At 37.2% G+C, this 72,089-nt stretch overlaps 2 long non-coding RNA genes across 2 annotated transcripts; both read right to left on the bottom strand.

Moving 5' to 3' along the window:
* Positions 1–18,816: 18,816 nt before the first annotated feature.
* LOC122146152 lies at positions 18,817–57,820 on the bottom strand. Its single transcript, XR_006160854.1, has 3 exons — positions 57,533–57,820; positions 19,054–19,146; positions 18,817–18,934 (listed from the first exon to the last, which is right to left on the bottom strand). It is a non-coding gene; the product is annotated as an uncharacterized LOC122146152 (long non-coding RNA).
* A 7,203-nt stretch (positions 57,821–65,023) lies between these two features.
* Positions 65,024–71,569, bottom strand: LOC122134466. Its single transcript, XR_006160853.1, has 3 exons — positions 69,999–71,569; positions 69,578–69,744; positions 65,024–68,414 (listed from the first exon to the last, which is right to left on the bottom strand). It is a non-coding gene; the product is annotated as an uncharacterized LOC122134466 (long non-coding RNA).
* Between the last annotated feature and the right edge of the window lie 520 nt (positions 71,570–72,089).

Here is a 72,089-nt window from a genome sequence, read left to right as displayed (position 1 = left end):
GTGTGGCATTTTGAGTTCAAAAATCGTATGCTTTCCATATGTTTTTCTTCCTCATTTTTAACGTGTTTATCAGCTAGTTTTTAATATACATGATTTAGGCACATAAAATTCCCTTAGTATGTTTAAATAGGCCCTAAAGCTCTTTTATAATGACCCTGTCATCATATATTTTACAGTATAGAGAGGCAATAACCTTTACAAAATACAATGTCTTTCAGCTTCTGTTATCACATTACTGATTAGGTACTTAGAAAGTATGTTAGAGTACTTAATGTTTAACAAAGACAATTCAAATAATTTGCAGTGTTATTGAGTCTGCCCTTGCTGATCTGATAATATGTATTTGCATATCAAATCTGTAGCATCAAAGATGCAAACCAGATTGTATTTTGGGTCCTTCTTATTAGTTGTGCCCCCTTTTCTTGTCTTTTTTGTATTTTCTTGTATAATTTCTTTTGAAATGCTCACTGGAACTTATTTTGCATGTGGCAAGGTAGTCAGAAAGTATCGTTAGATTAAGCACAGTTAAAAAATCATTTTATATTACAAAGGACAAATAGAGGGAAGAAAAACATCTTCCTGCAACACTGACATTTGGAATGGTTGTTCCTCATGATTTTACTACTGTACGTCAATGAGAAAATGTGAATAGTATTTTTATAGAAAGTTGAATTGGCCAGATGTATTTGTAAATAGCTGGGAAACTTATGCTCTTTTTGGACTGACCTTTATTTCCCATTAAGTTTTGTTCACTTATATTGTGTGTGACCGGTTATTCTTATTTGATGGCTGTATATATCTGTAATTTGAACAGCACATATTTGATTTTGTAGATCTTGCAGGTTCTTTTAGTACTTCGGTGTGTTTTTTCGTGACCGTAGCCCGGCTTGGTGCTTTTTGTGTTCTTTAACCACAGCCCATGTTCAAGAGGTAGGAGATGTTTTCTTTCTGTCAGGTATTGCCTCCCTCCATCAGCCCACAATTTTCTCTTTTTGTACAGAATCCGGCGTGGGGAATCTGCAGCTGTGTGACGATAGCATTTGTATCTCTCTCAACTCCAGTTAGGCTTTTCCTGACTTTAGTCCTGGTCATATTGCTAGTGTCTGGTTCTTTCTGAATATGTAATTCCTATTCCCATCTCTTCACATCTGCAGCCAACCGCACCGTGAGCTCAGGCTTAGCCAAGGGCTGCGAGCACAAACACGGTGAAAAATGATGGCAAAAGCCACAGTCACTGAACTCAACTTTCTCAGAAATATCCACCATGGTGTTCCTCCAAGAGAGTCATAAGTCAGAGTGTATTATACATGCTGTCAAGTGGACTAATTGTCTGGAATGTTCATTTGGCTGCGTTGTTATTGTGTGACGGCTCTTCAAAACTAAAGTCAAGTCTTGTCATTTTTGACACCCATCTTTAGCTCTGGTCACACTAACTTCCTCCACCACAGCTTTCCCATTCCCCAAAGCTAGAGCATTTAAATACTGTTTCACAGTTTTGTTACCTGAATCTATATTTTTAATTTAATATAAATAAATAAATAAACAAATACAACACCTGATATAGCAGTGTTTTTTTTTTTGTTTGTTTGTTTTTTGCATCTCACATTCTTTACACGTGACATTGAGATGGTTCAGAGATTTTCACTTTTTGAACATCAGAATCTGATATTTTTCACAGCATTTTGAATGTCTCGATGGATAGCGGGAGTCTGTCAAGTCTGCAGTCATCTCAAGGCAATGATTCAGAATTTCACTTTCTTAAAATCAGATATACGCTATTAGATTTCAAAATCACACTACAAACTTTTAAGCAGCATAGAAAAGATAAGATTTAATTATTTAGCACACGCTTTTATCCAAAGCGACTTAGAAGTATATATATATATATATATATATATATATATATATATATATATATATATATATATATATATAAATAATGTGTGTTAAATTGATAAAAAGTGATAGTAAAGAAAATATATTATTAGAATATATATTATTAGAGTTTTTTTTTAATAAATGCAGTTCTTTTTAACCTTTTATTCATCAAATATATTAGACAGCAGAACTGTTTCCAACACTCATAATAAATCAGAATATTAGAATGATTTCTAAATGATCATGTGATAGACTGGATGTTACATGTGACACTGAAGGCTGGAGTAATGATGCTGAAAATTCAGCATAGTCAGTATATTCAAATAGAAAACTATTATTTTAAGTTGTAATAATATTTCACAATATTACTGGGTTTTTTTTCTGTATTTTTGATCAAATAAATGCAGGCTTGATGAGCAGAAGAAACTTCTTTCAAAAACATAAAAAATAGTAATGTTTCCAAACTTTTGGTCTGTACTGTATATATATATATATATATATAGTATATATATATATATATATATATATATATATATATATATATAATCATAACATCGAAATGTCATAGTGAACCGCTAGATGTTCTGGCCATGTGCTCTTGACTGCATATTCATCACTTTGTTTCAACAGAAAAACTCAGAATTAAGCTCTATTCAAATGGCAATTGTTTTATATGGGGATGTGAGGTCGTTTAGCGTTTATAGGTGCTAGTTACTGATTTTATTGTGCTTTACACTGCAATCTGATGAAAGTTCTTGCACTCTTATCTGAATTGCATCGCAACTACCTTAAAATTTAATATCTCTGATAATCACAACACAAGAAGATATTTGTTTTGTGTGCTTGTGCATGACAGATTCTGCTATTTTCTCCGCTGTGACATTTTGTGGTATTGTCATTGGAAATCCAATATTGTAAGAGGTTGTAATCAGTATTGTCTTTCTTTTTCCCTCCCATACTGAGTCAGATCACTTTTCTCAAGCACATGATTAAGTGTGATAGACGCAATCCATCATTTTCCCAGCCCTCCCCTCTTTACTTGTGACATTCTGTATGGATTTTCCCTTGAAGAGAAATGATCAGAATCTCTGGATCTAAATATGAACTGATCTCTCCAGCTGTGATGATTTACTGCTGCTGTTTTTGTACCTGTTTTTCTGAAAACCTTTGCATTCTACCCTAAAATAATTCATTTGATTGGGTAATATGCTCTAAATTACTAACTAATTACGTTCTCACATTACACACATGTGAAAACAAAACCTGAAAAATGCCGGAAAATTAACTCCAGCAATTGCTCGCCTACAGGAATAGTTCCTTCAAAAAAGGATTTATTTTATTTATTTTTTATATTTCTTAATATTCTTCACACAAATAAAAGCTTACAGGTTTAGAATGATACAAGAGTGAGTAAATTATGATGGAAACTTCATTTTTGGCTAAACAACTCCTTTGAAGAATTGCAACATTTTTAGGGGAAAGGTCTGTCTATGTAGCACTGTAAAATCTGAAATAAACTACACTCTCAGAAAGAAAGGTACAAAAGCTGTCACTGGGGCGTACCTTTTCAAAAGAAACACCTTTGTACTTAAAGATTCCATATTGGTACCTCTAAGATACATATTAGTACCTAAAGTGTACATATTAGTTCCTAAAAGGTACAAAAGTGTAAACTTTGAAAAGGTACTGCCCTACCTTTTTTTTCCGAGAGTGTACATTAATTTTATTTATGAATTGATTTTTTTTTTTTTTTTTTTTTTTTTTTTTTTTTTTTTCAGATTTAGCCCCAGTATGCAGTCTGAGTCTTCCACCCACAGAAAAGTACATGTGTATGATGGTACAGACTCCAGAGTTTTAGCTTAACACTATGAATTTATTCAGTCAGCAAGGGTATGATGCCTAGTGTTTTTAAATCTGGCAACAAAAATATGGCATTTTTACTAATGTAATTTTCACTGGTTTTGTATGTGAAAGTAGCTAAAGATTAATAATATTATTAGTTGTTATTATGTCCCTCATATCCAAATTTATTTTTAAATATAGCCAATATTATAAAGAACTGCCTTTAGAGTCACATTTACCCTGATAATATACTGCAGCTGTCTGTATTAATGTTAAACTAAACCAGGGGAAAGGGCAATGGTGTTCTATTTCACATGTTGTGCTTCGTCATGTGGCAACAAAGTGTATGGCGCTAAAGGCGATAGAAGGCATTTTCCAAACTTCGCAGCCTGGTGTTACTGAAAGCCCTGTCGGTACATCAGCACGCGCTGCATTCGTGATTGAGTGGGCCCGGTATAGACCACTAAGCAGAGGAAGAGTTCCCCTGAGAGCTTTCATTATAGGACGCATATTACATTCCCTGCAGTGGAGAGATGAGGGCCAAAAGCCACCAATCAAGAGTATTTCATTTTCCCTCAGTGTGCCTATCGATATGCCTTAGCCTACAGGTAACCTATGGGCCAATCTCTAGAGCAATCTCATTGACTGGATCTAACAGAATGATTGCCACCAAACACCTGGGAGGCAGCTGTGGCCTAACGGTTAGAGAATTGGACTTGTAACCAGAAGGTCGCAGGTTCGAGTCTCGGTGCTGGCAGGAGTTGTAGGTGGGTGGGGAGTGAATGAACAGCGCTCTCTTCCACCCTCAATACCCATGGCTGAAGTGCCCTTGAGCAAGGCACTGAACCCCCAGTTGCACCCCGGGCGCTGGATATATATCTGCCCACTGCTCCGGGTGTGTGTTCACTTCTCAGTGCTGTGTGTGTGCACTTGGATGGGTTAAATGCAGAGCACCAATTCTGAGTATGGGTTACCATACTTGGCAAATGTCACAAGTTTTCACATTAACATTTTATATTGGATATTTTCCCAGCTGCTGCAGTTAAGCAATGCTGCAGTCTGCTAATCTGTAAAAATGTAACAAAACACACCCGGAGTAATAGGCAGTGATTTTTTGCCTTGCTCAAGGGTCTCACCTCAGTCGTGGTTACTGAAGGTGGATTGCTGGCCATTCACTCTCCCCACTGACATTTCCTGCCAGTACTGAGACGCAAACCCACAACCTTCGGGTTACAAGTAAGTTCGATCCTCTAACCAATAGGCCACAACTGCCCCCACTCTCTAACTTACTCTCTCACACACACACACACACACACTCACTCACTCACTCACTCACTCACTCACTCACTCACTCACTCTCTCTCTCTCTCTCACTTGGAATATATGTGGAGAAACATAATAACAATGAAAAGATCAAAATAATAGAAGAATATCATAATTTAAATTTAAATAAACAATGTAACAAATTAGAATATTTGATACCACAGTGTTTAACATATAAACACACTGAGGTCAGATTAGTCTCTTAGGCTGTGGCACATCCACACATATCTCGCAGCCAGTGCTGCTGTCTGTCACTCTCCTACTACTCTCTCTCTCACACACACACTTAATTTCTCATTCAAATGGGTTCAGAGATAGATAGAGAATTAGATCCTCATTGTTGCCCTCTTGTATAATCTAGGACAAACTGAGTAGGAATTAATTTTGCATTTATTTTTATGTGCTATAAATCAAGTAACAGCACAAACATGACCCTGATTGTAACTAACTAGAATTCATGGTTTGTCTAGTAAACTTATCATGGTCCTGTCAGCCCCTGCTGTTAAATGCCGTAATTTCATCATCTGGCAGTAACAAACATTTTTCTCCAATGACAGCCATTCAAAAGTATTTGTGCATTGAAAAGAAAAAAAAAATGCAAGCAATATAAAAATCAAAACATTTCATTAGTTATATATTTTACCAGTATACTTAAGAGTATGAAAAAAGTATCTTCTAGGCTCTCAAAACCATGAAAAGCTTTCTGTTGTCTTTGACATCAACTGAGGTTAGTCACTAGTGAAGGGTTGTGTGTGTTCTTATGGTGCCATCAGCTAATCAAATCTGTCATGATGTCATTTTTCCTGCATCTCTTAGTCATTAGTCACATAGATATATATATATATATATGGAACAGTTAATTGAACCTTTAATATTTCAAAAAAATAAATCTTAAAAGTTTGCAAAATTTGCATTCTTGAGTATTATATTTGATACATGGGGCGTTTATCATACAGGATAATATTGAACTCATACTTGGGAGAAAAAAAACACCTAAATTTTATCCAGAGGCCCAAACTGAGCAAAAATATGCATTTACAGAGAAAAAGAGAAAATATCCAGGGAGCTGTGGTTCTGTGGGTGAAAATGCCTTGTTGATGCCAGAGGTCAAAGGAGAATGATGACTAGTTTGAGCTGCTAGAAAAGCAACAGTAACTCAATTGGCCATTCAACCCAGGTATGCAAAAGTACATCTCTGAACACACATCACAGCATTAGAAGACCACACCAAGGTGCCACTCCTGTCAGCTAAAAACAGGAAACCAAGGCTACAACTCACAGGCTCACCAAAATTGGACAATAGATGCTTGGGAAAAGGTTGCCTGATCTGATGAGTCTCGATTTCTGCTGTGACATTCAGATAGCAGGGTCAGAATATGAAGTTAAACAACATTAAAGCATGGATCCATCCTGATTTTGTATCAATGGCTCAGGCTGCTGGTGGTGATATAATGGTGTGGGGGCCCCTTAGTACCAACTGAGCTTTGCTTAAATGCCACAGCCATATGCTTTGTCACAAAGATCAAATCATCTGATTTCTTGAACATGACAATGAGTTCACTACACTCAAATGGCCTCCACATTCACAAGATCTCAATCCAGTAGAGCACCTTTGAGATGTGATGGAACGGTCGTGGATGTGCAACTGATAAATCTGGAACAAATGTGGACCAAAATCTCTGAGGAATATTTCCAGCACCTTGTTGAATCTATGCCATGAAGAATTAAGACAGTTCTGAAGGCAAACAGGGTTCCAACCTGGTGTGTGTACATATTGCAGATATAGGTGCAATACATATATATTTGGTATGATATTATGCTACATACCACAGTACCACCCTTGATTGCTCCATGCAGCCCCTTTGCACATACTCACTGAACCTTTAAAACACCCATTTCCAATGAATGAGAGGGTTTTTGTTGTAAAAAAGGGAGCGACTCTGTTAAACACAATGTCTCATTAGGCTGAATAGGGAATGATGCCTGCCTCATTTTATTCATCACACCTGGAGAGATGCAACAGAAGTAAACTGTGGTTACAGAATCGTCTGTTTTTTGTTTCAGCATTCTTCCTGCACATACTTGTTTCTCTTGACTCTTTTCTTTCCCTTTTATGAAGGAAACATTGTTAGAAATGAATTCTTGTTTCTCTCTATAAAAAAAAGGCTCATTTCAGTGGAATGGCTGTAGCTGTACCCAATTATTTATCTCCCACAACAGGATCATTCTTCAGGTCGGCTCCATCCTCAGGTGCTGCTTTTAATCACAATTAGCAATCAGGAAACAGCCGTCATGCAAAGCCGTATCAGGACATGCGTTTGAATGTTAGTTTTGGTAATTACTGCGGAGGCCGCCAGTGCTGCGCCAGTCTGAAGTGATCTGATCTTCAGACGTTTGCTGCCTTATCCTCCTTTCTCTGTGTAATTGTTTCACAGCTGTTTCAAAGAAGCTCATACATTTGCTCTTTGTAAATGAGCTAAGAGTCTCACTGCTCACACATGAGCATGATCAGCAGCGTTTGACTGGGATTCAAGGCTTATGAGTTCAATTTTTCAAAGGCTTGAATCTGTTTGACGTAAATGTTCAGTTTGTTTGGTTGGTTAACAATGCTTTTAATGACGTAAGATTTATCTTACGTGTTTCTGGTCACACTTAAAATCTAAGATAAAAGCAGCTAGTGGCGTATGCCGGGACCCCACGGGTCATTCTAAAAAGCATTCCCAGTGGAAAAATGCAAGACAGTGGAATTTGGATTTAGTTTTTCTTTTTTTTTACTTTTACATTAATTTTGATTTGAGCACCACATTTTTACAACATGTTCGAGACACTACAAAAGAGGCAGGATGTGAGCACAAAGGTAGTGCAGTGTGCATTTTATTTTGTTGGAAAACAGAAACTAAACGACTGTTCCAGTTACAATATCCCAAAATGTGCAAACGTAGACTAGTTTTTCAGAAAAACTATGTGTAGGCTTTTATGCGACCAATTTAAAAAACTGTATTACTTACATTATTCCAACAGCCAAACTTCATGCATAATTTTCAGAAACCCACTTCACAAATTTCAGAAAAGTAAATATTCATCTGATCCAATAGATCCTCGATAAAACATTGCATGGACCTTTTTAGAGGCATTTATTCAACTTATTAACGTTTTTTTTTTTTTTGTACATTCAACGTGGATATACCAAGTTATTGATAACATTGTTATAGGCCTACTTCATTTTCCTGAATATACACTGGTTGTAACATAAAGATCTTTCATTGGGGTATGAGATGGGACATGCCCTAAATAAGGTGCCGGATCTGGCTTGTTCCGGCACAAATTAAAGTCTTGGGTATAATTTACTATGCAAGTTTCGTGCTGCTACATGTGCTGCCAGATTGGGCGGTTTTGAATTTGATTGTGCAGGTAAAAATTGGTCTGGTTGGGAGGGCAAAATTTGGGCTGGTTTGGGGTCGGTTTGGCGGTTTTCAAACAGCTAAACTGCTAAACTGTATAGGCTAATTGGTTAACAAATAAAACCCAAGTGTGCATGTAGGCTACTTCATCCAATCAGTCATCATGACATTACTAAACACACACAAACACTGCAACATCGGCTGATGCTGATGTTGATGTCGCCTGTTGCACTTTTAGCCAGTCAAGAGGGATCAGCAGACAGACGTGATGATGGGTTTTAGTGCAATAAGGTCAAATTTTGAATTTATAGCAGTATGATCACAATGCCAGATTGGCCTAAATATAAGTTACAAGGTAAAGAGTGACTCAACTCTCAAAACGTGAACAACACCCATGTGGAGGGAGATGGCATGAAGGCTCTGTAACTGAGCACAGCTGAATAATTTAATAAAAATCAAAACTGATTATGGGTCTATACGATCATATCTTGCATCAGGATATCTTTTAAAATTTCCCGACTGGTATATTCATGAAAGCTGCTGGACTTGATTTGTTTTGACTGTGCAAAGTTCTGTATTATGTTCTACATGAAAGACTTCTTCAAGTCCCGTCTGAAGTTAAAGTGCAACACGAAGGTAAGCGCATTATTGTTGTTAATTTTTTCATTATCAGATTATGTAGCCTATCAATGAATGATGCAGTTTTGACTGTCATGGTGTGTGCATGTAAAAATGCCTGCTAATTACGTTGGTTATCCTTACATTTGGCCGTTGTTGCATTTATATTTGCTTATTCTGACTGTTGACACTGAAAATGGTCTGTCTTTCAATTTCTCGCAATGTATCCCTGGCAGAAAAACACACATCTTCATGGCGTCTTCTACTGAGTCGTTCTTAAACTAAAATTCAATATCAACCCTTGAAGCATTTTTTTTTCTGTCTCTCATTGCAATCAGTCAGTGATTAAAAACATTCATTTTAGTTTTTATCTACACAATCTGATAGCTGAACTATTAAACATTTGATCCACTACCTGCCTCAAATTTGTATGTAACATTTCTAAAATCAAGCCAAAAGGCTTCCTTGGTGCCTGGCAAGTGAACAATCCAAGACATGGCCTTCATGACCACTAGTGCCAACAAACAGCTCTCTCATGAGTCATACCTTCCATGCTGCTGGTGGGTGATGAGACACATCTCTGCAGAGACAGCAGGGAGAAACTACACAAGTGTAGAAGTGAGAAACCCAGAGGTCCTTCAGCCATCCTGGGTCAGAATCATCTACCTCTTCCACTTCATTTCCTCACCATTCAGCTTCATGGAGATCAGCTGCTAGCTTTACGAAGTTTTTTTTTTTCTGAATATAGTTGTCAGTCCAGAAAATGTCTTAACACATATCCCATGGGAACAAGCAATGAATGGAAATTTATACTATGAAAAATGCAAGGCACTGGGAAATATATTCAGTCATGAACTCTCCTAATAATGCCTTCATGGCTACAGATAAATATCCTTACAAAAAAGCCAAATTGCACATGCTGGAGCCAAATCAAACCTCCAAGGAAACAAAACTAAACAAAACTTTCTTCTTCTCTCTCGCACATATGTGCTGTAAATACAAGTGTTGGGAAGTAACTACCAAAAAGTAGTGACACTACTAACTTTCACTACATTTTTCAAAAATTTGTGAAAATGCTTTAAAAATGGTGTAGGTTTTTAAAAAGCATTTTTCCAAAAAAAAAAAAAAAAAAAAAAAGTATTGAAGTATTTCTCATATTGTGCACTCAACTTTGCAACAGAGCCAATCATCAACTGGTTCTCAAATGTTCATTTAAATGAGTCAGAATTAACTTTTTAAAAAAGGATTCTTCGCTCAGTTGTGAGTGTTTAGCTGTTTAGTACAAATTGTACACTAATTTATAAGTTAAGTGTGGTTTACTTTAGTCTTAAATATGTCCATTAAGTTCAATGATTTGATTTCCTTATTGTCTGTGCCAGATAAATGCTGCATTATAATCTTAATATTACTTAATATTAATTTCTACATGTACTAATACATTTTTAACATTTATATTTATATAAATGTATAGACAGTTGTTTGAATATTAGCAAAATGTAGGTAATGCATTAGGAATTAATGAATAAATTAATTAACTAATAATAAAAGTATTATATTCGTAAATGATCCTAATGCTGTAAAAATGTTGTTCAAAATACCTAAACACTTAAAACACCCAAAATGTCTTCAGTTGCACCTTTTTAAAAACAAACTCAACATATAACAAATAATAAAAACAACATGTAAATGCTTATAATGATCATGCACATCTTCACATTTTACAAATTCACAGGTCAGAGTTCACTAAACGTTAAACTTAGAACACAGTGAAATACATATAAGCTTGCATTTTCGGTCTCCTGCATTCTCATGCGTATGAATAGAAGTCAATGGAATGAAAAGTGCACTGTGATTGCCTCTTAATGCGTTAACTAATGTTAATGTTTCCAACAGATAGGCCTAATTATTTTAACAGACAATCCCTATCAATCAGATTCAGTGTAGTTCTTATGTCTATTTAATAGTTTATAATTTACTGTGTTCAGATTATGAGTAGCATGTAGCTTTTCAAGTTACATTTTCAAAGTAGCTTCCACAACACTGGTAAATACAGTCTTCCTTCATATATATATATATATATATATATATATATATATATATATATATATATATATATATATATTATATATATATATATATATATGACTCCCTGTAGTCACTCCATAGGGACAGCAGTGTCAAAGATGGACGATTTTCCACTCAGCTTTGTGGCTGGTGCTGAAGAAGTGCCGCCCACTCTTTCTGTGCCTTATCAGTCCAGGTTTCCTTAAGAAAATGAGCATCAGCCTAAAGCAAACTCTTGGGAGTTCCCTCAAAGCAGTAATATCACTGCAGGATAAATGCAAATGTCCTCTGACAGCGTTATTGGGTTTTTTAATGCTGTAATAACTGCTTCAGTGCTGGGTTTCAAGTCAACATTTCCCCACCTATGGTCTTTCGCAAAAAGCAAAGTGGCTTCAGTAATTTCAGAGTGAAAGCTTATGTCCAGTAATTGTGGGATCGGTGCCATTATGACTAGGCCCAGAGCCAGAGCGAGCTGCTAATGCACATCATTAGCATATCGCTCCCGTTCATAAAAAGTCATCTGACCGATGTGTTGACTGCATGTTTACGTCTGTTCTCTAACAAAGTGACGGCATTGGATGTCTGATGCCAGCGACTAATTCATTCCATTCTGCTCAGCCTCAGCCCAGCCAGCCACTCGGTGACAAATTAGCCCAAAAATCTGAAAAATTAAATCAACCTGACATCAGTTGATTAATTTCCCTAAATATTATTATCTCATATTTTGAAACAACTTTTGTCTAATCAGAAAACAGAGGGTATCTTTGTGGCTGATATTAAAATGACCTCACTCATTTTTCCATAATTTGGATAGTGTCAAATGAACATGGATTGTAATTGGAGTGTAACAACTTTAGTCAGGATAGACCAGCATTGTTTTAGTATAGTATCATTGACATATAGCTTTTATTAATATTTAAATTGTGTGTGTGTGTGTGTGTGTGTGTGTGTGTGTGTGTGTGTGTGTGTGTGTGTGTGTGTGTGTGTGTGTGTGTGTGTGTGTGTAGAGAGAGAGAGAAAGAGAATATTTATAGGATATATAATATATAATGTAATGTTTATAATATTAATACGATATACATTTTTAAAATGTTTTAGTAATTTTGTTGTTTTTTTACCTTTTTAAATGTATTTATTTTATTTCATTGATTTATTTATTTATTTTGTCTATACATTTTCAATTTTAGTTATTTTACTACAAGTTAATCTAAATGTAAACAATAAATGCTGATTTGGCAGCTTGCTGAAATAAAATTAGTTATGGTTTTGGTTTTAGTTAACTATTAGGCTATAACCCTGGGATTTAATTTGACAAATAGAAACAAGGCTGTGAGTTTGTATATCATATAATTAATATTCATGAGCCAGTCTGTTTATAATATGTCCCCAAACTTGGTAGATTGTTTCCACACCCCTGATTATGATACATGATCTTATCTTCTCATTTCCCTTCCTCTTATCCAAACTGGCAGACTCCAGTAAACAGACGTATTATTTTATATATATTCTTATCGCATAACTGTACTTCCAATTACCCCTGCTTTAGACAGGCCCGTAGCTCTAATGGCAGTTGCACACACATACAGCATTATTACATAAATATGCTCACAGACAGCATAAACACACAGTCATGCATCTCAGTGCGAGCTGGAGCCCGTGGATCATTAGCACTTCTGAAGACATGCTTAGCTCCACACTTTGCTTAATTTACCAGTTTACCACAGAATTTTGTTTACTTATCCTTAGAAAAGAGTTGCTGCATACAGCACTAATAAATAATCAATTTTCAGAACAAATGGACAATAATGTTGTACTGTGTCCTAAACAGACGTGACAAAATAAAGAGACAAAAGCTGAGTTCAAGAGCAACAGGCATGTAGCCCCGCCCAACACGGACTCTTATTAGTTAATTTTAAATGTTTAAAATCATCTGTTTGGCTGTGATTGTGTCGTTTGTAAACAAATTAGTTGTTTTTGAATAATTTAAGTGAAGTCCACCTCAAGACTCATATTTTCACTGATTCGGAATAGCTTGTGGCAAACGCAAAGAGTGGACATCTCGATTGTAAATTAACTGAATTAATCATCTCGTCTGTAAAGGAGGAACTACTGTGCTGATCCACGTAAAAAGAAAAGGTTGCAATTCAATTTGTTATGTGAGTCAATCTTGTTCACAACAAGAGAATAAGAGGGAGAAAAATGATGAATACGTAAACACTAAATATTAAAATTAATTTATATAGTTCGGAAAAACAATTATGATCCTTACGTAAATACTTTTTGGAATCTGGTTTGTAGGCACATTTTGACTCGTTTTGGTTGTGAACTACTCATTGAATGAACTTAAATGTCTCATCTACTGTCAAATCAAGTCAAGTCACTTTTATTTGTATAGCGCTTTATGCAATACAATACAATACTGTCAAAGCAGTGTCAAACAGGAAAAATAGTCAGTAAGTAATGTCAGTAATGCAAGAAGACAATAACAGAGTCATTTTTCCAGCTAAAGTCAGTTCATTGATGATTCAGTGATGTCATCATCCAGTTCTATATGTTGTAACACCGAAAAACAATTTTGCCTGTCACCACCTACTGGTGGAAGGAAAGAAAGGATCACTAAGCATGAATGTTTCCTGTCGCCGATTACGTTTCCTTCCTGTGGGTGTAGTTCGCCGAGTAACATGACACATTGCGCTCTACTTTTGTGTCCTTAAATTATCAGTTTTTTTTTTTTTTTTTTTTTTTTTTGGGGGGGGGGGCATCAACAGCTTATAAAAACATAGTTCTGGGTTTTTTAGCTTGTTTACTGTACACCTTGTCACATACTGTAGTAGCTTTTAAACATTGTTCTGTTTTTTTGCTATAAGTCAGAAATAAGAAGGAGACAGCTTCCCGCAATATAAAGTCAATGGAGAGGGTTGGATTCCCCTATCCCAACTATTTTCCTCTCCATTTAATGTTATGTTCTTGCTTTGAATAAATTCCCCTAATGAATCAAGCCTTTTTGTATTGTCCCACTTTGTGTTATGGCTCTGACCACAACACTCTGGCTGTAAATCCAGCCTGATTACCTCATATGCAATCTTTTTCATACTTCCAGCTAATGTTCAAAAACCATTCCAATGTGGCTCTGAGTTTCTAACTTATAAAGTCAATAGGTATCAGTCAGTCCTGCTGAGGGCTGTCTCTGAACTGAATCCTTTTTGATGAAGGATTTAGAGTCCGCTAAGGCTTGTGTTACTTCTAAAGAGTTCTATCTGCTCTAACTCACACATATTCAGGTTTTCACTAATTTCTCCAAGAATCAGTTGTGCCAGTGAGTAGAAATTATGCCCTTGTACACAATTTACGGCAACAGTATAATGTGGTGTGATAGTTAGCCATAAAACTGAAAAGGCAAGAGGGTTATTTTTGTATTGTTTATCTTGGAGGGGCTAATTGAAGTGTCACAGTTCATTATGCAAGCTGTATCCTCCACCCATCCAATAGCAAACGACAGTATCAATCTCCCTCTCTGTCTCCTCACATCACTATCCCAGCATGACTTTGTGTAGGAGTACAAGTCTGTCTCTATATTCAGATAACTCTTTCTTCATCACTTGCATGGGTTCGATTCTCAGGGAATGCAAGAACCGCATGAATTACTTTGTTAGCTTGAATTCCCTGTTAGTCACTTAGGATAAAAGCATCTGTCAAATGCACAAATGTAAGTGACAGTGTGTTGTGACGTCAAAAAATGCCAGATGTTCAGATGAGTTTCAGCATATTATATTATTAGTTTAGGTGCTGTTAGAAGCCAGAAAGATGAAAATGCTGTGAAATACGTCCTTTGTAGAATGGCTGCACCCTTAGAGGATTGCTGTCGGAAATGACAAACTTTCAGCGACTGGTTGAGCCAACAAGTGTTCCAGACACTCATATAAATGCCAATCCATCCAAATAGGCTCCCCCAGGCTTCATGCCATCTCTTGTTCTTGAAGTGAAATTATATAATATCAGCCTGGTTTCCTACCCAAGCTTCATTTGTTATTGCTAAGCATATTGTGATAATGCTGGATGTTAAAATGTCAAAGAAATACAGTGCTATCCCACACAAATGAGGGGTAAGAAATGTTATTGCTTTTCTCATCTGCAGATAAATCAAAGGTGATGACATGTTAATCTGGGCTGATAGACTGATGACATGTCTTCTTGACAAATGGCAACTGTACGTTGAATTTGCCCTTTTTTCCTGCTCTGTTTCACAGTACTGTAATTGCCATTTAAAAGTTTTTAGGGTTAAATTGATGGATGTCAGTCTGAACAGTGCGTCATGTCCTTCTATTGCACTTTAATTTATCCTGACATCAATCATTTACCCCGCGTGCTTCATTACGGACAAACTCTTAGAGAGGGAGAAAGAGCTCTCGGTTTTGTCCTTGCATCAGAATTGCCATAATATCAAATCCTGTTCTCTCTCCTGAGCAGCCAAACAACAGGATGCATGATATTACGTCTTGCTATTATGCAGTAAACATCACTGCAACTCAGCTCTCCATTCCAATATTTATTTTATTTTGTGGACATGCAGCACAAACCAAGCAAAATCCACCAACTTTAGCAACAACAGGACTTAATTTGTGTGTATTTCATCTGGCACCTATTTTTGGAGGTTCCAAATTCTGTCATGAAACCCTAAATGGTGCAGTTCTATAGTTTCTAACTCAATCTGATTTTAGCACATCATCATTCACATGGCATACAGTAGCTGATTTGTTTCTTTCTACATCAGTAGCCAATGAGCTTGCTGCTCGACAATCAAATACTCGGCTAGTGCTTGCTGTAGTAGTTGTGGCATGCTTCAGAAACCCACACCTTCCCCATCTCCACCTGTATAGATCTGCTACGGGGTAATTTCATGTATGTTATCTATGGGGGTTAATTTACTTTATATATATGTGCAGCAACAGTATTTCTTACATGCTCACAGCAGAATGTCTGTGGATGTATTGGCTGTAGCAAACTCTCAGAGGGTCGTCATGACAGAAATGTATGCAATGACATAAGTTCCAAAGTATCAAACTATAATGATACATGGTTAAATTCTAATCCAAATTTAAATTAAACTACAAGCAGACATCATGGCACAACTAAATCAAAATTAGATCAGTCCCACCATAATCAACGCCATCTACATTTTAAGCACCTGGCATGCAGTTTAGAAGTTTTGTTAACTTTAATGTGTGTAATAAAGTTGAGTTGTAAAAACCTATATGACTTTCAAGTAGTCATTTAGTTTTAGTTAACAATAATAATGTACTACATTGATTTTTTTAATGCATGGACAACAATGTTTGATAGAAAGTCTGAGGTTTAAAACAACATAAAAGAGAGTAAATGATAGCAAAATTTTCCCTTGAATTGTCCCTTCAAGTACTGAAGTGTGTTTTTCCCAGCAAAAGTTTTTAAGTAGATCAAACAGCAGAGCATGGCACTGGAAATACCAGCTTCCTTTGAATTAAATTGTCTGCCAAATGCATATAATGCAAAAGAAAGGCAGATCAATAGCATTTGTCATGATTAGTCGGTGGAAACAAAAAGGTTTTTTTTGCCACAGGGCAATGGCAAAAAGTGCTAATCATCGCTATTGTACAATGAGTTGCTTTTTGCAGCGCTGTGCAATTGAAGTCTTCCTGTGCATACCTTTGCTCCGCTTTGTTTGTCTTCCTTTACTAGCAATTAGACTCATTAGTCAGAATGTGTGTGATACAATTATGAATTAGGATGCTCATTAGTGGAAGGATCGCTGATGAGCAGGATCATTTTACTGATGTAAGGTGTGTAACGTCTCTTGTCTCAGTACTGATGACTGTTCTAGAGGGACATGGCATGGACTAATCTCTCTTTCTTAACTTTTTCTCTCTTGCTCACTCTCAAACAGCAGAACACTTTTAAAACAGTCCTGAAAAAAAAGTTTTGGAACATGGTTGACCATCAACAAACCATCAAGGTGGTCAAGCAGGTTTTTGGAGTGGCCAGCTAGAAATCTGCCATGTTCCAAAACACAACCATCATCTAAAGCTGGATTTTCCAGCAGGAAATACACCCTCTGGTGTAAAATTTGGGCCTAATGGTGGTGTATTATCACAGAATGTGTGATACCAAGCTTTGACTGTTCTCTCTCAGGCACACAATAGACAACAATAAGGACTGTCTTTCTTCCTGAAGGTAATGGTAGCTCTCCTTTTGGTCTCATCTGTGCTCCTCTGAGAGAGGGTTATGGTGTTGCACGCTCCCCTATTGCTTCAGTGATGCTAAATTACTGCCGTTACTCAGTAACAGAGAGAAAGAGAATCCAAGGCAGCACTCACAGAATTCACAAATCCTTCATAATATTGTAATTATGGAAGCAGGAGGCAGACAATAAAGCAAAAAATAAAAAATAAAAAAAAATAATCTTAGAGAGAATGGAAAGGAAACAGAGGTCGAAGGAGCAAGGCAAGCACTCAGATTAACTGAAAACAATAAATATGTCCCAATCAAAGCTCTTGATTGCTTTTGTTTTTACCGTGCTGGTCTGCAAATGCTCAGACGTACTTCTCTATGATGACTGGGTTCTATTTTAGTTCTTTTTAGTATTTCTCAAGCAAATCCATTGCCCTATAAATTTTTGCCCTGAGTACTTAACAAGTTAACATCTTCACTTCTAATCTCTAATGCTCACAACATCACAACACAACCAACAACAACATGAGGACAAGGAAAATATTGCAGTGTTTTTGCCTATGTAAGTTTTTTTTACTGAGTTCTAGGGACCCCCAGGAGGCCTGCAATGTGGTCAGTAAAAAAAAAAAATTGTAATAAAAAAATTAAATAAAAAAAATACATATATAATAGTATAATACATAAAAACATAAATAACAGTACAGTAACAAACAAAAAGCAATACATTTAAATGTGTTCAAATGTACATTGACATTGTTTATATTTATTGTGCTTTATACAAGTTAGAAATAATAACTTTTTTACTCTATTAGTCATAACAATGGCTATTAATAAAATAAACTAGCTTTGATTAAAAATTGTGATTAATTGTAAAATAATTGTAAATAAAAATAATTGTGATTATTTCATTTCCTCTCAGGTTAATATGTCTAAAATAACTGTTGAAAATGGTCTTAACAGAAAACACATTTTCAGGTAATATTTTACAGATATATATATATTTTTCAATTTATAGCATTATATATATAATATATATATATATATATATATCTATATATATATATCTGATATATATATATATATATATAGATATATATATATAATATTTTAAAATAAAATATATAATAATAAAAATATACATTTTTAATAAATTGGAAATGTTTACATTTTACAGTATAAATGAGTCATTAAATACATATAACTAGCTTAAAATTTATATTGGGTGGTCTTTGGGAAAGACACACCTAAAAATCCCCTACACCACACCTCTAAAAAAATACAAATATATAAAATATATATTTTATTTTTTTGATCCTTTGAGATAACAGCGCTTAAAGTATATTAAAACATACTATAACTTTCCCACAGTACAAAAATAAAAAATAAAAATTTATTTGACAATAACCTACAAAAACATTTCATTCTGAACTTGTGCAAGACATCAGATAAATGTGTTATTGCTGCTATTAAAGGAAATACTTACTGAAGAGACCCAGAAATCACTTTATTTTATGGATAGAACCTTGTTGCGTGCTGCTTATGAGTGCAGTGTGAAACAGCCATACGATCCTCTTATCTTCTTCCTGTCTTCTGTGTAATGACCCCTGTGTTAACACATTTACCTCCATCTAAGATGATCAAAAGTGTACTGACTGCAGTGCTGTTGTTCATGTTCATGTTCAGTTCATGGCTGAAACTGTGTACCATTGTCCCACATTCTCACCTATTGTTTGGTCTATGGGGATACCCTTTTTGACCTCTCCTTCCTCTCAATTCCATGTGAGTGTCTTTTCTTAGCTTCATCCAGATGTCATTCCTAGAATATTAAAGAAAGATGTATAGTTACATTTGGACACATTCCACATGCACAGTTACTGGGTTAAGACTAATGTTAATGGAGCAAGGATCACTGAAGAGGCTATAGATAATGAAAGGGGGCTGCAGGAGGTCCAGAACTTATACATTTTAGTTATACAGTTGAATCTATGAAACAGATTATATGTCTATCCCTTACAGCCATTCGTGTACTATTAAATATGATGTCTACCCTGATTAAGGTCTATGAACTTACTCCAACCTTCCTCCACAATGTCTGTAGGTATAATGCAGTAGCATTAAACCTGGAGGATTGGTCTGTTGACTGACGGATCTGGTCTGCTGAATGATAATGCTGTGTACCTGAGATCTGTCTAAAAATAAAAGGAGTTTCATAGCCTTGTGGATTTTTCCAGGGGAGGTGCCATTTGGAAAGTGCCCTGTAAAAGTTTTGCTCACTATGACAGGTGTATATGCCTGGGGTGGTGGTGAAATTGACTTTAATATTGCTCTTAGTCAGTAAATAGAGCATTGAAAATATTGGCTGCTATTTTTACATTTTCAGAGATCATCTTATATAAGACAATATCCTCACGTACTTGGAAGAGAAAGCTTCTTTAGGACCGTTTCACAAATGGCAAATGTTTTATAAAACATCAAAAAAAAAAAAAGATGCACTTATTTTTTCCGCACGTGCACTTTTTAATCTCATCACTTGTACTAAAATGTCTTTATCTGTTTCTTATTTATCTGGGTCATCCTGTATTTTATCCTAAAAAGAAGTCTCTTTCTCATTGGTTTTTTTTTTAGGCATCATGGTTGTACTGCCTTTAATTTATGCATTCTTTTTTATTGATTTATTTATTGCTTAATTTTAATTTTTTTATTTTATTTTTAGAGTTAGAATTAACACATTTTATGCTAAATTAAATCTCTTTAAACTTTCATATAGTGAAACCCTTAAATAACAAAAAAATTATTTTATACTTTTCACAATAATAACAAAAATAAAATCAAATAAAATTAGAAAAAAAAAAAAAAAAAAACTCTTCTGGATGCATTATGTAATGAATTTAAGGAAAAGAAAAAAAAAACATTTTGATTAAATTAGAAGACTAAAAAATCTTAATGGTCCTTAAATAGGTTTAGTTTTCTTTATGCAAAATGTTAATTATTTTATTTATTTACTTGATTTGGGAATTAAATGTGACCTGGATGGTTTTACCATGTTATCTGCCCTCGGACATAGTTCAGTCTTTGGGATTGCTTTAATTAAAAAAAAAAAGGAAATCCACTAAAAGCAACTAACATCAACTAACATCAACATCATTACATTATACAATAAAAAAAAAAAAACAATTTGCCACAAACAGACTGACAGGTCTGTGAGTAACATCTCTCTGGAGTGGTGCAATGAAAAATTACAAATCACAATTAATAAGCAAATTCTCGGCAACTGCAAATTCAGACCAAAAAAAAACCTAACAGACAACCCAGACAAGCAATTACTGTTCTTTGTATAGTTTACAGGTGATGGACACAGAAGAAAACCTCAGACCAGACACGGCTCGTAAATTGACGAGGACGACCTGCAAGAATCAACGTGCACATCAAACTCAGAGCGTACTGACAGGCATTTCTATATGTGTCGAGACTGCAGTCTAGTTATACACAGAAATCAAAAAGATATCTGTTCCGGGTGTGATGTTGTGTTTAGGAGTGGGTAGACCATCTCCTATGGTGGAGTTGTCAGCAGGCTTGTTGAAGAACTCACCTGGCTAAAGGTTCAGATCATCTCCAGATTGAATAATCTTTTGGGTTGATTCTTTCTGCATGCACATACCCAGCATGCTAAAGAAGGGAAATGAGGTGGAAAGAGTTTAGCCCACCCATTGATCATTGCGTCTCAACTGAATTTTACACATATGCTTCCTGTGCAAAAGGTCTTTTTGTATACCATGATGGCAAGATTCAGTGGTTGTGCTGTGCACATGGTATTGTGCTTAGACGGTTGGGGATGTCAACTGCATATGGCAAGTGATTCCTTCCTCATAAAGCGACAGTCACAAAAAAAATGATTGTATGAGTAGAATGAATTCATTTTAAATGGAAGAAAGACACTGGCTGTGTCTGAAATTGCATACTCTGAGTAGGTGGAACTTTTGTAATTACCAACCGTAAAAAAAAAGAAAAAAAAGTATGTTCTATATACTGTAGTATGAATGTTGTCATTGTCGAGTGACCTGCCAGAATCAGTTGCATTGCTTTACTGTAAATTCAGCTGTGCATTAAATGATTTTAATATATATACAGTAGCTTAGACAGGGGAAAACTGATTGACTTCCCAGTGTGCCCCCACCCTTACATGTCTGTCACTCAAAGATTCAAATAATATCTTTCTCGAACCGCATTCGATAATGACTTTATAAGAATTGTAAAAAAAAACTTTAAAAATCATTTAAAAAAATCATTGTGACATTAACTAATATACAAACTGCAAGCCCTGGAACCAGCGGCATCGGTGCCTCTTATGTTGCATAAATATAGTCAGCAAGTTAAGACTGTGTCTTAAGAGCTAGTTTGATGAACTAACAGTTAACCAAGAGGTTATCAGTCTTACTTTTTTCAGATTCAAATTAGATTCAAAATAAAAACATGAAAGATTTACAAAATTTTGTATTTCTCTTAATTAAATAGTGCGTTTGCTATGTATAAAGAAAAAAAAAAAAATTAAATATTTACAAACTATATATATATATATATAAATATATTATATCTATGCACAGAAAAATACAGGGGTAGAGAGAATCTACAAATATTGTTTGTTTGGATATAGGCCTAAACACCTGAAAATGATAAAATAAAAAAATAAAACTCACAAACTCAAAAACTAACAAAAAATAAAACAACATTCAACACAATTCAAAACATGTAAAACGGTTTCTTATGGATAACTGACCAATATCTTGACTTAACTGCCTAGCAATTTTTATAATGGCTGTTGTTGTTTATTAAATATTATTGTACAGTAAATAATATTTTATATAAATAATAGTAGTATTTAAAGCGATCATATGATGTTGCTAAAAAGAACATTATTTTGTGTATTTGGTGTAATGAAATGTGTTTATGCGGTTTAAGGTTAAAAAAAACACATTATTTTCCACATACTGTACATTATTGTTTCTACTCTATGCCACGCCTTTCTGAAACGTGTCAATTTGTACGAAGCTCATTGGTCTGAAAAGCAAGGTGTGCTCTGATTGGCCAGCTATCCAGTGCTTTGTGATTGGCCAAATGCCTCAAGTGTGTGACGTAAATGTTGCTACCCAAACCATATCTCTACTTGCCACACAGTCATATACACCCCAGCCACAACACCGGCGCGACAAGACAAAAACAATAAAACCCATTACAAACGAGACATTGGTTCCATCCAGTGGGGACATAATTACAGATTATAATGACTTATACTGTGTTTTTACGCGTTGTGTTGCATCGCACCATGTCAACATAAAACTATGTCTATATATTTGATCAGAGAAACGACAAACAACAAGCGGTACTCTACACCAGTGGTTCTCAATTCCAGTCCTTGCATCCCCCAGCTCTACAGGTCCTTCTCAAAAAATTAGCATATTGTGAAAAAGTTCATTATTTTCCATAATGTAATGATAAAAATTAAACTTTCATATATTTAGATCATTGCACACCAACTGAAATATTTCAGGTCTGTTTATTGTTTTAATACTGATGATTTTGGGCATACAGCTCATGAAAACCCAAAATTCCTATCTCAAAAAATTAGCATATCATGAAAGGTTCTCTAAACGAGCTATTAACCTAATCATCTGAATCAACTAATTAACTCTAAACACCTGCAAAAGATTCCTGAGGCTTTTAAAAACTAACTCCCAGCCTGGTTCATTACTCAAAACCGCAATCATGGTAAGCTGCCAACCCTGACTGCTGTCCAAGAAGGCCATCATTGACACCCTCAAGCGAGAGGGTAAGACACAGAAAGAACTTACTGAACGATTAGGCTGTTTCCCAGAGTGCTGTATCAAGGCACCTCAGTGGGAAGTCTGTGGGGAAGGAAAAAGTGTGGCAAAAAACGCTGCACAATGAGAAGAGGTGGACCGGACCCTGAGGAAGATTGTGGAGAAGGACCGATTCCAGACCTTGGGGGACCCTGCGGAAGCAGTGGACTGAGTCTGGAGTAGAAACATCCAGAGAGCCACTCGTGCACAGGCGTGGTGCTTTTGAACCAGAACAGCGGCAGAAGCGCCTGACCTGGGCTACAGAGAAGCAGCACTGGACTGTTGCTCAGTGGTCCAAAGTACTTTTTTCGGATGAAAGCAAATTTGGCATGTCATTTCGGAAATCAAAGTGCCAGAGCTGGAGGAAAGACTGGGGAGAAGGAAATGCCAAAAATGCATGAAGTCCAGTGTCAAGTAACCCACCCAGTCATTGATGGTCTGGGGTGCCATGTCAGATGCTGGTGTTGGTCCACTGTGTTTTATCAAGGGCAGGGTCAATGCAGCTAGCTACTGGGAGATTTTGGAGCACTTCATGCTTCCATCTGCTGAAAAGCTTTATGGAGATGAAGATTTTCGTTTTTCAGCACGACCTGGCACCTGCTCACAGTGCCAAAACCACTGGTAAATGGTTTACTGACCAGGGTAGTCCTGTGCTCATTGGCCTGCCAACTCTTCCTGACTGAACCCCATGGAATCTGTGGGATATTGTGAAGAGAAAGTTGAGAGACGCCAAGACCCAACACTCTGGATGAGCTACAGGCTGCTATCGAAGCATCCTGGGCCTCCATAACACCTCAGCAGTGCCACAGGCGCTGATTGCCCCCTCCATGCCACGCGCATTGAAGCAGTCATTTCTGCAAAAAGGATTCCCAGACCCAAGTATTGATGTGCATAACGAAACATAATTATTTGAAGGTTGACGTTTTTTGTATTAAAAACACTTTTCTTTTATGGTCGGATGAAATATGCTAATTTTTTGAGATAGAAATTTTTGGTTTTCATGAGCTGTATGCCAAAATCAATCAGTATTAAAACAATAAAAGACCTGAAATATTTCATTGGTGTGCAATGAATCTAAAATATATGAAAAGTTTAATTTTTATCATTACATTCTGGAAAGAAATGAACTTTTTCACAATATGCTAATTTTTTGAGAAGGGGACCAGTACATATTTTTCTGTTGAAGTTCTTTGTTAACACACCTAATTCAGATAATCAGCTTGTTAGAAGTGAGCTCCATGCATGAACTGTGTTCCCATTGACATGGTCCCTGCACAGTGTTCATTGCTCCCTACTCCCTAAGCAAGCGAAATCTGTTGAAGTTTACCTCACTTCGGAACATTCATTCACGGATTGCGCTGCACAGCATCTTCACACACGGACAAGTGTGACATCATATAACTCTGTAAATAAATACAATTTAAATTCACATCTTGAACATTCAAAACTTGAAATCGCATCATATAACCCCTTTAATAATAGTATTTACCTGTAGCATTGAGAAACAGTGTTTGTGATGGTGATTTTAGTTACATTATTCCGCCACTAGATAGTGACAAGATACTGTTTTTATGAGTGTGTCCGCCGTAAAGACTTTTATATTGAAAGTGACTGAAACAGGGTTGTAAGGAAGTTATTTTTACTTTCAACATCACCTTGTAACACGGAGCAAACAAATGCACTGAGCAGTGCTGTCATCTGAAATCATCTAAACAGATGAAAGGACAGTACGACAAAAGCCCTATTCGGACAGTACCGTTAATTGTTTCTCAGGGGGATTTTCACCATTAGCTGGCGATTTAATTGCAATCCGAATCCAGGATGTTGGTGTTTTTCTCTCACCACCCCGTAATAATTCCCAGCCGAATTACCTAATATTTTTGGACAAACACCAAGGTCATGTGGTAATGTCGTCCGAATCCACATCTCTGAGTTTACGAGAAGAAATCAATTCAAAATGTGTTGTTTAACCCTTTTTGAGCACTCCCAAACATACCAGCATATGCTGGTTAGGTATGTTTTGACACTGGGATGCTGGTTTATGCTGGTCCTTTGCTGGTTTATGCTGGTCCTTTGCTGGTTTATGCCAGTCCTTTGCTGGATTAGCATTCAGGTCAGGAGACAAAGCAGCCCTCAAAACAGCAAGAGCCAATCTGTCCTGTGGCATCAAAAATGCAAAACAGTCATATGCTCAAAAATCAACAATCACTTCACAGACAGCAGAGACACATGGAGCCTGTGGCAAGCCATTCAGACCATCACAGACTACAAGCCCCTGCCACTGGCCTGTGATGACGACACATCCCTCCCGGATGCACTCAACCATGGTTTGAAATGCAGAATGACACACCTGCACAAAAAGTGCCCATAGCTCCCAACGACCAGGTGCTCTGTCTGTCTCCAGCTGATGTAAGGAAGACCCTATCTAGGATTAACTCTTGCAAGGCTGTGGGTCCTGACGACATACCTGGCCGTGACAGATGTCCTAACAGATATCTTCAACACCTGGCTGAGCCAGGCAGTCGTCCCCATGTCTCAAATCCACAACCATCATACCGGTACCAAAAAAAATCACCTGTGTCCTGTCTAAACGACTACCGTCCCATAGCGCTGACTCCAATCATGATGAGTGCTTTGAGAGGTTAGTCATGCACAACATCCAAACCAGCCTCCCCAACACACTCGATCCACTCCAGTTTGCATACCGTCCAAATGGCTCTACAGACGATGCGATTTCCCCCAATCTCCACTTGGCTCTTACTCACCTAGAAAATAAAGACTCCTATGTCAGAATGCTGTTCATCGACTTCAGCTCATTTATTTTATGAATGGTCCAGCGCATTCAACACAATAATCCCACAACAGCTCATTAATAAACTAAACCTGCTGGGCCTTAACAATTCCCTCTGTAACTGGATCCTGGACTTTCTAACTGGAAGACCTCAGTCAGTCCAAGTCCGCCACAACACCTAGAGCACTACCACACTGAGCAAAGGTGCCCCACAAGGCTGTGTGCTCAGCCCGCTGCTCTTCACGCTGCTGACCCACGACTGCACTGCCAAGTTCAGCTCCAACCACATCATCAAGTTTGCGGATGACACAACTGTGGTAGGTCTCATCAGCAAACAGCAATGAAACGCACAACAGATAGGAAGTTGCACAGCTGGCTGAATGGTGTGGCACTAACAACCTGTCCCTCAATGTGGAGAAGACAAACAAGGTTGTGATGGACTTCAGGAGAAACTCCATTGACCACCCCCCACTGACCATCGACAGCTCGACTGTGGAGAGAGTCAGCAGCACTAAATTCCTGGGGGTGCACATCACAGAGGATCTCACCTGGACCACCAACCATGTCACTCTCAAATAAGGCACAACAGCGCCTACACTTTCTCCGCCGGCTGAAAAGAGCAAGTCTCCCTCCACACCTCCTCACCACATTCTACAGAGGAACCATAGAGAGCGTGCTGACCAGCTGCATCACTGTCTGGTATGGGAACTGTAGTGCAGCAGACCGCAAGACCCTCCAGCGGACAGTGAACACAGCTGCAAAGATCATCGGTGCCCCTCTCCCCTCCATCCACCCATCCCTCCCACAGTCTCTTCCAGCTCCTACCATCAGGAAGACGGTACCGGAGCATCAGAGCGCGCTTCGCACAGAACTGCTCAACAGCTTTTTTCCCCGGGTTTGCGAGCCCTGACTCAAATTTCCCTGCCCTCCTCTGAAACCCCCACACAAACCCTCTACCTGCTGAAACGTGGACCATCTCCTCTCCTCAACCCCCCAAACACCCCCAAACAACCCCCCCCCAAAAAAAAAAAAAATCTGTCAGTAGGTTAGTTGTGTATAGGTACAGTGTTTATGTGTAACATTTGTATAGTTTGTATTTGGTTAGTTTTTTGTTTTTTTAGTTTATGTATAGGTAGACATTTATATATAGTATATATTGTCTGTATTTGTATTTGTATTGTCTGTATTTTTTAGCTTATGTATAGGTCAACTTTTATATATAGTATATTTATAGTCAAAATCTGTCAGTAGATTAGTTGTGTATAGGTTTATACTGTTTTACTTCATTGTTGTATGTCTGTATTTATGTAGCACCGTGGTCCTGTGAGACACAACATTCCGTTCCACTGTATGTCCACACATCCTTGCTCCTCGTTCCTCTCTAGTGAATTGTGATGGTGATAGTGCTCACAGGTCGCCGTGATTTTGCCAAGTAAGACATGCTCCTGGATCAATATCACTGTCCAAAAATATTCTACAATAACACAAAAAAATCATGATGCAATAATTGCCAACAAGCTTCAACAAAAAAATATAGAAAAAACTCAAAACTAATTAACAACAAATTATTATTAATTATATTAATTATATATTTATTTATTTTATTATTAAATTCTTCTTTCACATTGTCATTATGGGGTATTGTTTTGTAGAATTTTGAGGATTAAATAAATTTTGGAATAAATCTGTAACAACAAAATCTGGAAAAAGTGAAGCGATGTGAATACTTTCCGGATGCACTGTACGTATGTATATATACCTACATACATAATAAGTATGTAGTGTTGGGTTAATGTTTTACAGCAGTTTTGTCTTCCTCTAGTGAGTTATACAAGTGAACTGGGCATCTTGACTTGCCATAGCACTTAGTTACTAAAACAGAGCTTCTACTCAATAGAAACTTTAAGTAACATTATAGCTGCATCCAAAATTGCATACTACTATATAATAGGTGAAAAACAGTATGTGAAGTTTGTCAGATTTAGAGTGTTCATAAAGTAGTAGGGCTGTGTCTGAAATCACATACTCTTTGAGTAGGTACTTTGTTTGAATAAGTAATTACTTAGTGACTGTAACAGAGGCTGCTTCTTAGCCTTCAATCTGTCGTTTTAACATTACATGGCTGGTTACAAACTTTGTACTGCAGCCAAGAAGAATAAAGCTTTTAAAATATAATGATTCTTTCCCAAAAAGTTTACCAAACAGAAACGCCCATGTACATTTTGGATATGTTCTAACAAATCACACATTTATTTACTAATGACAATTTATTTTCAGTTCCTTGTCACAGAGTTGCTGATTGCTGTTTAATGAAATACTGTACTTTCACAAAACGTGACCTGTGGGAAATGTCCTGGTGAAGAACAGGCAGAGCAAGAATCCTCGATAAGATAATTGATAGACTGAGTGTCCCACCTCCCCTCCACTGAGCTGAAGAGTGCCGCCCTCTTTTGTGCATAAAGGGGCATTATGGGTGAAGCTGGTAAAGGAGAAAATTTTTTGTTTTGGGTCGTTCCATTAATGTGATTAATGAACTAATTACTGGGATGGGAAATAAGAGGTGAGGTGTGTGCATGCATGTGGATGCGAGTGTGTGATTGTAAACCTGAAATAGTGTCGCACATAAACACAGACAGCATTACAATAATGTGCAGACACCTATGCTGTGCTTTGCTGATCTATAGCTGTCGCTGACGTAATGCAATTTGAGTCGATAAATGCACCCACCATAATATTGTTACAGTATGTTGTCATATTGTCATACTTTTGCATCAGTCTATAACAGTCATGCAGGTCCTCAGGAGCTTTCCAAGAGCTGGTCATCTAAGAGATTTTTGTATAGGCTGAAATGAACACTCCAGGGAAATTGCTCCATAAATCCAATGAAACTTACATTTGTACCAACAGTAATCACACAAGCCCAAAATAATTTTATGGATCCCACCGGACTCTGGTTTAACTTCTGCCCCTGGTGATGTAAGGTTTGTAGGTACATGAAGTATGGTTCTCGTAAAAATTTAGTTGGGAACATATGAAGGAATATGAGCTTTATGAAGGAATAATTGAACATCTAGTTCAGAAACAGACAAGAGCTCTAGTATTTCTTTACTAGGCCTTTAAATGGGGATTCAGGGGATCATAAGTGGGCAGTTACAGCTCTGTGCTGGATTGCTTGTTGCGTAAAATGGAGAGTACACTACTGAAAATGGACCTTTGTTGTATTTCTACAATATTTTAAACTGTTTTGCGATATTTTTTGTGAGTATGAAAGCAATACAGTATAACATTCTGATTGCAAAATGGCACTAGAAATGGTAGGATCATTTCATGTTTTTAAATCACTTCAAACTTTGTTTCAGTGGATTATATAAAATTTATTAGAATTTTTTGTCAAAAATGTCCACAAAAATTTCGTTGTGACGTTTTTGATGTACGCTGTAAAAAAAGTAAATAAAACAATTATTGAAGTATGTTTTTCAAGAAAATACTGTTTCAGTCTTTCTGCTTGAAAATGTGTTACTTCCTGTTTCTTTGTAATTATGTGAGATTTACTACCAATCTCTGAGTGAACTGAAAATTTTCTAAAGATTCAAAATACTTCCAACACCATCTTTTTTTTCCAGTGTATTAAATGTTTGTATAAAAATATGTGAATAAAAACATGGCGGGTGTGCTTGACCGATGGTTAGTGGTTTAGATAAAGGGGTTTGGGTTACTAATAGTCAACATTTAACCTGGTAAAAAAATATGTATTTAATGTTATCTCTGTTGTATTTCATCTGCATCAACATGTGAACTTGGCCATTAACTTTTAAATGCATCATGAAAAAAATATGAGCAGAGTTCTTTGCAAAAAAAACCAAGGCTGGCAGATCAACATGCTACTACTTTAGATGAAATGTGAAATGTGGAGGATGTTAACTGTGACAAGTTGATTGACAGGCTGGCCAGTTTACAGTGATGGGGTGCGTGTAATTGTGCGACAGAGCGGTGACGTGTATGTCCCAAAGCTTGCCTACTCTTCTACTACACACTCAAAAGTGTGCCCTTTTTCTTCACCAAAAGAGTACATACTTTAAGGGCGTAGTATAAGTAGGCACACTGGGACACAGCATCTTTTTCCCATCACTGGCATCAAACAATATCACGTCTTGTCCTGTGTGGAATTAGTGGATTGGCTTGAAGGCCTGTGACGGACGTGAAACAGTCCATAAGTTAAAATCCCTATAAACAGTTAGAGTTTGCCTCTCTTCTTTGTAGTGAATCCATTGTTGCCATTTTGATATTAGTGGGGATTGCGTGCCAGCTGCCATGTCGAGGAGTGCCAAGGCAGATGGGATAGCAGCAGGAGGTTTTTTGGGAGTGAGGAAAAATACATGCAATGTGGTGAAGAATCTGTCCTTCCTTTCTCTCGTACTTTTCTTCTCACAGTAAGGGCTGTTTAATCCACTGCCTCCCTACCTGACCACATCAAGGAGAACACTACTGTATTCATTAGTAAAGCACTACTTTTCTTTAATGTAGAAAGTAGATTCTTGGATCTTTTACATCCCTTTCCACCTCAAGGTTGAAAGTCGCCACAACCCCCTAATCACATCTTTAAATGCATAGGTGAGAAATATCGCATTAGATTGCAGAAAATAAAGTTTGTTTTGGTAATATTTAATAAAAACGTGAACATTCCTTCTCTAATGTCATTTTGACGGCTTGGGCAGAACATCCCTAACCACTCCCCTCCAACTGTTGGTTTGCTAAGAGTGAGAGATTGAGACGATGAGCGCTAAAATAAAATCCTGCCCTCTGTTCAGTATTCCGTTTCAGTTGGACATATGTCATAATACTGAAGTAAAGTCAACAGCAACTTCCAGTTCACATAGACTTTAACAGCAAGTCTTCATTAATATTGTTGTAATGTTCTTCTTAAAGGATACTTATTGCATGATCAGCATAAGCAGATGAACCTGACTGTATGACTTACATTATTCCTTAAAAGATCATCTTGTTTGTTCATCTTGGCACAAAGCTGCGTGCTTGGAACTATTTTTCTTCACAGAAGCAAATTAATATTTTGTATCATCATTTACTTGTATGGCAAGTAGCCAAATAATTGGGATAGTGGGATAACGTACATCCAGCTAGTTATCACATAATAAATGCCGTCAAAATTAGGGCTGCGATATGACGATATATATAAGATGGACAAAATAAAAAGTATATCATTTCATATTATGCCAAAGACTATAGAATACCCAAGACATGTCACTCATATAGTTTTGAATGTGAAAAAATACAACACCCAGTATGGCCGCTCAATCACAGGAAGCCCTGCCTTCTGAATGAAAGAGGCAATTGCTAATAGGTAAAGTCATCGGGTCACTGGTTAGAAATGAATGAACAGTGCTCTCTTCCACCCTCGATACCCATGGCTGAAGTGCCCTTGAGCAAGGCACTGAACCACCAGTTGCTCCCCGGGCGCTGGATATAGCTTCCCACTGCTCCGGGTGTGTGTTCAGTGTGTGTTCACTTCTCACTGCTGTGTGTGTGCACTTGAATGGGTTAAATGCAGAGCACCAATTCTGAGTATGGGTTACCATACTTGGCAAATGTCACGACTTTCACTAAGTGGACAAAGTTATATATTCTAGTTACACTAAGTGCAAATAATGATACATTTTGTTTACTCTAAAATAGCAGTATTTTCTTTAGCAATAGGCTAAATGTAAGTTAGGTGGCAGATTTTTATACTTCAGTACTGTAGTACGTTATAAAACAGTATATAATAACATATTTTGTATAAATGATCATATTTACTAATATTATTGAATTGATGCTGCCTTATTGGGACAAAAAAGGTCTCCCTACACCTACTGCTTACCATATCCAATAACACTCTATTAATAATGAGGCGTTTTATTTCTACTTTTTAAATATTTCCTTAATTTTTATTGAAAATGACTTTCCGGTCTGATATGTGATAGGAAAAGGAAAAAAAAGAGTCTGGCAAAAGGCAGACTCGAACATAAATCGATCGTGTCAATTAACTCAATTAAAGTTTTACTCGCTATGCCTCTGATAATTCACATAAACAGGCATCTTTTGCAGTGCTGTTTATAGCAGCCAGACACTGGTGGGCTTACTGTTACTGTAGACTCTGCCAATAAATTGGGCTACTTGCACTTAGAGTAAATAGACACCCGATCTATTTCTTTTTAGAGCTGCTTTACAGTGGAATTAAATTCTGCTTGTATAATTTAAATATTATGTTTATTTATATATTATATGTTATTCATATACTATATTCTGCAGTATTATTATTATTTAATATCTTTGAAACAATCTGTACTATAGAGCGTTATAAAGGACTATAGAGATAAAGGTGACATTACACTATATCAAAAACACACCATAGAATAATAAGACACATATAAAAACATACCACAAAAAAAATATTTTTTATATATATAAAAATAGTTTTTAGTATACACAAACAACAATAAAATAAATACATATAAAAAAATTATTATTACTATTCCCACCTCCAGTTCACTCACGCATGTGAAGGAGAAATGTCACGTAAAACGCGTTGCGTTGTGGGAAACAGTATCCCATGCAGTGTCTTCAGATGCATACATCCGATTTCATCGAAAGTAGTAGGTAATCCGGGTATTCCATGGATACACAAAATTCACATACTATTCACAGTATGCACATTGCTACTGAAATAAAGTAGGAGTTGTATGGTAGTATGCCATTCCAAACACTTCTGTACTGATTTCAGTGTACTTGAGTTGTATTTAGCAGATTCTGGCAAATATAGTAGGTCATCGGGTATTTCATGCATACAGAAAATTTGCATACTACTGTATGCACAGTATACATACTGGAAACTGCAGAAATAGTAAGAGTAGTATGATAGTATGGCATTTTGAACACAGCACCGGTTTTTAAACAGTCAGCGTTCTGGGACGTGCTCTTAGGACTGTGAACGTTCACTGGCTGATCTATTAAAAATAAGCTTTTTGTAACGCTATTTGAGCAAAAATAACAACATTTATGACACACTTGTTGTCAGATTTCTTAATTTGATAAGAATATGATTAAATTTCAAATATGAAATTTAATCGTTAGCTTAGTGAACAGTTTTGGAGAATTTGATGTTTCCCCATTCAAAGAGATAGGAGTTGCACTTGCATGCCTGAGAGGCATTTCAAAAATGGCCGCCGAGTGACATGACTTGTCTTAAAAGGACTTTGATTATGCTCTATTGTTTATTTTGTGGTGTTGCAAAATACATTGTTTTACGGTAATACTTTTTCATCATTTGGATGACTGCAATCTTACACACCACCAGGGGGTGTGAAACGGAGACAGAAGGTGAAGAACGACAGAACAGGACAAAACAACGAGCTCATTCCTAAACGAGGGACTACATCTGTAGCATGGACACGCATTTTTAAGCACTGCAGTTTTAAAACAACCGATTTTAAGCCGTTGAAGCACAAACAACAGAGTTATATGCATGCGCCATCTCTGTTTCTGTGTGAGAGGAGCACGCATTTTTGCCACTTTATTGGCTTTGAACAATTACATAAACACACTTATATGCGTCATAATCCGACTTTGCAAGTATCCTCATAAACACAGTGATTTAGGTCTTAAGAGAGCGTAAACAGCTGAAAAAGAAAACGCGTAACAGTATATTGGATCCAGACTTCGGTCTTAAAGGGAAAGCTGTTCAATATTCGTACTGTCTGCCATTCATATTAATCATAGCACATTGCTAGAAAATCTCTTACTGCTCTTTTGTAACTTTAATAAGAAGAAATAAAAAAAATAATAATAAAGATAATTTATATAGAGAAAGAGCAAGACAGAGAGAGAGAATCTATACATAATAAATGTGCTAATTATATCTCTATCTAGGCCTACAGATAGATAGATACAGTATAATTAACACATGAAGATTAAATAATTTACACAATGTATGTAGTGTTTCTTTCTTATTTATTGTAGTCTTTGTCCTATTGCTTGCAATAAGTTTCTTATCCTTATTTTATCACTGACTATTTATCTTCAGTGAGCTTGAGTTTTTTTGTTTTTTTGTTTGTTTGTCTCCTTTAAGAGTTGAATTAGTTTGATATTGACTTTGGTGACAAGGATTATGAAAATTCTATTGTATCAAAGATTTTAATATCATAAAAACCTTTTTAAAAGAAAAAATAACTAAATAGTGATATATATCATTATCATGATATAAAATAACTCATTTTGTGATATAAGATTTTGGTCATATCGCCCACCCCAATTCAAAATTATACTAGACTTATCAACCTGTCCATAACACCTGGTTTTGCGATAACGACTGGCTGCTGCATGTACATTGTTCCTTACTTATTACATGGTTCTATGGAACTATGTAAGCTTAAATAACTGCTAGTGTTGGTTGTGAGTCCACTTTGTCGGGTCCTAGTCTTTAACTAATTCAGTTTGAGTGAAAGATGTTTATTAATGTCTTTGTATCTTCATTTTATTGTACTACTCTAACCACTAATGTTGTGTCCCAAATTATGCACTATACACTATGAACTTTTGCACTACAAACTTAACCGTGTATTGTATGAACTTAAAAACTTCTTTTGTTATTCATCATCAGAGTCTGATAGCCCCCTCCACTACATACTGTAATTAAAGCAGCGACACTTGAGTGCATGACGTGTTCAACATTTCATACTTCATTTTTTCGGGTAAATAAGTTCTTCATTCGGGCATTTATTTATTTATTTATTATTTATATATTTTTTTGTTTGTGGGATTTTTTAGTGAACACACTACTCACAGTATTTATACTACAAAACAGCACAGAATAGTCATAGTGCATAAGTTTGCTAACTGGGGCGCACCTTAGGTGACTATTTTATTTTATTTTTTACTTGACTGTGTGAAATAAACCACCTCAGGGTGATGTGACTGCTATGACCACTTTATCCCTTATTTAATTTCATTATTTTATTATCAGTTACTTATGTTGTTTATGTATAATTTAATTAGTTTTTTTTTGTATTAATTTGTTTTTGTTTGTTTGGAAAGGAAGCATCCGTCTGTGGGTCACAATCTGATGTACAGTGTCAAGAGTGCTAATTAATTTCATCAGATACTCACTCTGCATAATATAAAACTGCTGTATGCAGCATGGCTGTACTATAGTTGGCTGAATTAAAGTATCGCCTCAGGAATGAAACTATTCACTGGGTTTTATCACACCACACAAAAACCCAATGCAGACAACCATACTGTCAGTTAAAATAGACTTCACACACTCTCTGTGTCAGTTGTCCCTCGTCTCAGAAAAAAAAAAAAAAAAAAAAAAAAAAAAAAAAAAAAAAATAAAAAAAAAAAAAAAAAAAAAAAAAAAAAAAAAAAATAAAAAAAAAAAAAAAAAAAAAAAAAAAAAAAAAAAAAAAAAAAAAAAAAAAAAAAAAAAAACAGACAACCATACTGTCAGTTAAAATAGACTTCACACACTCTCTGTGTCAGTTGTCCCTCGTCTCAGAAGAGAGAGAAAAAAAAAAACCTTCTCACAGCATTTTCATTTGGGATGGAGATTTTGTGTTTGTAGAAGATTCTGTTTATTTTCTGTCTGGCCCAAAGCCTGGATCAGAGAAGATGAAAAGGCTTAGTAGAGTAAAGCTCTCCTCCTTGCCACTACATTTGCAGTAGTTATTCATTCACGACATAACCCATTCACGCCTTGACAGGTTACGCTCCTCTGATGTATGGTGCCTGTTCCTGGTGATGCACTGCTCAACCCTAGGCCCGCTCGCCCCAGTAGAGCTTCGCGTCTGACGGCTGCGTCTGCTGGCTCCGGTGGGCAGAGTACAGTGCTGGCATTTGATACACAGCGTAGAAAACTCGCTGATGAGGGCAGCCATGGAGAAATGTGTTGAGATCACTTTTACAGAGTAATAGCTGGTTGGTGCATTATGAATATGAATCTGTCAGGGTAATAAACGTTTTACTGCATGCTTGTGCCATTTATTTAGATTTCACCACCTGAACACAAATCCTCCACTATTTATTTGTCAGAACTTGTGATTGCAGAGCTCCATGAGTCAATGTGATTTACTTTAGCCACCTGAAAACTTTAGAGCAGGTCGTTTTCCACTCAGTGTGGGTGATATGTAATACTACAAGAAAGTTTCTAAATCATGTTTGTTGTCTACCCATATAAATAAATTCACTTGTACAATTATCATTTCGATTATGCAAAGTCATTGCATGTGCATGCAGCATTGCAGTGTACAGAGCAGGAACAGGATTAAAAAAACACCACCTGATTACTGAAGACTAATTTTATTTGGACTGTATGTGTGCGTGTGTGTGTGTAATTTTAAAGGGGTCATATGATGCGAGGGCCAGCAACCAGTCTGGCGTGGCACAGAAATCACTATTATTTCAATATAAAAATGTGTTTAATTATAATGTACTGGACTGTTTTAGTTCACTTTAAGTGCGCGCAAACTCCTTTCGTGTGGCGGTGTGCACGGCATTTTTTGTAACTTTCCGCACAGCTCCGCATCCGATGATGCACGACTTCAGGGTGATTCTAGCTGAACATGCACGTCTGTGCTGCCGTTTGTGTGAAACAGAAGCAGTTTAATGTGATGTTCAAGTCGTTTATGCTGAGGTGAAGCTGAAGTGCGCGTCTGAAAATTTAAGACAAGTCATGTCCCTCGGCAGGCATTTTGAAACACCTCTCGGGCATCCAAGTTCAACTTTCTCTTTGAATGGGAAAACATCAAATTCTACAAAACTGTTCACTAGGCTTGTGATTAAATTTCATACTTGAAGTCACCAAAGAAATCTGATAACAACTTTGTCATAAATAAATTTGTTTATTTTGCTCAAATAGCGTTATAAAAAGCTTATTATTCAGGCTAGTTCAGCTAGTGCGCATGCCCAGTCCTGAGCGCACATCTCAGAATGCTGACTGTTTCTATAGCAACTTGGACGCTTCTAACGGCAGTGGCAGTGACGTTATGGATTAGCTAATTACCCATTCACTCATAAATCCAGAATCCCTGTCACCCAGTGACCAAATTGACATATTCATCTTTCCACATTCAAAACAAAAAAAACTAAACAATCTAAAAATCCTAATATTCTATAGTCTTTGGCACAAGTCACCTCTGGATGCATCCTTGATAAAAGGGGCGGGGCAAGAACACATCCAGGGATTTGAACTGTACTTGGCTAGATGTGAACTTTGAATTGATACAGTACTTGGGTGACGACTGATGATGTTTCGCAAGTCCACAAGAACACAAGTACAGACAAGAACACATATTGAGAAACGGCCATGCAAAATATGCTAGGGATTGACTGGAATTGAGAGCCACTGGTATTGTCATTATAATCCGTAATTTGTGTTTTCAAAGTTTGCTGCTTAAGCTGTTGTGGTGTTCATTCACATTGTTTCTAGATTATTGTGTAGAGTGATCAGATGCATTTTAATTAATTGCTAAAAGCTTCATTGGCCAAAAAAATTAACTTTTCACCAAAAAAAAAATAAAATAAATCACTGTTTTTTGATCCTGACACAAAATGACAAGCTAACATTAAAGGGTTTCTCCACCCCAAAATGAAAATTGTAATTAATCACTTATCCTCTCTCCACATAACCGGAGCGCCATTTTGAAGAATATCCGCTCGATGCAAGAAGTGTACGCTCTTCTGTGTCAGCCATGCTGCACGGATGCACTGTTTTCATTCAAATCAAAGGGTAAATACATGTAAAAAAAAAAAAACGAATCCATGTGTCGCGGCCGACACAGAACAGTGTACGCAGTTTGCGTTCAGTGGATATTCTCCAAAATGGCGCTACGATGATGTAGAAAAACACAGAGGAGACAAATTGTTGAACAAAGTCGTTATTTTGTTTTCTTCGCGTACAAAAAGTATTCGCTTCATAACGTTATGGTTGAACCACTGATGGCAGTTGGACTATTCTGATGATGTCTTTCATACTTTTCTGGACCTTGACAGTGTAATTTACTAAGCATTCAATGGGACACTCACAAGCCTCCCGGGTTTCACCCAAAATATCTTAAATTGTGTTCCGAAGATGAATGAAGCTTTTACGGTTTTGGAACGATATGGGGGTAAGTGATTAATGACAAAATTTTCATTTTGGGGTGGAGTATCCCTTTAATTGACTAATAATATCAGCAGCACACGTGAAAGTGTGAATGAGTACTAGTCAGGTGAAATCACTATCATACTAATTAGATTGTAAGAGCAGACTGACTGCTAGAAAAGGAGGGAAGAAGTTTTTCCAATCATTGTGTTCTTTTTAGCAATGGTTACCTCCAATGAAACATGTGCAGCCATCATCACTTTGCCTCAAAATGGCCTCACATGCAAGGAAATTGCTACAAAGAATATTGCACCTGAAAGAACGATTCCTTAGCACCATGTCACAAAGCAAGAGTGATAAAGTAGTGGCTCGAAGATCATTACATTGACATTTTGGATCCCTGGCCAGGCAACTCCCCGGATCTCAATCCCATAAAAAACATGAGGTCAGTCCTCAAAAGTCTACTCTTCAAACACAAAAACAAAATTTGCAATCAACTCTGCAAACTAATAAGGCAAGAATGGGTCGCCATCAGTCAGGATTTGGCTCAGAAGCTAATATCCAGCGTGCATATATATATTTGTCTGCGCTTTAGTAATACAAACTCTATTTTCAATAAAAGTAAAAGTTTGAAAATATTATTTCTATTTCCTAAATTACACCTCATTTAAAAAAACACGAACACACACGCACTCACAATCAGTTTAAATGCCAAAGTTAATTTTAGGGCACTCTCCAGTTCTGGCCTTTCTGAACTCCTGAGAAAGTGACAGAACCCTTGAAGCTACTGTAAAATTAAATGCTAATATTATGCTTGATTATAAAGCACTGTTTTATTTATATTATAATAGAGTTGATTATGTACCACATTTTTTAAAAGCTTTATCATCAAATGCATAGAAATATCGGAAAAGGGAAACAAATTTCCAAATAAAATAAATGTTACATAAAGTGTAAGGAAAAAAAGAAATTTCCTGCATTTTTAAATGTCTACATTTTAATCATGGTACATTTTAGTCTTAATTACATTGTTGTTTGACTTCTGACTTTTAACCTTCATGTTGGTAAACAAGGGGGAAGCTTTCTTCAGACTTCTGAGTTGTATGCATGTAAAAAGTGATTTTTTTTTTCTGCAGGTTACATCGATATGCCAGTAGCTGCAGAGAAGGAACTGTGCTATGAGTAAGTTTTCCAGTTTGTTTAGACACACTGATTTATTCTGTAGTGAAACAAGTAACTGTCTTTATGAGTCATAGTCTTGTTTAACAACTCTGATTCATTCAAGAATGAAATAACATTACTGTGTTCAGTTATTCATTTATTTTATTTTTTTTATTTTTTTTAAAGGTAGTTATACAAGAGGGTGCCTAGTTGTAATTGTTTGCATCTGGAAAGATTTGGTAGATGGAGTTCACTGCACATCATTTTCTGAACAATCCTGCAACTTTCTAATTATGTAGCAAAAAAAACTTGTCATGTTACATCTGCTCAGTAACTCTTACTCAGTATTTTCAAACTGCATTCAGAAGCAGCAGTATGGCTATGTCTGCAGAGATGAGAACACAATGCTACACTGCCAGGCGTGTGTCTCTCCTCTTTCAGCACATTCTTGTAGTTGCCTCTCGTTCCCGGTCTCTGGTTTTCAAGCCCAGGCTTGCATTGTTACTCATTTCTTATACATGGTTTTCTCTAGCGATGCTGCTCCTGCCAGACAGCAAAAAAAACAAAAAAAACAAAAAACAAGTCTGGCACATTAAATCTGTGTTTACTAGTGAACTCTTCTACAATGCTGCTGAATGCTGCACACAGATGAATAAAACATCGCTCCTGACTCGGCCCAGGAGAGGCTGACATCATAAGTCAGGACAAGACTTACTGTCATAGCCTTAAAGTAGGTAATGAAGTCAGGTTTGCTGCCGAGGTGCCATTCATGTGCAGTCAGCTGGTATAAGTAATCCTCTGTCGTTTTGTTTAACAGCAGTACAAACTACACAGATTCTGAGGCCGGAACAAAGTTTGTCAGGTCACTGGTGGGTGGTACAGTACCAGACAAAATATACAGATTGTTCTTAACTTTTCCCCCCATTTACCACAAATGAAGACAAGTTTAAATGTGCTCAATACACTTATTACACTATATCCATAAAGCTTGATCAAATTAGCCAAAATATTAAGCAAAGCAAAATCAGACTGATCAGAAGTGGGATTAATCAAGTTGAAATTATCCACTTCTAACCTCAAATGCCATGTTTCAGACAACTAACTCGTAATTATCTCAACTCCATATGAATTGAGTTGATATCTCACTAGCAAAACATTCTTAAATAGCAATGTTTCTAAACACTGATTTAAACACAAATATGAACACATTTTTTGAACCACAGAAAAGCTTTTTTAATGACAATCAACCAACACTTTGCCACTTTTTTTTATTTTGCTGATACACTCATTTACAAAAGAAAAAGAAAAATGTAATTTTTATTATGCCAATATTTAGCTGCTTAAATGTACTTAACACATCAGGGTCTCTTCCTAAGTTATATTTTTAAGTGTATGATTATAACAGAAATTAGAACCTTTAAATTTTATATCCAAATATGATTGGAACACTTCCTATTTTCTGGATTTTTTTTAACCACAACAAAGCATTGCAAACACTTGCATTATTTTGCAGCCACATTCATTAAAATAAAAATTGTGTCCACTAAATATTTGTAATTCTGATCATATTCTTTCTTATAAGATTTCAAAAATGTAATCTTAAATGTCACATATTTTATTTTATTGTTTTATTTTAGGGTTTGATGTCCTTAAGAATATATATTTGCGGTATAAGTACCAAAAACCATCTCAATATATTTTTACATCTCCTCTCTCAGGAGCTCTGCTGAGAACAGGTCCATTTTTGCCTGTCTAATTAAAGGGTAAGTTCACCCAAAAATGAAAATTAGGCTTTGTTTTACTCACCCCAGAGGCATCCTAGGTGTACAGTATATGACTTTCTTATTTCAGATGAATTCAGTCATAGTTATATTAAAATTTGTCTTTGAGCTTTCAAGCTGTTTAATGCCACTCAGCGGGTGTTACATGCATCAGTCCAAAAGGAGTTGAATAAAAAAAAAAAGCGCTCATCCGTAAAAGTAAAAAAGTGACTCACACAGCTCCAGGGGGTGAACAAAGGCCTTCTGTAGGGAATAAATGCATTTTTGTAAGAGAAATATCCATATTCAAAATGTAATAGCGGTAATACATAATAAGGAACATGATACAATGGCTGGGGAGCAACGAGCTCTTGGAAAAATTGATCCTGAGTGGCCCTTTTCGCCAGCATAGATTTTACATCTGAGAAAAGGACATGCACATCCTTACCTGTCACAGAGGAAAGTACCATGCCATTGAATAACGGGGGCCTCTGAGCAAATTGCAGTACGTAACCTCATTTTATTGTTTTCAATACCTGTTCTGACACTCCGGGAATGGCCTGTCATGCCTCGGCCTGCATGGCGAGGGGTTGAATTGGTTCGGGCACTGAGTCGCTGTAAGGAACTGTGGTGCTTGTAAATAGTAGAAGAGGAAATTTGCTCTCTTTTTGAGTATGTTTGTGTTTTATTGAATCCGCTATAACAGCAGTGCACTGCCAGGGTGCTATGCTGGGCTCTGTGCAGGCAACAAACACATCACTTTGGGCACCCGGAACAAAACGGGTAACGGGAAGTGGATACAAGGCAATTTGGAAGGTGGTCCGGCCCCAGCGGGACTTAGCCTCCCCCTCTTCCTGACCGGTGCATCAGGCTGACTTCTGAGGTGCCGGGTCCAGCACTATCTTGGGCCAGGGTCCCTGCCGCTTCGGAAGGGGGTAGTGCTTAGCAGAGAATGAGCGCTGTTGGGACCGTTTTAACCGCATCCTTGATCTCCGTCAGATTCAACCAGAGGTGGCATTCCAACACCATCAAGCTGGCCATCGAACGCCCAATAGCCTGAGCAGTGGCCTTAGTAGCACACAGGGCCAGGTCCGTAGCACTGCGCAACTCCTTAAATGTGGCCAGGTTGTGCCGGTACACTTGAAGCACCACCATGGTGCTCATGTCCATGGCCGGCTGAGAGGAGCTTGGCCTGGTACACTTGAAGCACCGCCATGGTGTGCAGTGGCGAAGCACACCATGGCGAGGGATCTTCTCATAGCCCTTCTGCCCCATGCCGTCAACCACAGTGAGGGCGTGAGAGGCAGATGTTTTGAGGCGGGCAGAGTAAGGGGCGTGCCACGACTTCGTGAGCTCCTCGTGGACCTCAGGGAAGAAGGGTGCAGCCCTCTGGGAAGAGGGCCTGGCGGCATCCCGGCAGGAACCACTCTTCTAGTCGGCTGCGTGAGGGCTCCTCATGCGCAGACCACTCCAGCCCGAGATCAGCTCGGACACGGATCAGCTCGGTGTCCACAGAAGTCCTGGCTGGGTCGACCGGCTGGGTAGACTGCAAGGGGACGAGGTCCTGAGTCGAGTCCGACCAATCCTCAGCATCTGAGGCCGCTAATGACATGCTGTTATCTAGTGGCTCATCTTCGGACCCACCAAATGAGACCAGGTCGTTCGCAAACAGAAGGACGCTGGTCTAGGTGGGAGAGGTAGACGCGCGAAAACTCTCTCTGAAGAGAGACCGATTTACGCGAGCCTTGAGCCGACGTGAGCTCGAATCTTATCCGAGCACTGGGATCCTCTGCCACGCTGTTTCTTCATCACAGGCTCCTGGGAGGAGAGAAACGGGAGGGCGCGAGGGGCGGAGTCGCTTCCTGAAAATAAAGTTCTCAGCGAGCACAGAGAGGCCAGACTCATGTCCAGGCAATGTGGACAGGTCGTGTCGATGAGCGCGGCTTCAGCGTGGGACTTCCCCAGGCATCACATGCACTCATCATGGCCGTCACTGCACGAGCCACAGCTGTGGTGCGACATCTGAAACAACGCCGTGAAATTTGCTCCAGGAAATTTGCTCTTTTTATACAAACCTCAGCAAAAGCAGGTGGAAGCGCCAAAGTGCAATTGACACTGCAGGTGGCTTGCGAGCGTTGCGCTGACCAGGCACTAGTGAAGCGGTGCGGGAGCAGAGCTGCTGGGGAGCGGCAAACTGATCCGGCTGCCGGAAGCGGTACAGCAGTCAGGGGCTGCTCAGGGGCGGCGAGCTGAGACGAAGAGCTGCGAGGGCGGCTGGCTGCTCGAAGGAGCGAGCTGCTAGAGAGCGGCGAGCTGCTAGAGGGCGGAGAGCAGGGAAAAGGGGCTGATCTGCTGCGCAGAGCGGCGAGCTGGTCAGCGGTGATCTCGGCTGCTTGTTCGGCTTCAGGTCTCGGATCCAACGAACAGATATCAGTCGTCGATGAAGGAGAATGAATCAGTTTCCCTAGGTGAGACGGCCGCTTATATAGCCCGATGCCCCGCTCCTTGTGGTGGGCTTGGGCTGGCTAGCTCACCATAGGCTCACGTGGCTCTGCCGCGCCGCCATTGGTTCATTTCTATCGAACTCCACGAACCAATGGTTGTGCAGTTTCACTGCGTGATTGAAAAAGGCTTCAGAAATCGGAGAAAAGGACTTTTCCCATAGCGTCTTAGCCTAAACGACTTACGATGCAGTACGAGTGTAGTATCGATAGGGAGCTATTGCTTTTCTACTGATACCGTAAGTTGACGTTAGCATTGAAAACCATTTACAAACTATAATTTCAGATTATGCTAGCTCCATTATGTAACATAAAATGTGTTTACTTACGGGTTGTGGATTTGAGGTCGGACCCAACAATGTAGGGACTGCAGCATCTTTGCGTAGGAGCTTTGAAAAACCGGCATTGAACTTTGCCTGATTGATGAAGCAGTCATTTATGAAATGTGCAGAACAGATGGTTAAGTTCCAATAATTTCTGAATAAATGAACATTAGCCACTGGTCTCTTATATTAATCTTGGTTGGAAGCCTGTGCAATGATGTAGTTTCCTGACATCCATTGACTGAATAGCGTTTTCTGAACATGTTTCCGTGTTGTTGTTGCTCAGCAATGGCATGGATGAGATGTTATCTGGTGGAACGGTGGCCAGTGCTCAGGGTGGTGACTGAAGGCAGTGACTGAGTAGTTCTGACATCACATTTTTATGGAAGTCACAACAGTTCATGAAAAGGCACAGCTACTTTATGCAGGCTGTTTGCATTTGACTGTGGATTGACTGTTTTGAAACTTATATGGTAGATACATAGCCCCTAGACCTCAGTTATCATAAAAAAAAGCCGGGAAATTTAAGTTTTGACAATATGGGACCTTTAATTAAGCTAAAATTCAGATACTTAAATGTTCTTAATACATGGTGAATTCTTGCTAAAATGGAGTGTAGTTATGTTAATGTTAACGCTGGGCCGCTCTTAACTAATGCTGCCCCATACAACAACCAAGATCACCTATGCTCAAAAACGGCCCTGAAATTAACTAAAAGAACAATGGTTTAGTTGTTGCGATCTTGGGGTCAGGGAATCTGGTTTGTCCACCATTCCCTTTTTTTTCATTGTCTCTCTGTGTATTTTTTATTATATTCTATATTGTTTATTTAAAGAAAAAAAAACATACCCATTTATTTAACGTTCTGTTTATCTCATTTTTCAGTGTTCTATGGAGATGAGAAATATGCATATAGAGAAAATAAATGTAATTTTAATGTCAGTGAATTCATTTACAGTACATGCAACATAGAATACAATACTTAGTTATCAACCTATTAAGAATTTCAGCATGTTTTCATTGCTAGCATTGAGCAGGTGAAGCAGTGTCACTAGCAACATCATTGTGCTGGTGCTCAAGACAGCAATCAAAGATTGTTGCCTTGGTTAAGTACCATGTAAAAGGCCTTTAAATCAGCTTATTGGACTCACATTGAAATAATGCAACTTAGAAATATACTTTTGCCTCTTTAAACGCTATTGTCTGTCATTAGTAAAAAAACAACTCTGGCAACGATAGTCCCACAAAAAAAAATAAAAAATAAAAAATAAATACAAATTACACTTTCATGGCGTTGTAGTGGATTTTGTCCCCATGTTACCTTACTGCCATGGCAACAGTGACTTAAAATCAGATATTCAGCCCCATGAAACTATTTGGAGGTGAAGAGAGTATTCCACGGGCGAAGGTCAGAGGCATTTCAAACTAATATTAACATCAGTGATGGCAGCTAAACCACATAATTACAAACCTCTCACCAATGCAAATCCATTGTAAACAGTGCCATGACAACACATTAGCCCTTAATTTCCAGGTTTGTGTATCCACAGAGAGATGGACCATTAGCTTCTCCAGAAGCTAATATTAACTCTGTTTATGTACTTTGTATGGAGAGGGAGGTTTTGCCAGTTGCCTCTAATGTTGGCGCAATATCAAAACAGGACTCTTTCCAGCTGAAACCGATGATACAGCAAGTGATAAAAATGTACAAAAAGAGAATAAAATAAGAAAGAATAAAAAGATCAAAAGCACTTAATGTTGAGCTCTCATAAAAGTTCATTGAAAAGATTTAAAAGCAGAAATTTTGCAGCATGTGTATGCAACATTTGAGTGCAATGGATTTCTAGTGTACGGTAAGAATGCAGAAATTAGGAAGCTCTTCAAATGGGCTTCTTCAGGGAATATTTTACTCTATATCTGTGTGATCTGACCAATGCAATACTTTCAGAGTGTTCTTTTGAGTTTTTCAATTAAAGAACTGGTCCAACTGTTTTGGAAGGATATGAATTAAACCCCTTCTGCCAAGCACATGACCCTCTCTTCTCCAGGGAAATGGCTTCCCACCATGGAATCTCATGTTTATCAATGACCTACTCAAAGGCTGGATGAAAAAAATTACATAATTTGCATATTTATATATACAGTGCAGGTCATTAGGGCAGAGTTTTGATGGGATTTTTAGCTGTAATCAACATATTAAGATTCTAATGAATGATCGAATACCTATACATTTGAATAAATTGATCATACATTAATGCATGCATATTTAGGCATATCCTCAGTTAACTGGTATATGATTTAAGATTTTTTTTTAGTTTTTAGTTTTTGTTAAATGAGACATTTTTCCATGTCTTCATTCGTCTGCTTTTTAAATAGTTATTTTAATGATTTAACCTCGTCTCAGACCCAGACTTTCAATCTTAAATTATGAAAGTCCATGAAAATATTACAATGCACATATGATCTGTCATGTTACATCTGATTCATGTGTGAAAATTATACATTTATATACACTTTTACGCCAATTAAGATGTGTCAATTGGTGTCATCTCCATAACCACCAATTCACCCACTCATAATTTGTTTGTTTGTATGTGTTTACTAAGGAGAAATATCACTTGTTAGCAGAATATTTTATTGTATAAAATGTGTTTCCATCACCATAATTTCCATTACAGAATATCTAGCATAATATATATGAGTTGTTGACATTTGTACACTGTTGGACATTTTTAGTAAACAAAACAAAAAAATAAAAATTAAATAATTTATTATAAAAACAAAATAAATAAATTAGTTATTTTCAGAATTTCCACAAGCCATTTAAAACTATTTTTTTCCCCTAAAATGGCAATTAGAACTAATAAAATATGTTAGATAAGCCAAAGTCGTAAAGAGTCTCTTCCACTAGAGCAGAAACAGCTGCAGAGTCTGGTGTCCTCTGTTGACAGACTTCTTCCACAGAAACGGCCCTAAATCAAGCACTTCTCTAATATTCATTTCTCTCTTCCCTGCTGACTCCACCAGAAATTATAGTATTTACTTGCTTTTGGAGCCTTCTCTAACCTGCTATATCCATCTCTGAGATATACCATCTGATGTCACCCATGTAACTCATTGAACCTATCCTTTAAAAAATGAGCGGCTTTGCATTGGAGATGAAAGAGCTGGCATCTGCCTGCTGTTCAGATGAGAGGGGCTTTAATGTGCTCAAACCAAGTTACAAATCTTCAGAGACAAGCGCAGCCACAGAATATTAACGGACGGTGGAGGAGGCAGAAAAACTTTGACGCAAGCAGGTGTTAGCTAAACAGTTTGTTGTTTTTCTTAGTATTACCACAAAGATCCAGTTAAATCTTTTTTTCTGAAATTCTCTGACATTGTAGTAAATTGTCAAAAAGTTGGACTGTCTTACATGATATGATGTTTTTTATTTCCCTCTACAAACACTTTTGAACGTGTGATCCACACTTTTACTGTTATCACACCTAAAAATATAGGTTCATATCACCCTATAGCAAAATGGAGGGAAAATTTGAATGTGTTATTTTTCTAATTCCAACAGACTGGACTAAAAACGTGTTATGAATGTACACTGTACTGCAGGAGAAAAGATGGCTACCTTGAACTTCCTTTCTCTTTAATTCCTTCAAATAATTTACACAGGTAATTATGAATGATCATTGGCCAAGACTTATAAAAATGTACAAAAATCAGTTTGTTTAGGAACATACTTCACTGCAATTAACATGCTTAGGAAAGGTTCTTACAAAAATCGTTAGAGGTTGATGCTGCTGTACTGGTTGCTAAAGACCCGTTCACACCAAGGATGAGAACTATAAAGATAGACTTCCAAAAAGTCAATAATAAAGAATAGCAGAGTCCACGCCACAGCTATAACGATAAAGGCACAGAGAAACGATATCGTTGGAATCACTTTCAGACCGATTTTTCCATCTGATGAATGATAAAAACATTGACACCCAATCAGAATCAATCCTGCTGTGACGAGCTCAAGAATTCAAAGCGTCAGACGAGCAGAATAAATGGACGATATCATTCGCTGGTGTGGACACTATTTATCTTTATAGCTTTCTTTATAGTTATTGTTCTTGGTGTGAACGGGACTTTAAAGTCATCCGTATTCTGAATCAGAGAGTCAAGGTCATGACCTTGTCTACGGCATTTTAAGTCATGTCACATTTACAGTTCGGGTGGAAAAACAAAGAAAAATAACACCTGAGTTGCATTCTATACTTGTTTGGAAAAGTCACATCACATAATTAAGATATATTCAAATTCATCATTGCTTTCCATACAGTACAAAAAAAAAAGAAAGAAATATAGATAAATATATAGGTAAATAAATAAAAAAAAATAGTCAGTAAAGAAAAAGATAAAAAAAAATGTTACATTTATTTTGTATAATTTCAATCAATTTATGCATGATATCGAAAAGCATTTAAATAATATTTGTCATCATTTATTCACCCACATGTCATCCCAAACCTGTATGACTTTCTGTATGCAAGACAAAATATATTTTTTTTTAGGTTTGGAAGGACATGAGAGTGTGTAAATTATATAGTTATGTTGAATTTTCATTTTGGGGTAACCTATCTCTTTAACACTCATGTGGCAAAAATGACATATGCATGAATTGACCAATTATAATTACAAAATTTCATCAATCATTTAGAAATGGGTCTCTTACTCTGGCAATTAAGTCCAAAATCTTTGAATGAAAAAATTGTTGTCATGCTGACTGTGAAGCAGACCATGATACCCGATTTGTTTATTGTGATGGAGCATTCTTGTTGTGTTGTGACGCTCAGTGTTGCTTTAGTTTCTGGTTCTCTTCCTCTCTACATACAGATGTTTAAGCAACAGCTGGTCTCACTCTGATTTCATGCTTACCAAAACTCCACAAGGATGAAATCGCCTCTGGAGCAGTCACAGCCAGCAACTACTATGGTGAATAAAAGTCATTTCGGCTGTCTGCGGGTAAATATCTTTGTGAGTGGTGCGCTTTTAATGTGTCGCTCCCGGCAACAGAGTGAGATGTTGCTCCTGAGCTACGTGTTTGGAAAGACAAGTGAGTCTGATCAGGGAAAAAAATAAATTGAATGTTTAATAGAAGAAAAGAAAGAAACAAAGCAAAATATGAACCAAATAAATCTGATAGAGGTCATGACACTGGTGAACTTTCTCAACTTTGCTGATCTTTAAATAACTGATTAAAGGCAACACTGTTTTGCGATTCCATAAGCATTCTGTTCTGAGGTTTGTTCTAATCTCTAACCTTAAGTATTAAAGTTCTGCAATTAAATGAGCTGCTTAAAGGAATAGTTTACCCAAAACTGAAAATTTGCTTAAAATGTACTCACCTTCAGGCTATCCAACAGACTTGGAGAAATTTAGCATTGCATCACTTGCTCACTAATGGATCATCTGCAGTGAATGGGTGCTGTCAGAATGAGAGTTCAAACAGCTGATAAAAAAAAAAAAACACACAATAATCTACAAGTAATCCACATGACTCCAATCCATCAGTTAATATCTTGTAAAGTGAAAAGCTGTGTGTTTGTAATAAATCCATCAAGGTGTTTTAACTTTAAACCGTTGTTCCTTGCCAAAATACCAAAAGTTCATAATCCATAATAACACAACAACAACAACAACAAAAAAGTAAATTTACATTCACTTGTAAATGGTGCCTGATCTGTGCATAATTCTCTCCTGAATCAGATGAGACTACTTTTTCACTTGCAAAAGCAATATTATGGATAGAGGATGAGCATATCTTAAGACATTCATTGATGGACTGGAGAATTACTGTGATCATTTTAGCAGGTATTTGAACTCTCATATTTATGGCACCTATTCACTGCAGATGATCTATTGATGAGCAGGTGATGTAATGCTAAATTTCTCCAAATGTGATCCCATGAAGAAACAAAGTCATCTCCGATGGCTTGAGGGTAAAGAAATTTTAAGGTCCAGTTGACCCAAAAATGAACCTTCTGTCATCATTTACACTTTCGTCTGTGGAACACAAAATCAGGTATTTTAAAGAGTGTTTCTGATGTTTTATCTATATAATGAGACTGGACCCCACTGACTTTCAAAGAAAAATTACTGTCAAACAAATTCATACAGCTTTAGAACGATGGGAAGGTTGACATGAAGATGACAGAATTTTCAATTTCATATTATCTTGCATGTAAAAGGTGGTGCACATACAGCAAGTCCTGTGACATGCCTGTCCTTCATATGGCACCATCTGATCAGATGAATCATCTGGGGTCACACTTCATAAATCAGAACAATGGCTTTTATTAAATCTGGCTCTTTGACTCTGATCTCTCGCCCTCTCTTATAGACACACAGGTAGGTTAGGGAGGGAGTGCATTGTCTTTGAGTGTCACACGTCTGCGTTGCTGTGCTGTCATCACAAGCATGTATCAGTCATGGTAATGACAACAATGATGATTGAATCACTTTGTAATTATGGATGCATGCTGCTTGTCTCCTTGCTCCTACACGGATAAATCTGAAATGCTTGAAGGAACAATGAGAGCCAGGAACGTGCTGTGCCTTATCACATCCAAAAAAAGACTGCATGCAAAATAAATAGCCTTAATTGGAGGAAGACGACAGCGGCAGACATCTTTCTGTGTACTTCATTTGAGCTCACAGTGCTTGTGTTTGCTCATTTAGTGTAACCTGATAAAAAGAGCACTCAGGTGTTTCTGTTGAACAGTGTGCTCATGTCCTGAAACAAAAAACCCAGTCGAGCAGAACAGAAAGTGACTACAGATACTTGGCAAATATGTTTAATGGGTAGACTCTCGCAGATCCTCACTGCCTGTTTTGGTCTATTTGGTCTATTTATATATTTGGTCTATTTATATTTTAGATTCTCTATATGACTGTCTTGGACAGGTCAGGTTTTGAATTCAATCACTGTAATAGCCATCAGAAAACAGCAAGGTGTTTCGCTACACCTACAGTGGGTATAGAAAAGTTTCGTAGTTTTCTAATGTCACTTCTGCATACACTTGAGAATATGTTAAGTTGATTAAAAGTGACAGTACAGACATTTAAAATGTCAAAAGTTTTTTATTTCAAATAATTTTTGTTGAACTTTCTATCCATCAAAGAATCCTGAAAGAAATTTATCACAGTGTCCACAAAAATGTAAAGCAGCACAACTGTTTTTAAAACGGATAACATTATGAAATGTTTATTATTTTATTTTATTTTTTCAAATCAGTATATTAGAATGATTTCTGAAGGATCATGTGATGTTGAAGACTGCAGTATTGGCAGCCGAAAATTCAGGTTTATCATCACAGGAATAAATTAAATTTAAAAATACTGTATATATAAATAGAAAACAGTTGTTTTAATTTGTAATAATATTACATAATATTATCGTATGCCACTAAATCCCACTTGTTTTGATATTTTGATACATAATCCAAAGATAAGTACGCATTTTTAACTGTGGCTTAAGTGTCCAAAAAACTTTAAGGCAACAACAACAAAACCCTCTCATTCTTTAAACATGCATGTGTTAAGCCCATTAAGCCAGCATAAGGTCTCCTGTATACACAAAGAGAATGATCTGTGCTATAATTATGACAAATCTGTTACTATACACACATTGGCATGTTCCCAACACCTCTGCACAGATAGAGCCTCTAATTGGTCATACCTCCTCCTGTCTGGGATCAATAATGAATGTATCAGAGCTAATAATAAAGCCTAATTTGGATGGGGTGCAGTATAGGTTGAGATGAAATGATGATATGTACACTAATGGCAAGGAGGTCCTTGAAGTATTTCAAAGACCAGCCTCTCTGAGCCAGAAGAAAGACATGAAAATCTCAACAGGAGCTGTCCCAAAGACTCTGATATATCTCTCTTTCCCCTCTCCAAATGAGTCTTAGAATTTGTGTTTATATAACAGTGAAAGACAAGCAGAAATTAGGACATATATTAGTCATGGACATATACATATGGATCTGGTCACTATAATGTATACACTGTATGCATATGCATATCTTAAAGGGACAGCTCACCCCAACACGAAAATGCTGTCAGTTACTTACCCTGATGTCGTTACAAACCCATGACTTTCTTACTTCCATAAAACACCAAAGGAGATGCTATACAGAATATCTGAGGTGCTCTCTTTTATAACACTGACTGTGGATGGGGACTAGGGACTACAAAAACACCATGAAAGCATTGTAAGTCATCAATACAACTACTGGGACTTCATCACTAGTGAGCAACAGACTAAAATTAGGTCTTTATTCATATTATATCTAGCTGGACAGCTGTAGTCACTATTCACTTTATGGAAAAGAGCAGCCTGATATCGCCTTTTGTGTTTTATAGAAGAAAGAAAGGATTTCATAAGACTTCATTTTAGGGCCAACTATCTTTTAAACACACAGTAATGAATTTTTAAATCTGCGTTCTCTCTCTAAAATGTCAAAAGAAGGCTGTCAGCTTTGTGCCAACAAACCTGTTTAAATCTCAGAGTCCAATTAATTATATGAATTGTAATATTTTCCCATTTACATCATATGAGCAATTCCATGCAAATGTCAACCTTACCATGAAACAAAATTAAACTTTTTAGCAAAGGAACAAACCCCTATTTAAGTTGTGTATTTAGGTCTGTATTTTACTGCACTGACAGAAATTTGAATCGTTTATCCACATATGAGGGGGCATCTAGAGTAAAATTAGGTTAGGCTACAATACATTTTCAACATAACATTTCAACCATGCTTTCAAATGAGAGGTCAAAGGCTGCCCATTTATTATTATTTTTTTAATTAATGTCAACAGCAAGCATTTTGCAGAAAAATAAACTGACTGAAAAATAAACTCTCTGTCTAAACAGTGATGATTTTTGGATTTATAAGGGCTAGATTTATGACGTCAGGATGCTTTATTGAAGTGCACGTCTGTAAGATTTTAAACAAACTTGTGTCATAAACTCATTATTAATGCAATTAACTTAAAACATTCTGTACAAAACCAGCTTACGTCCATTCTCGGCACGCATGTTTACCACGTTGCTGTTGACTTGATACTAGGTCTACTGCTGTAATTTGTTTCAGGCTTACAGTATCATAACATTTTATAAATGAATTTATCTTAATAACATTTTAGAAATTGCATTCTTAAATGAGAACATCGCAGAGATTTAGCCTATAAAACTGCATTTGCTGTGCTGGTCAGAAATAGGCACAGGTGGACTGTATAGGACAAATCGCCAAAACAATTCCTAAATCTCATATTATGTTCATTGTCAATATTATCTCATTTAAACCTTGTATGTGTTTCATATAACTCTTAATTGCTATCATCGCTGCATGCATGCATGCAGAGAGCAAGAATTTGCCTGTTCAGCGCACATGCTGCTGAGTGTGATGCGCAGGAGATATGCTGTTTGGTTACATTATTCTTATTTTTGTCTAAATATTTTTCTTCAAAACACATCTTGTTTGGTTTTATTTCGTATAATTGCATGTTAAAAAATAATTACCTTTGTAATGCGGACACAAAATGTGAAACTGCAGTTTTATTCAGAGTCTAGATTATTTGTATGATATTATAATTTCGGCATATTTTACTCAACCTTTTTTGTAGACCTATCTCAATTATTTAATGCATAAATGGATCATTAAAACAATTTTTTCATGACAGTGACATCCATTTAATCTTGATAAACAACCATTATGATCAACGAATTAGAGGGGCATTGGTCCGTTACATCATTTAAATAATAACCTTCAACTTATAGGTTACAAATCTGTCTCAAATGTAGACTTGTGAAGATTTATTTTAATGCCACTAAAGGATCCCACTCTCTAGCGTTAACCTAATGTGCTCTATTACTGGTCCATATTCAAATGTTTGTGCAGAGTGTGGAATGCACCCGCACGATAACTTGCATTTTTTCCTGATAATTAAACTTAATATCAGTTTGAAATTTTATTTCTGTAAACTCATAACAACAAAATGTTGTGCTTTTGTAAAATAATGAAAACAAACAAGATGCGCTTCCTGCTGTCTCTGTCTTCATGAACTGGAGTGCGTCACAAAAAAGAGCTGGAACTCTGGTATGGTTGTCTCACAGACATGAGAAATAGGCTAAAGACTATCTACTAGGGGTATAACAATACACAAAAATGAGGGTCGGTACGTATCACATCACAGTTCGGTACAGCAGGGGGAAAAACTTTTTTTATTAAACAGTGGTTGACTGAACAATTTGCTCTTTCTTTACATAATATTCAATTATAATTAAAATTTTCTTAGGGATAAAAATCTACCTCAGCTCACGCTCAAACTTCAGTGAGACCTTTTACATTAGGCCTTCTATAAGGTTACAGTTAACAGCAAAGCCCAAACTTAAATTTAAATACTATTTATTGTAAAAAATGTACTCAACTTAAAAAAAAAAAAAGTAGGCTATGCAAACATGTAAATTCCACATAATGCAGATGATCACACTGCAGTTTGAACGGAGGAGTTTATATGCGATCTGTCACGCCACATCAAAGAGCACCAAGACGGCATTTATTGTTTATATTTCCTGAAAAAGGACATAATTTGAAAGATGAGACTTTGTTTATTATCAAAAGCAACAATATTTAAAACTGGAGGTTTCCAATGAAGTTCGATTTGTGCAGTGGTTAAAACATTGCTGTTTTTGGTCGATACACATACGTCCCGAACCGAAGATTTTCGGTACAAATACGTGTACCGTTACACCCCACTATCTACAGAAAGCTTGAAATGTCTACTTTTAAACAAACCAGTTCAAAATGAAATCCAATACTCTCTGCTTATGTAATCTGTTTGAATGTTGCATTTTATCGTCCAGTGGAGACGAGAGTCAGCATTGTGAATCTGTTTGCAGCTGACAAGGACTCAGAAAACACTGGTTTATTAATAAATAATTAACCTACACAATCATTTACATTAGACTAATTTTGCCTGTGATTTGTGGCAAGCTTTATATGTGAGCTTATTGTGGATTAGTATTACTGTATATTAATTCAATATAAACATGCAATTAGTTGAATAATGGTTAAAACGAAAATTGTAATAAATATATTTTATGTTTTGTGAAAAGCCAACACTTATCCATTCTGCAGATATTGTTGCTTCTGGTTTGTGCATTGTAAATCACAGAAAGTCAAAAAAAAAAAATTTTGTCATCCGTAATGCGTGTGTATTTCTCTCATCTAAAATATAAAACAAGTTATACTGATACAGTTCTGATGTCTGGATTTTCAGGGGTTTAGGAAAATACAAAGAAATGGTTCAATATATTGGTAATGGATACATACTATGAGAATTTATATTTCAGGTATCGAGTGCGAATGTCACGTCCATAATGCTGGAATTGCTCATATGCCAATAAAAGCAAAATCTTAGTAGGGGTGAAAGTATGGCTTTGTCTATCCCCTTTGCAGCCTGAAATGAAAACGCATACGTTAATGTGTAATTTGGCATGCATCGGTAAATATGTATGACAACAGACTTTAACATGCTCTTATTCAAGAGTCTTATAAAAAAGACTTACTAGATAAACATAAATTTCTTATTAACTGTTCAAAGCCTTGAAGTCTGGGCATTGAAGCATTCGAATGTTGCAGCTGCTCTGTTTTACTCACTGCACTTTAATGTTTTAAAAGAGCCAAAAGGATACATGACTAACAACACCCTATGTGACTCTCACATGATATCATGTGGATGTTTTTGATAAAGTGAGTGAGGAAGGTTGACTGGGATGTCAAGAACAATTTTTCAGACATGGAAGCTGCAATAGTACCCTCTGCTGGTGAAACAGTCCTGTAAGAAGCACAGCAAAGGAACAGGGATGGACAAAATAATGTGAACACCCATTATTAGAGGGGTTAGTGTAATTTTTGTAGACTACAGAGAAAAACCAATGTTGTGAATATTTATCGTATCCTTGTCTCTATTCTCTAGTTTGCATCTCAGTGTAGTATAAATTGCATTCAGCAATGTTTGGTACAAGCCGTGAGTAAAATGGGTGACTTGGCAGACTTCCAAAAGGGACAAATGGAAGCCTGTTTAGCAGGAGCTTCTGTAAGCTCAACAGCCCAATTGTTTGGTGTTTTAAGAATAACAGTTTTTACGATTATGACTGTGTACATAAAGCATGGCAAGACTTCATCAATGAAGCAGAAAATTACTGATAGGAACCATTGAACATTAAGAAGGATTGTGTCCAAACATCACAGAACTACCCTTACCAAAAAGTAGTATACTTCAAGTTTATTTTATTAAGTATACTTAAGTAAAGTTCAAGTATATTTTGACTTTTTGTAAGTATAAGTCAAGTATACTTAATTGTCATTATAAGTATATATCTTAGAAGTACATAAAGCCCATTTCTATTTTTTAGTTTAAAATAAGTATACTAATAGCACACTTGAATAAACTTCTTTTTCGTAAGGGTAGCTACAGCTGCAAAATGATCAAACCAGCATGGGCAGTTTTAGAGATGTGTCAGAAACTGATTCCTTCCTCCAACATTTCTAAAGCAACTGGCAGATGTTTGCACAGACAACATCCAACTGGAGACTAGGCAGGAAGCAGTACTGAAGCCAATATGGATATGGTCTATTTCCTGGGTGTTTACATCATTTTGTCCAACCCCTGTCAATCAGTGCCTCCTGGTGGAATTAGGAGGATCTAGATTGAGGTCAGAAATTAACTTTTCCATTGGCAATATTATTATTGTTCTTGATATTGTAATAATGATTATTAATGTCAATTAATAGAATACATATAAAAACATTTTGGTGTTTTGTGCCTGCATTTTGGGGAAATGGCTCATCATATATTCTTGCTCTGGCTTCACAGACAAACATGTCGGAGAGAAACACGTGTGATTCGTTATGAGGCTCAATGGTGCCAAAAAAAAACAAAAAAACAATGTGTAAAAAGCAATCTGATGCAGTGCAAGCGAATCAAAATTTAATTCCGTGAATGAGCACTTTGCATTCATTTTCACATTTCATTTTAATCGTGACAGCTGTGATTGATTGTTTATCTTTATCTTGATTTTTTTTTTTTTTTTTTTTTTGCCACAATCACCCATTCATTTCAAACCCTGATCTAGATTGTTGGAATGTTTGGCCTTGCCTGGAATATCTGGATCAGCCTTCTCTACCTCTCTTAGCAAATTCTGATCTGCGATTTACCAGAGAACAATAAAGCATCTGGTTGTCATAAAGTCTCTTTCTATGCGGCTGTTTCGCAGTCACTCATTGTGCCTGGTAATTCCAGCAAATTATCCATTAACCATCCACTCCGAGAGTACGATGTATTGTTCCCATGTAGCAATTCAAGAGCACTGAACTGCAGAAACTTACTTTTAAAGTAATCATTGCAAAACCAAGCTGTGAGGAAACCACAAATCTGGGTTGCTTGTGCCTTTCTGAATGCACGCTAAATGAATGTTTGAATGTGTGTGTGTGTGTGTGGGCGGGTGTGTGTACGGCTGATTGTGTTTGTTGTGGTGGCTGTCCTGCTCACGAACTGATGCTACTGCAGGTGTGTGTGAGGAACAAGTGAGACTCAAGCAGAAGGGTGATGTGATCACACTCACTGTGCCCAGCAGGGGTGCGGAAGTCCGGCACTGGCAACATGCTAGTGACATGTGACGGACAGGAGGGGGTTTTCACTGCACATCCCAGTGCCAGGAACATGTGCCAGGCAGAGGACGGCAGGCAGCACCGCCTATGCCAACCTGTCTCTCCACGAACAAGGTGCAGATCTGGAAGACAAAGTGAGACAATCACAATCAGGGCTGGGTAAAAATATCAGTTTTCTAATCTATTGCGATCTTCTCAAGATCGATCACTCACTCTATGTATATTTTTGGTGGCTGGCTAAAAAAAAAAATTGTAAATGCAGATGTCACTGCTTCCTGATGAACTTTACTCACTTGACTGCATAGTTTGGAACCCTGCTGTTAATTTATCAAATTAATATTCACAATATACCCAGTTAGGGACCATTCACTTGCACAGTAAAGGAGACCAGAAGCCATTTTTAACTGATGTCAATGGAGGAGAGGCTTCACAATGATGAATAAAATGCTTTTGTGGGAAAACAGCTTATTTTATAAATCGATTCAAGAACAAATTAATTACAGTATACAAGCTGGTTCTGTTTAGTGAATCAAAAATATATAGCACTGGTGTTGCTTAATTCAAGCAATGAATGACCCTTGTGAGTCAGTTCTTTTTAATGAATCAAACACACAGCACAACCAGTATTGTAAATAACTTTGTCGGTGTCAAAAATTTGCTGGTTTATTTTCATTCACTTCTTTCACATGTAGTGGACTCAAAATATCATTTGCTACTTAGGGAATGGTGATGGAAAGTGTAAGCGATTTTGGACACAGCATATGAGTCAGTTCTTTTTAGTGAATCAGAAAACCCTGAATCCTGAAACCAAGAATCTTACGAGCCAGTTATTTTAGGAATATTTAAAAGGGGTTTTCAGTTTCTAACAGTTTGAAACACTGCACTGTATCAGACAGTCCGAATTTATTTCACGTGTGTGCCTAAGTCAAATGGACATTAAAACAGAAATACAACTAAATTAACTACAGTACCCAGCCCTGTTGCAGGATTCATCTTGCAATCTTCAAAACTTTAAAGAGTAATATTTGAGTGAAATTTATGTAAAAAAGCATTTATCAAAACACAGACAGAGCTTTTCAGTGCTTCATTCAAATGTTCACCAGTATTGCTTTTGCAATTAGGTGTTGACAGGGTGTCAGAAACGATAAGCCAGGTCCATTCTGCACTTGTGACTGTAAGAGCCATTTCTCAGGCTTGTTTTAAAGTAGAGCTTTTGTAGTGAAAAGAAAGAGACATCAGAGAGTGTGGCCCTAAAGCAAGTTCCGTGTTCTCATTACTACTAACAGCCTTGAGTCTACCTTCCCATTATGGAGAATTACATACAATTTTATCAATTTTTGGTCACGCAAGGCAGAGCAGGCCTGTTCTCTCTCCCTTGATCTCACATGGGGAGTTTTTTTCTGCTTTCTGTTTATGGATTGTCCTAAACTGACAAATGACAAATCAGACTGAGTCCAGCTGAGTTATGCTGGCTTGATATTGTCTTGCTGGTAGACCTTTAGTGTTGGTGATCCTGTTATCCTGCACTTTTCAAATAAAGGTTAGAATATCTGGGGGAAAACTCTTGTTATCCACCTTAATCTTATATAGAATCTTCTAGCACTATGTGATTTGAAATTTGCCATTTTTGCTCATGTAGGAAAATTTGATCTTGACAGTTACCAACTGTTACCAATTCATAAGCTGAATTTTCAGCAGCCTTAACTTGTCTTCAGTGTCGCATGATCCTTCTGAAATATTTCTAATATGCTAATATCAATTTTGAAATCAATTGTTCTACTTTATATTTTTGTGGAAACTGAGATTCATTTTTTTCAGCATTCTTTGACTAGAAGGAACAGCATTTATTTGAAATGGAATTTTTTTTTTACATTAATGTATTTTGATGATCAATGTAATTTGATAAATGTGTGTCCTTGCTGAATACAATGTTTATTTCTTTCAAAAATAAAAAGTAAAAAATCTTACCGGTAATCTAAATGACATTCATAAGACTAACAATATTTACAAGGAATATAAGTAATATAGTGGAATATAAAAAAAAAAAAAAAAAAAAAACACCTTCAAATTTCAGAGAGAGATTGTGACTGATGTTTTTATGTTTTCTATTGCTTTCATGGTCTGGCCAACTTTTTTAATTCCTATTTAAAAACTCTTAGCTTTAAACAAAAGTATCATCACCTTTTTTCATCCTTCCAGCATCCTGTCTTCCCACCCCATCCCTCTCTCTGTTTGCAGGCTGGGAATATGAATTACCTGACTGGCAGTAGGCGTTCTGCTTGGCTGACAGCTGTCATGAAAACACAGGATGGATGGAGAGAGACAGAGAGGGATAAGTATGTCAGCTACCCTCCCTCACTCCCTTCCCTCCTTCTCTTGAGGCATTTCACTCCTTTAAGCAGTTGTATAATGAAGATCTTCTTCCTACGGTCCTTCCCATTTAACACAAGGCACTGGAGCAGGCATTGTGGGCCACCGAGTCTCTTACTCTTGTGCAGAACCGGATACAGCGATACTGTATTTCATCACCAGACAGACAACTGTAGAGAAGGCACTTTAGGGTAATTCCCCCAAGTCACTGGGTCTCTGTGGTAATATCAACGCATTACTCTGTTTGTTTCAACCAATGGTGTTAGTTTGAAGAATGACTGTAAAACTATTTTTCATATTGAAAAAACTTCTTTTAAACAAACTTAATTTTTTCAGTTATACTGCGTATGTGAACAGTGATTTTGATCAGTGTTTGGTTGATTAGTACAGGGACAATTGAACCTGATCCTGAATTCTTTGCCATATACTTGGTCCTGCATTTCTTGTTAGAGATGCATCAATCTTTATGCCATTTGCTAATGTTTTAGAAGCAAGTATGCCGATTCTGATTTTTTTTTAAGCAAGAGACAATAAAAATGAAGAAGATGTTTATTTGGTCTATTACAGTCTGTATCTGTAGCCATTTAAAATTAGAGACAACCACTGCATTTTAATCATGATCCAAACAAAGATGCTGCATACATGAGCAGTTTCAGATGCAAATTAGAATGTATTATTTCAAAATCTGAGTGAAATTATGCTACATAAAACATCTGCACGAAACAAAAACAACATACATACTTAATGAAAATCAATATACAATCTCCTAAACCATGTAAACAAAGCAGCACTGCACTACTTACCTTAGAAAACGCCATAAAAAAAAACAAACACAAACGCACTGCTTTGTTATTTATATAAGCAATATACAGAGGCAGGATGAGAAAAAAAAAGTAATTTAAACTTTTCTCACAAGACAAGTCAGTTACCCTCAGAAATACTTTAATTTAAACCCCCACTACCAGTTCAATATTTAGGATTTTCTTTCTATATTTCACGTGTAGTGATCAGTGAGCTTGTTCTGCCTGCTACAGTGTTTTATTTTCTTTGTGTTCATCTTCAGCATCTCTGGCCTCTGTTAACGGCCGTTTACAGACAACATAATATTTCCACACAAATGGCATTTTGGAAAATGAATTCAATGCAGTTTGTGTAAGTCCAGAACAGAGATCGGCTGAAATAAAACAAAAACCAGTCAGTTCCGAGTTAGCTCCCTGTCACGTTGTAAGGATCCACCCACCAGCCCAAATAGCAGAATCCAGCGGCCTGGTTGAAGGTTTAAGGTCATCTTACGATGACAAACTCGCCAGTCTGATGTTAGTCAGAGGATGTAGGTAGACTAATACATGTTTTGCCTGCCGCCTACTGCTTGCTTATGACAAAAGTGTAGTTAATTTAATCTTTCCCCATACAGCTTGGTAACAGCAGCGATAGACAGAAATCAGAAGGTCTCCGATGAAGTGCCTACTGCTCCTATCATTCTCGAGCCTTCAGTTTGACCTATCCTAGTCGTAGATTTGCAGTAACAAAAGCCTCCTCACAGTTTACTAGTCATAATGATTTCAGAAGAGTTTAGGATAAATCAAATATAGCAATTTATTATCAGTCAGGTAAAATTGTATCATGTCAATTACATAATGAAACAATTAGAAGCCAATTTAGAAAGGATAGTGTAATTGTAAATCACATTGTAGTTGTGTTGCAACTTTGCTCCTGCACATAGACACTGTAGCCATATGGGGAACAGCCAAGTGATCCATGCAGGAGGCACACAAATTTAACATAGTCACACATGTACAGTAACAGTTATCCTAATTTAAGACACATGGTCTAAAATGCATAGCAAAGCACTCAGGTGTTTTAGAGAATAAACTTAACCAGCCAATGTGTACGTGTAGTAGCACAAACAACTATACAGTGTGCTCTATAGGCACAATGTGTTTAACACAATTACATTTTTGAATAAATAATAGTATACCTGACTTCAGTAAGATACATAGTATGGAGCATATGAAATACACTTCACACTACGGGCTGATCTGATTACAGAATTGCCCCGTAGTGTTTTGTCACTTCTCTTAAATAACAAAATAAACAACAAAGAAATCTTCAAATCAGTTGTAAAAACATAAAAGTCATTTTGGTTCTTTAGGTTCCTGTGATCACATCAAGGTCACACCTGGCTGGAGATAAACATTCTCACAGACCCCTAAAGGGGGACACACACCCTTCTCAGCAGAACATAATTCTACAAAAGTTGTCAATCTTTCTCATAATATAAATGACTACTGTGAGATTGAGACCATTTTACCGATTGCACAGAGACATTTAGAAAGATAGCAAAAATGAAAAGTTTACGATCATGAATCCTGAAGATATAGTAAATGTTTCATGTGAGAATAGTAACTTGAGTTCTTGGCATTTCTCTGTCAACTTTTAATGACCTGGACCATGTACCCAGAGGGAAAGGATGGGTGAAGGGACCAAGGAGTAAATGGTCTTTCTCCTAGATCTTCCAATCTGATCAAATCATTGTGAGAGTTCTTGAGTGTTTGGCTTCACAAAGAGATCAAAGCCCATTGTTTTGTTGCATCTCCATTTGCATTGCGAGAGCTCCTGAATATCTGGCTTCACAAAGAATTAATTTCATAAGGAAATAATTTCACTCCTTTCAACGTGACAACGGAGTGCAGTGAAAGGGAGTGATTGATGGCTAATATTACCAATCTAAAATATGCATTAAACTTAAGAATGTAATGATGAAGCTTAATTGGTTATGTAACGTTAGATAGAATGGTGGAGTTGGTCACTGTATCGGCTCACAGCAGGTACATACTGTGTAGTAATTCACGAATGTTTAGCAGAGAAATTAAGATAGGTCACACTTTATGTGCACTCGCACAAATGCACCCACATATATTTGGGGTCACACTGATTACATTTTGGGAGCATGTGCTACCAAAACAGTCGCAATTTCGAGCCCTGAGGGATTTCTTGGATTGTTCTCAAAGGGATACAGTAGATCACCCAAAAATGAAAACATCATTCCTCACCCTCATGTCGTTCCAAACTTGTATGCCTTTCTTTATTCTGTGGAGCATAAAAGAAAACACTTAGAAATCTTTTAAAAAGCAGTGTAAAAATATTGAGACATTTTTCAAATTCAAATTAATTATTTTCTTTTGAACTTTCTATTCATCATAGAACCCTGAAAAAAGTCTCATGGTTTCCACAAGAATATTAAGCACCACAACGGACTTCAACATTGATAATCAGAATCAGAATCAGAAAGAGCTTTATTGCCAGGTACATTAACACATTACAGGGGAATTTGTTATGGTGACAGAAGCTTCCCCAGCACAAACAGAATGACAGTGATAAGACAAGAGTGAAAGGGCTGGCAGGGTAAAAGTGCCAGCCCTTTTACTCAGGATGAAGTTTTGGAGAGTGAGGAGTGTTGTACCAGTGTTTCACTCAGCAATCCGTCCTACCTGCTCTAGTCTTCTGAGGTCAGTTTTGGTTGCTGAGCTGAACCAGACAGTTTTAGAAGTGCAGAAGACAGATTCAGTAACTGCAGAGTAGAACTGTATCAGCAGCTCCTTTGGCAGGTTTAATTTTGGCAGGCGAAGGAAGTATAGACTCTGCTGGGCTTTTTTGACAATGGAGTCTATGTGGAACTCCTACTTCAGATCCTGAGAGATGCTGGTGCCAGGAATCTGAATGACTCCACTGTTGCAAATTGTTATCCATGATGGGGAGTGCAGAGGGGGTTCTTTCTGAAGTCCACAATCATCTCCACTGTTTTGAGCAGCTCCAAGTTGTTAAGACTGCACCAGACAGCTAGCTCTTTAACCTACTGTCTGTAAGCAGAATAGTCACCATCCTGTATGAGGCCGATGTGTGTGGTGTCATCTGCAAACTTCAGGAGCTTGACAGGGTTCCTATGCAGGGTAGTCCTTGGTGTAGAGGAAGAAGGGCAGTGGGGAGAGCACACATCCCTGAGGGGGTGTTGTGGTATGGAAGGGGGTTGCTGAAGGTGTTAATGGATTCATGGAGAGATGGTCAGAATGGGTGTGGGGTATAGGGTTTTTCAAATCTGCAATAGAACTCATTCAAATCGTTAGCCAGTTGTGGATTCAACACAGTGCTGTGGGATGGTATCTTGTAATTAGGGATGTCTTTCAGTCCTTTCCACACTGAAGCAAGGTCATTGGCTGAAAACTGGATTCTCAGCTTTTCAGAGTAGTTTCTCTTAGCCACTCTGATCTCCTTTGCAAGTGTCTTTTTGGCCTGTTTATACAAGACTATGGCCTGACAGAGCTGTCTGAGTTTCGCAGTGAACCACAATTTTTCATTGTTGTCAGTTAAATGAGTCCTGGTAGGAATGCACATATCCTCACAGAAACTGATGTATGATGTTACAGTGTCTGTGAGATCGTCCAGATTGGTGGCTGCTGCCTCAAAAACACTCCAATCAGTGCAGTCAAAACACGCTTGTAAATCCCGATCTGCTTCATAAGTCCATCTTTTACAGTATTTATTACAGGCTTATTTAGCTTATTTCAGTTTCTGCCTGTAGGTCAGTATAAGATGAACAAGACAGTAACAGTGGTACAGCATATTAATATCTCTAGTAGGGCATGTAACATGCAGTCTGTATTTTGGCAGTTCACAGAAGAGTTCTAAAGCCGCACTCAGCTTGATGAGCACACTGACTTGCTTCCCATGCTTGAACAGTGCCGCTGCTCCGCCAACTACAATGTTCAGTAAAACATCATAATAGTCGAAAAATTGTGAAATATTGGGTGATGTACTGCTGAATGTTCAGCAATTCGTCCTTGGTGAAACTGATTGTAGGAACATAACTAAAAACAGGACAATCTAACAAAAAAATTCAAATAATGTGGGGCTCCACACCAAGGTGGCCATCCACGGCACCATCTTGGAGAGCTATGTATAGTAAGATACATTTCTTGAGCACCAAGTCAGCATATTAGAATGATTTCTGAAGGATCATGTGTGGCTGAAAACTGGAATAATGTATGTTGAAAATGCAGCTTTGCCATCACAGGAATAAATTATATTTAAACATTTATTAAAATAGAAAAGAGTTATTTGAAATTGTAATAATATTACTGTTTTTACTATATGTCTGATTAAATAAATGCAGCCTTGCTAAGTATAAGCGACTTCTTGGACCCAAAACTTTCAAACTTAGTAGATAAGAAAATGTTAATTTTCAAATCACATTCTTCCTGCAGACTACCACTGAGATAAATGGTAATGGTTAGATGTCCTCCATAGACCTCTTGGGTTCACACTTCATATATAAATGGCTATAAAAGTCTCATGGGACAGGTCGATGCTTTGGTGCAATTGGAAGCTGAAACGGTTGTGGGAATTCTTTCCAAACATACCCCGAGCGTATGGACCATGAAAACTAATTAATCCAGATAGTCTGGTAAATGTCACTGGCAGACATATGTCGAAACAGAGGGATCCACGGAGCCCCGTCCTCCTCGTAAATTACCAAGGCCGCCAAGTAAGACGCTCCAGAACTCCCCCAAAGAGATAGGGCCTGTACATTTGATTTTCCCCCACTTAATCTAAGCTAACCATCTGTGAAAGAGGGGAGATGTGGCACTCCAGCCAAATGGGTTGACTTCATAATCAGAAGGTCCTTCCAATTATTGCTTAATGTACCACGGTATTATAGTGCATGCCATTCTGTCCGGGCAGCTTTACATTTTATTTTCCCTGGCATCCATATCACCGTTACAGTGAGCAAGCTCACGGTCATCCTCATTAGCTGGCTGGTTGGGTCCCAGACGATAAAACCTGCGTAAAAAGCTCTCTGGAAAGCCTCTGCTTCCCTCTGTGCAGTGAAATGGCTTCCTCTTGAAACCGGTGTAAATTGCGTTCGGCGTTCTGGGTGACTTCATCGTGCGACTTACAGATTTGCCATTTGAAGCAAATGGCGCAGTCATAAAGTCATGGCGAAATTTTGAAAGCTCACAAATCTGCAAATAGGATAGTTGCGAGAGATAACTGCGGGTTCATGTTAAGTGTCAGTATTCTTTCATTGAACAATTCCTTGAATTGTGCGCCAACCTATTAGTTGATCTCTCTTGTAATATATTAATATTTATAGTAGGCCTGGGTTCGAGGGTTTCGCCGTTTCTTAACTCATATTATCGCTCTCTTCATCTCTGTTGCTCTCTTCATCTCTTCTTTCTTGTGACTCCAGTGTCTTTTAAGGAGTGCAGTCATGCAAGGATCCATTAGGCAAAAACCAATTTCACACAGAGCCAATTTCATAAATATTGAAAGTAAGCCCACCCTCATCCCTGCTTGAGTGGCTTTAGAGGGATATACAAAACCATCAACAACAGGCCCGGCTTTAGCACCCCTCTCCCCTCACGCATTTTATTAAGCTTCACTCAACAGATTACAAAAGCTCACCCACAACAGTAAGATGCCAAGCCTAACTGATTGGCTGCTACATCCTATTTTTTTCCCCCATACAGAGAAAGTTTTTGCTTACATTTATATTACATTAGTTTATTAGGGTTAAAGTTGGTACAGTGGGTATAGAAAAGTATTACCCCTCTTTAAAATAATCAAATTTTGCTGCTTTGCAGCCTGAAATGAACACGGATACAGTTTTTGTTTTATCCAACTGCATTTACTCAGTGCAACTTATAACATCAAAGTGAAAGAACACCAACGTCAGAAAAAAATAAATAAATTGAGTTCACCCCCTTGTGTCAGTATTTAGTTAAACCACCTTTTGCTTTAATTACAGCCTTTATTCTGTTGGGATTAAACTTTGGACATCTAGTCTTTGCAATATTTGCCCACTATTCAGTTAAAAGTTCAGTTAAATTTGATGGTGACCATTTTTGGACTGCAGTCTTCAAGTCTTTCCACAGATTTTCAATGGGGTTTACGTCTGTGCTCTGACTAGGCCATGCAAGGACATTCACCTTTTTCTCCTTTAACCACTGTGTGCTCAGTTTTAGTGTGTGTTGTGGGTCACTGTCATGTTAGAAGTAAACCTTCTTCCCATTGAAAACTTTCTGGCAGAGGGCAGCAGATTTTTCTCAAGAATTTGACGGTATTTTGCCCTATCCATGTTTCCTTCTATCATGACAAGTGCTCTAGTCCCTGCTGCAGAGAAACACCCTATAACCGGATATTACCACCTCCATGCTTTACTACAGGAATGGTGTTATTTGGATGTTGAGCTGTATTGGATTTCCGTCAGACGTATCGTTTGGTGTTGAGGCCAAATAATTCAATTTTAGCTCAATCCCATCATATCCTTGTCCATTTCTATGTGAAATAAAGGCCACAAGGCCCTAAAATAAAATAAAAAATAAAATAAAATATAAAATTTGCATTCCATATGGAATGTGAGTGTAGTGCACCTTGATCACAGGCTATACTATCAGTTCTGAGAAAGCCCTTTCACATCGCAAGCAGAATTAATATTTTAAATTATATCTCAAATTAAGACGTGAAGTTCAGTGGGTGTTTATTAAAAAGAGATGCAAAGGGAGGGAGCAGGGAGTACAGTGCTATGAGAAAGGAACTTAGAGACTGAGATGACAGGAGAGAAAAACATGACATAGCAAAGAGAATTGGATGTGGGCTGATGTTTAACTAAAAGTCACAGAGGAGAAGTAATCAGCCTGCAAGCATCTTGTTTCCCTCTCTCTAAAAATGTCTAGCAAAATGAAAACATGCAAATGAAGGCATTACTGTATGCATGCTGAAGTTTGTAGAAAACAAGAACACAAGCAACATAAGGCATCAAATCCATTCTTATGTAATAGAGAAATTAGGAGAATTACATTATCATGTTAAACTTTTGCATAATGAACTGAATGGAGCAAGAATTGAAAAGATACACCTGTAGAGAGTCCCTAAATAGAGCAGTCATAGATATATTTGCACTGTTAGACTATGTCTTCAATCTTATCAATTTGTAGCAGTAAATGAAAATTGTGTCATATCATTTACAAGTGTATGGAGAACTGCAGGGCTCAGTACTAGGACTTTTACTTTTCACACGGTACATGCTGCTCTTGGGTGCTATATAAATAAAGGTGACTCTACTTGACTTGACAAACTCTATACTCTAAGTATGTTGCAGCTATGTAAACTTTAGCACCATTTCAAAATCCAGCATTTTGAGAATGTTGTAGTTCAGATATTGATTATTCACCCTGGTCTATTAGCTGGCACAGTTCAAGTGTCATAGTTGTAGGAAAGCACCCTGCAGAGAGGAACTGGTGAGAAGAGGAGGAGGTAAAGACCCCTTCTGCTCTCCATACCCACAATATATGCCACACTTTCATTCCCTGGAAAAGCAAAACAGCTCTTACTGGCAGTTTTTCGATCCGTAAGCACAATACAAAAACGGTGCTACACATTTGCAATCTTGATGTTTCTTTTCATCTTCTGCAAAAAAAAACAAACAAAAAAAGTAGTTCACCCAAAATAAAAATAAAAAATCAATTACTTTTCTTGCATGGATTACTTTTGTTGTATTTTGTGTCCTTTTAGAGAATGATAACTGTGGTCAATAACAGACAATGATATTTACGTAAGACAATTTTGGAACAACATGAAGATCAGTAAATAATTTCATTATTATTGAGTTTAGCTGCTACAAACAATGTAGCATCATTTTAGGTGCCTTTAATCCAAACAGGAAGTCCATTTTCAGGGCCCTGGGCATTGTGAAATTTATTTTAAGAACACATTTGAGTTAAATGCAATATGGAGTGTCTTACTGCCACTGGAGTACAAATCACTTCTCTTAGTTATGTCTAATTATTTATATTTTCATGAAACAAGAGAAGTAATACTACAGGCAGTTTAGTTATATGAAATGCAGAGTGGCTCATTTGGGTTTTTTGAGTCTTCACAGAAAATATGACAATGAAATTGTTGAGTTAGGTTTCTGGTTTTCTGAGACAAGGTATGACTAATTAGGGTTTTAAATTCTTCATAAGAGACAGGACAGTAATTTTGAACAGTAATTTCAGATAAGAGCACAGAGAAAATAAGAAGTGAATTAAAGCGGACAAGTATGAAACCAAGCCGTGGGCAGCATCAATTTACAATAACAGACATAAATGGCTTGTCTTTGTGTGCAACACATTGGCTCCTTCAGTGATTTAAGCATGCCCGTATACAGCTGTTTCTTGTTTGTTTGCCTACATCAGCACCTATTATGGGTAATAATGCGCAGGATAAAATATGTGCTTGACGTTAACTTTCCAGACTGATTGCTCATATTGAAGACACATTATAAACAACTTGTTATTCATCCGACAAAATATGTTTCTTTGAATGGGAATAAAACAAATTGATCATATTGCATTTTTACAGTATACCAGGTGAGAATATACTTTATGCACATTAGATCAGTGGTTTTAAACTGATAAATTGATCTGATTACATGTTTTTTTCTTGGTAATTGCATGCATTTTATTAGCATTGTGTAGAGGAATGTACAGTATTGTAGTGCTACTACCACATACTCTGAAATTAGAAAGGTTTAATTAGATCCAGCAAATGAAATACAAATCTGTAATAATTACTAAAGGATATCTTACCATGTACAGTAACTGGTAGTCCTAGTTGTCCTGTTAAAACATGATAGAAATCTGTAGCAGAGTTGAAAAGGAATTTCCCTTCCTTCTGTCCTCTGTTGGATACAAGTCTGGCCAGATCATGATGTATGTGGCAGTGGCCAGTTTTGTTCCAAGTATGGCAGTGGCTCCTATATAAACCAAAAATAATGTTACATTTACAAAATTCACTCTCATTTTGCATTGTTCCATTACTGACCACCCGTTGGACCAGATTCTCCAGTTAAAAGTTTGGAAACACCTACTTGTGCTTTATTATTAAATCTCGCTTTCCTGACATCTCTTCTAATCGAGATCCAGAAACACAATGGCCAAATCATTCAGATGTCACTTAAAAACACCCATCATTTATCTTTTAACCTCTCTTGAAGATACCAGCACTCACCTCACAGGACGGCACGCATTGTGCCTCATCCCTGCCTCATGGAATATTCATTAGCATAGCATGAGGAACCAAAGTCAATTAGCGATCTGTATTTTTCTTTCTTCAGCACACAGCAGGCCTCCTTCAGCCCAGGCAGGTGCCGTGCATTATTCAGTATGGCTGAGTATGCACACTCGATCAGCACAGGGACAGAGACAACTGCAGCTGCCGGCCTCCTCTGAAGATCCTTTGAGAGATGGCAGAAGGTTAGATCACCATCGTCACGATACTCTCCTTAACGAGCTTCAGCTCGATTTGTTCCCACCTGCGGTGAGGCATCAACCATGCATTCACTCATCCGTACTAAAGGAGGGTTAAAAATGGCAATAAAAAGGAGAGAGATCTATACTTTTTCTGCAGACATTCTCAAGCAGGGCTTAACCACTGATTTCAGGCTATTCAACTTCAGAAAACCCAGTGACAACATTGCAGGACCCCTTTAACCTCAAGTTCCTATAGCAAGTATTTTACATTGAGGGGAGTACACTGTGTGATATGACCAAAAGCTAATATCACACTCATTTTAACAAGTGTATATTATGCTTTTATTATATTCTATTTTAGTAATGACTACTTTCCAAATTAAAAGAATTTCTTGTCAACTGATTCTTAATTAAAATACATTATTTTTTATTTGACAATGTCAAAGTTTTTTGTGGGAACTTTACAGTCCCATAAATTGTCTTTGTGGTACAGTTGATGCTTTAAAGTGTTCTAAGAGATCCAGGTTCACATCCCCGTCCTATGTGGGGGTTTGTTACTCTCAAAAACAGACTGTGACAACAGCTGTAGTATTTAATGGAATAGGACTTGAATTTAAATATGAAAGTGTAATATATGATTAAAATTTGCTTAAAGTGCCAAATCTTGTAAAAAGGGGGTTTGCTTTTCAAGTATATCAATGCATTTTAATCAGGGGTTCTGATACTCTTTTAAATAAGTAAATACATATTTTATACACTGTGGTGGCCAGAAAGAAACAGTCCATCACAACGCAGCACAGTCACCTGCAGCACCATGGATAGCACCATCAGAGGACACAAGGTCTGGGTGAAACAGTGGTGTTCAGGACCAAGGACAGCTCTAACACAGGTGTGCAGCATTCCCCTCTGGCAGGCAGCCTCAGCTGCAGGCTGTTGGGCAATTAGTAATCACATAAAAGGGAACAAAGAAGCCACAGTAGAGGGAGACGAAGGGGAAGAGGACAGACTCAGTGTTGGATGCATTCAAGCCCAGCCAGCCCAACTACCCTCTTGAAGATAGAGGCTTAATTGACGGCGTTAGTACAGCGAATCCCCTTAACTAATCCTACACCTCTCCTGCCTCTTTTTTCAGAAATAAAATTGATGCAGGAAGGAGCAACCTGAGAGAGAAGAAGTACCTATGTTCAAGTTTTCTCCCCTTTACCCTGAACCCTGCTTTATGACAAATAAAGAACTTTAAGTTTGCTCCAGTGACAGTTTGGCCTGGTGAATGATTTACTTTGAACCCCAGAGCTAACCCTCTCAGCCTGTGTGTGAAGGTTACAACACGTGTGTGTGTGTTTTTGTGTGTGTGTGATATAAATATGATATTTAAATATAATAGCCTTTCAAGACACTGAAAAGAAAAAAAAATATGAATTTGTGAACGTGAAGTAACATGACTTCACAGATTGAAAGGAAATATTAGTTACATGGCCTATGTATGAGCCAATTTACCTAAATTGCAGAGTGCAAAGAATGTAAAATATAGATTAAATATGTATTCTTTGCCTCTGGCGTATACAGACGAATGGCACTGCAATCTCTATCCTGAGGCAAAATCTACATCTCAATGTGCAATTGGACCACATTTAACACACATGCACACACACAAACACACACAGCAAGTCTCTTATTAATCTCTGACTTCTCAGAGCAATATCTTGGGGCTGAGCTGATAGCCATACTAACACATTTTACATGGTGTCTTTCATTCCTTCTGAAACCAAAGAGACCTACAGGTAAGGGGAAATGCACTCTCTCTCTCTCTCATTAAAGAGCTTTTAGGTTACATGTACAACAGTACAGT

The sequence above is a fragment of the Cyprinus carpio genome, chromosome A9 (genome assembly GCF_018340385.1).
Source record: "Cyprinus carpio isolate SPL01 chromosome A9, ASM1834038v1, whole genome shotgun sequence".
NCBI lineage: Eukaryota > Metazoa > Chordata > Actinopteri > Cypriniformes > Cyprinidae > Cyprinus > Cyprinus carpio.
Note: the sequence above shows the minus strand (reverse complement) of the source record. Positions and strands in the feature narration are given on the sequence as shown.